Raw genomic sequence first — 72089 nt, forward strand, 5'->3', positions numbered from 1 at the left:
TTTAAGTTTATCATAAGTCATGTAAATCTTATTATGTTAATGGTGTATTCTTCCGGGAATGAATATTTCTAGCAAAATAACTCTCTATGTCATAAAGCTGACATTGTCCGCAGTGGATTCGAAGAGCATGATACAGAGATTTTAACTGGCTTAATTGGCCTACACAATTACCAGATGTCAATCTAATTGAGAATCTGAGGAATGAGATTAAACGGGACATCAAGCATCTGAATCTAGTACCATTAAATATTAAGAAATTGAAAAATGCAGTACATGCGATATGGTCTCAAATTCCGCATACAACCTACTAAAATCTCATAATGTCCATACCAGGGAGAATTCATGCAGTATTAAGGGCAAGCATGGTCTAACGTCGTATTGATTAGGGGTCATAATAATATGGCCACTGAGTATTATCATTTGTTTTTCATATATAGCTTATGCATTGTATCATAATTGTACTCCAATAATTTTTAGGCAACCATGTTGATGAGTGTTACTTCTCTCTGCTTTAATCCAGTAGTAGGTGACCACAACGTGAGATCCGTGGAACAAAAGCAAGAAACAGTCCTATTAGCACAAAAGGCCAAACAACATTGCTACGGTATCTTCACAATAGTGACTGGCATTCAGAATGTAATATAATCGTGGAGATATCGGACAATATTTTGGACTAATAGGAAAAGATCAGTTTGGACAGAATGTCCTGGAATGATCAGTCGCATTATATGGAAGGGGAAAGAATAAATAGGGATGACGATATTTTACGGGCGGTTATTATACGTAACCAATATCAAAAAGTCACAAATACCAGTGATCAATACTTTTCAAAGAGGGGTGTGATTCAAATCCTTGATACGATCTTACTAGTAATATTCTGATTACAGGTCTTGGATCATGATAGAATGTAACAATCGATACGATCTGTCTAATGGAAGCTCTCGAACAAGAGTTCAATCATGCATAGGGAAAGTACCTTACCCATTGAAGTGAACGGACCGGTTATTCTTGGAATTATCGTATCATTGAATTGCATATCACTGAAACTTATCAGAGCGGTGACTTCACTGGAAAATGTGAGACTTCACTGCAAAGTACGAAGTCACCGCTCCACATCATGGGAGTGACCCTGACTTTCCGATATTCGCATTTGACGATGCACTATTCCATGAAGATCATTTTTAATTGCTTGTGACATGACTGTGATTCATATATTCTGTTTACTGCTGGCACCCTCTATTGTAAAATAGAGAACTAAAGTAAACATTTTAAAGAAATGACATATATATTTAATTCAGATTTTTCAGAAAATGGTTTACTCCAATAAAGAAATTAAATAAATAGTTTTGAAAAAATCATTTAAGAAGTAAGCCGAAATAGATAAATTAATTCAATCACATGTTACTTAAATTAGTAAATTAAGTATTAATTACAATTAATAAATTTTATATTTAATGCTAATTAATAATTTTAATTAATAATATGATTAAAATAACAGATATTTCGAACAAATATTTAAAACTAGCAATAGCAAAATTATTTTTTATTCAAAAAATCGCGGATTATGCATCTCTAGAATAAATTTATTTTTGTATTACTCTCCCTGTGTTTCTACGTTGCATACGGAATCAGATAGAATATATCTTCATATTGCATTGTCAACGTGGGGATCCTACCTCAACAACTTATTAAATTGAGTTATTATGCAGACAATTACAACATTTTTATTTCAAGTAGCACTTAGTAGCAAAAAAATTAAAAGGACGGCATAACAGATAGGCAAGGAATTACTTTGACAGATTACATTTACAAGAAAAATATTGAAATATATGTAATGCATAGTGTAAAATATATTAAAAGAAATTTGAAAATATCACAATTTTATATAAAATAAATTTATATTCAAACTTTTAATATTTTCATTTTCATAAACTAATGCAAATACATTATTTGTTATATACGACAAAAGTATTCTATTAGGATACCCGTCCACTATTATTTTTATATTAACATTAAAAATAATTAAACATTATGAATTATGGCTGTGAGCAGCACCAATACAATTACTTTAATTGTTACTGTTTTATTGTTTTTTTATAGTAGATCAGCTGGACTTTAAATTTATTTTGAGACTGAAATCAATCGTATTTTTGAGCGTTGAGTAGATGACAAAGATATCATCCTCATCGTCTGTTATTCCATTTTCGAAGCTGATATTTCATTCCAACACACTCATTTTATATGAATAACACAGACACAATTATTGTTGAATACGTTAGAACAGAGATCTTATGTGCAAAGGATGAAAGTTACTATGAATTCGAGTTTGTGATAAAAAATCGAATTTCATTAATAACTGGAATCTGTCTTTCATAAACAAAGCTTTTTCCAAAAAGTTATAACAGTGTGTGTGTGTGTGTGTGTGTGTGTGTGTGTGTGTGTGTGTGTGTGTGTGTGTGTGTGTGTGTGTGTGTGTGTGTGTGTGTGTGTGTGTGTGTGTGTGTGTGTGTGTGTGTGTGTGTGTGTGTGTGTGTGTGTGTGTGTGTGTGTGTGTGTGTGATGAACAAGTTATTAACTCATTTAAAAGTTCTTGAAAAATCACATACTTAAAAAGAGTTGAACCATTTATTTTATAATTATTATTTCAAAACATATTTATGATATTCCTGGAATAATGGATCAATTTATAAAGTAATTAAAGACTGTACAAATTAGGATTTGTCTAAGTTTAAATTGTATCTATCAAAATGAATAGACGCAAACTAATCATACCGTGAAGGAATGAATGTTCTGAGCTTGGACAACGCTAGATTAGACACTAAATAAGGAGATAATTGTAGTATTCCTCATATTATAACTACCTTTGTAGTATAAAGAATATTAATAATAATATTATCTTTTTCCATTTATTGTAGAGTCGAAGGAATTTAACCAAATCTCTCTAACCACTTTGAAATTGTGCCACCTAATATAGTAAACAGAATAAAATATGACATTTTTATAAACTGCAACCGTGAGTAGAAAATATTATGTAAGAAACAAAAGCGCGGGTTTGTTTGTTATGGTTTTGGTTAGAAAGTCGTCTTAATGGTTAATATATGGTAAACGCATTAGTTCTTTTAAATTCTTTTACCGAGGAGTGAAAAGGTATGCAAAAATTTATTTTCAAACTCAGTAATGAAAATGTCATTTGTAAACTTTTTTAAAATTCAAAAAGGAATTCTTTTATGTTATATAATCGCACGTATTCATTTAATGTCTTTTTACTATATTATGATTCAGAGTAACTGTGCCAAGATTCTTTATGCAGTGTGAAATGAATTTGACTAAAAAAATGAGAGAATTGTTGATTCTGAAAATTCAAAATATTTATGTTAATCTTTTATTAAAGATTTAAGACTTGGATGCAGAAGGAGTATTTAACAAAATATTTCTATTAATTAATTCGTTTGTTTTATTATGTTTTGTAACTATTAACGAATTTTAAAAGTACAAGTATGTATTTTTTTATATGCATTTCTTATGTTATATATTAAACAGTTCAAAATGGTTTGCATCAATAAATTTTATAAATATAATTCATAAATTTTCATTTTTAAAGAATTTACTTTAACTATAAAATTATGTAATGCATAATTTTTTGGTTTAAAGAATATGTTTTGAATTCGCTTCTATGCCTTTTTGAAAAAACAGAGTTTTCACAGTCATCAAAAATCCTTGAAAACTCCTTGAATTTTACTTTGCAGTATTCAGAAACCTGTGAAAGTTCTTGCTTTTTCTTTAGATTCTTGAAAAAGTAGGCGAAATTTGCAAACAATTTATTTGCAGATGAGAAAAAATCCTATTCTAGAAAAGTTGCTCTACAATTTATAATGGCATTTGACAATCAATTTTCAAAGAAAAGATGTGAAAATAACGTTTTGTCTCAATTTTTTTTTAAGTTTAAACATATTTTTGGATAACCACTTATCTTGGGAATATTGTTTTTAATTTTTTCAAAAACTGATTGACACTAATTTTTTTTTTTTCCTTTTTAAATTTTATTTTGAATAATTTTCTGTAATAATTATTGTACATCTGAAATTGTAGAACAATTTTTTAATAGGAAATTTTTTGTTACACGAATTCTGATGGGTGGAAAAGTACTTGGGGTCATCTTTCAACATTCCTTTTTTTATCAACAGAAGTAATTTTTTAAAAAAGCAATGCAAGTATCAATCTAAAAATGTTACTAGGCATTTTCTTCTGTTTAATACATTTTTACATAGAGATACAAAAATTCCATTCAAATTTAAAAAAAGAATTAAATATTTTTACAATTTTTTTAAGTTTATTCCTGACATAATTAAACTGTCTTAATTTTTAACAGTTCATTTTATAGGCTTTATAATACGTACAACTTTTTTATTTAAGTTTTCTCTCTCAGATTAACAGGCTTTTTTTTTTAAAGTGAAAAAAAAAGGACATTCCAACTCTCTCGCACCATCTTTAGTTCGATAACGAATTCAGATACCATCTCAGAGGCCTATTTTTGAAGAACCAGCTCAATAACTTAAACTAATAAAATGGCTGTTATGTATTTTTTTCTACATTTTGATACTTTTCATTACAATTCAAATAGATTATCAGTTTTGCCTTAAGAATTCCACCAACAGAAAAGAGATATTTAAATACTTTCGGAACTTTCCTATATAAAAATCGGTACTTTTGGTTTATCCCGTTGATTTGCCATCACTCGCAAAAATACACCATCATAATGAAGAGCAAAGTGGTTATTGGCGCAGAATCTACCTTTTGGCAATAATATCGGATTTGGCAAAAATGGTCGATGGGATAATCCCAAAATATGAAAATGGTCGACAGGATAATCCCAAAGTACTGATATTTATATAGGAAAGTTATTAATCTCCAGTTATTTCTCTGTCTAATTTAAAGGAAGAGGAAAGAGAGTTTGGCAAGTGAGAATACCACTCAAGGTTTAAATTTTCAACAGGCTCACCAATGGAGATAATATTATTATGCCTTAGATGTAAAAGTGAAATGGTTATTGCAATGCAGAGAGTATATATTCACATATTAACTCTTATTTGTTGGAAGAATGAATTTATATTTGGCATTATTCCTTATGTTCAAGGTGTTCTATTTGAGAGTCTATGTGATCTTAATGTGTGTGGTTCTAATGGTTATGAGCATTCAACCAATTCTTGGAATAAGGCAAATGAATTTACAATTTCTGCTTTAGAAGGAAAAAAAAAAAAAAAAAAAAAAGAACGATAAAAACAAGGAAATTGAAATTGCATATATGGTTTCTACTTTAATGAGCCATTTGAGAAAGGTTTTATCCATCCTAATGGATAAAAGATTTTTTTTTTTACATGTTGAGTGATAAAATTCAAAAGAATTTTCAATATTGTTAGTAAATGTAGGTAGTTGTAGCCTGTATGGAATTTTGGACCTCTGTCTAATGTGTATTATTTATTCAACAATTCCCTATCAAGAAGAAAAGATTATATTATAAATTTTGAGAGAATTTGAAACTTCTTAAGAATTTTTAGAGAAGAGGTGTGTAGATATGAAAATTGAAATGAAATGAAAAATTTGAAAAGGACAATTTATAACAATAAAGTCTAATTGCAATCATCTTACAAATTCTCGAGAAAAGTTGTTACTAATTCTCTATGTCAAACTGAGATATTTTTCATCCTTATCCAAAACTATCCTTTTTTTTTTTTTTTTTTTTTTGTATTCTTATATTTTAATGAAAGAATTCTTGTTTGAAAACTTAATGCCATGAAAATACTGTGAACAGCATTTCCTTGATTTTTCAAATAAAGATTTGTATGCCGTTATCAAAAATATTATTACTAGATTATTTGGTAATAAAATGTTAAAAAGGCTTATTAACCAGGAAAAAAATTAACAATAGCTAACAGATTTGAAACATAAATGTCAGGATTTCATATTACCTTCATTTGTAAAGTTTTGGGTATTTTTCATCTTAACTATATTCTTGTTCATACGAGATTCAGATTTAAAGAGAATACCCATATAAGCTCTGCTGTAGTAAAATGAAAACCATTCTTTCATTTCATTCTATTACAAGTGCCTGCAAAAAAAAAAGAAAAAAGAATGTGATTTTATTGAAATAGAATTGAATAACTTTTTGAATAATACAGCTTGCAATTCAATAAAATGTCAGGAGTTGAAATATCCAAAAAATTAATTTAAAAATTTTCATCAAATTATTGAAAAAGTCAAAAGTCTTATCAGAAATTGTAGAAATTAAGACTCTAATGATAGAGACCTATGATCAGGCCATATTTGAAAGATAATTTTTCTTAAATTAAAATCTTGAGGTTGAAAAACTTAAAAAAGAAATATAACTTGTAAAATACATGGTTTCAACTGTATTGAAAAAAAAAAAAAAAATGTGGGCTCGAGTAGAGTATTTTTAAATCACAAAAGAATTAGTATATACAGAAGGGGGGAAGGAAAACCATTATAGATAAAGTAATTGATTTAAAATGAAAATTGAAGTGATGATTTAAACTGCTGAATTTGAATATACTAGTTTAAAAAAACAGATGATAATAGAAATTTTTAATGCAAACTAGAATCAAATAGTTTTAGGAATTAAAGCTTTAATAGAGTAATTTAAAATATTTCAATTGCACAGTGTTTCCAGTTCATATAAATCCAAATAAAGATTTCTTAATTCATATCTATCTCTTGCATTTTCACCTTAATTTTACCAAGCATTGATCAAAAATAAGGCTTAAAAAGTGGTATTAATTTATTTTAAGGAATTCGGTTGTTATTAATTTGTGAGTATGTTTGTAATATCAGCATCCTTTAGTATTTTATATGAAAAATTAGCATGTAGTAATTGTAGTGAATAGCAGTTAAGACACTTCTATTTGATCTTGAAACTGTCTTTGAGTTAGTTTTAGCTTATTAATTGAAGATGAGCATAACAAATCTCCTTAGTGCTCTTTCTTTAGGCATTTAGAAATAGTTGGTAAGAAAATAATCGTGCATTTGAAAATTATTGGTGAAAATATTTTATTTAAATTTATCATTTACATTTCTGTGTCTAAAGTATATAATTTTATGGTCCTTGAATGTTTTAAAAAATATCCTTAAAATCCTTGAATTTTTTTTCTTTGATAAGAGTGGACACTTTGCTCTAGTTATGCCACAGCAGCAGCTTTTGTCAAGCAAAAGTGTCAGACCAAAAAGCTGTTTATGGTATAGTGAAAGTTGCCAAAAGCTTAGGATACAATATTTATGAATTTGCTATAAATAGAGAATAAATTAACCATCAGAAAACAGCAAACAGCTCAGAAATGTATCATTTTAAAGACTTAAATTTCAACCTAATATGCATCTTGTTATCCACCGAGTCAGCAAATGAATTTCTGGTCTTGGAAAAGATAAAGAGAATCATTATCTGTACCAGTTTTTGAAAAAGGAATTTCTCCGTTGTCAAGCGTCTATCTGGAACAGGAGAGACACATGCTTGAGCAATCTTAGGAGCTATTAAAAATTGGGGCATATCAAACAACATCTTTGCTATGTGTTTTGACTAATTAAAATACTGATAATAATGCTTGTTCTGTATTCTCCTAGAGTAAACATTTAGAAAAGAGTTCTTTTCTCTAGCATGTAGCATCATGTGATGGAATTGATCATAGATTTAGTGTTTGAAGTGTACATGGGAGCTACATCTTCTCCCAAAGTTTTACTATTTAAATAGTTTAAAATGTTTGAAATAATATTGGACTGTATTTTGCATTGACAAGAACAAAACTGAAATTTCAATTGATATAGTTGTTGAAGTTTTAAAGGATATTAAAGAATATACCTTTAATTTGTGCAAAAACAGTCAGTCTCACAGCTACGTATGAGATGATTATAAAGAACTTGTTATTATTGCTTTTGGAACTATCTTCTCATAGGTGTGAGATTTATGTTACCTGCAACCATGCATCATGCCTGTTAGATGCCAAAATATATTTATATTCTAAAGATTTGAATATTTAAGTTTGAATTTAAACTTACATTCAAAGAGGAGAAAGGATTAACTGATGTATATATTTCAAGGTGACGACAAAACCAGGAAATCAGGGATTTCTGGGAAAAGTCTGAGAATTTTATTAATCTGAAAAAATCAGGGAAATTGCATGTGAGCATTTTGCACCAAGTGTGTGCATGATCCGCGATTTAGCATTAACATATATATCTTCATGCTGCCAAAATAATCATAGCAACCGAGAAAAGCTTTCTTTCAGGGTAGGATGACTTTTTGGAATTTCATTATGTTAAGAAGAGGTCTAAGCTGATGAATGTTGCTATTGCAACCATTATGGAGCTTTCAGAAAGATCGATTTTTCCTTTTAAATAAACAGTGTGAATAAATGATTTGGTTTCATTTGCTTCAAACTCAAAATATCTTTATTATAAACAATATGATATTTTCTCATGACAACTGTTATGTTGAGAGTGGATTTTTGATAAGTAAAGATTTTTTATGTTAGAATATGGAAGAACAAATGCTCATTGCAAAAAGAATTGTGTATGACTGCATTCAAGTAAATAGAGGAATAAGTATTTTTAAAGTGTAAAAACAATTGATTTTAATTGTCATAAATTCTTGAACCAAATATGAAGAGTATAAAGAAAAGGAAATATGCAAAAATTTGAAAAGGAATCAGAATATCACTGCATAGAAGAAAAAAAAGGGGAAAAAATTAAATTCTTGAGACAGTTAAAAAAAAAAAGTTCAAGAATTAAGAAAACAATTGCAAGCCTCAAAATTTTGCTAAAAGAAGGTTTTTAAACTTTTTAATTCCCTTAAAGCTGGACTGCATGTTTTATACCAAGAATTTTTTTATTAGTATGCTAACAATTGGTATTTCAATTTTGAATTTATTAATTGATTATTATTTGCATTTTTTGAATTCTAATTCTATTATGTAGGTATTTGTTATTTATGAATTGGGATATTATCTTTAAACAATTAGTTTACGATTAGTATTATTTTTAATAAAAATGAAATTAAAATTCTTTTATTCCTTTTTAACAACTTAAGTTGTGAACTAGAGGAAGTAATTTCTTATGATTTGTTAAAGAAGGACGATTGAAAGTAATATCTGTTGTTTCTTTTATTTGAATCATTACTAAAATATATGTTATTAGGTGCTTATAATCATATATTTATGCTGCAACATGCAATTCTAGCACATATGCAAAAAGCATTAAGTATGGAACTATTTTAAAATTTTTAAAAGAAATCATAATAACCTTTACTGTTAATATAATTTAATTTTTGTTGTAAAGAGTGTTTTTAATGCTTCCTTCAATTCTTATGCAGTTTTAAAAGCAAAATTTTTTTTTTTTTTTTTTTTTTTTTTTTTTTTGTATATAAGTATAAGAAATGTAATATACTTTTTACAATATTCATTCCTTTTTTAAAAAATTAAATTTTATGAAAATATATTTTTTTATATTAAATAACTTGTAAAAAGTTTTGCAACAATGAATGTAGTACACATACGGTGATTATGAATAGGGAAAACACCAGGGAACTAATATAATTAACAGCTTTAAATCAGGAAAAAAGTGCAATTTTAGTCAGTTTTTTTTTTTTTTTTTTTTTTTACAATTTTTGTAACTATCCTGAAGAAGCTACCTACCTGTCTGCAACAGTATTTTTTTTTTTTTTTTCTGGAATTGAGAAGTTATTAATGTTTTGAGGGATCACTAAAAACTTAGTTATAAAATGGAATTAATGGGTGAATTTGATATGAGAATTATTGTAATAGTAAAACATTTAATTGTAATAATGTGTATTGTATCAGCTAAAACTAAAACTGAATTCCAACAATTACAAGAATTATATTACCTACAAAAAAAAAATAATAACTGAATATGATGCAATTTGAGCAATGGGAATATGACCAATATGCTTGTACATATATATTTTAAAAATTGTGTAACAATAATTGTTCTTTTTTTTTGTTTAGAAGTTATGCCAGTTTTACAGCACCATTAATATGTTGGTCAAATATTATGATATAAACTTTGGTTTGTTTCCTTCATATGTTTCAAAATGAGATTTCACACTAATAGTGGAGCTTTAGAGATTGCTTAATATTAGTACTTTGTATTTGGTTACTACTCTATTAGTGGTTTCCATTTATCATTCAACTAAAATGCTAATGTTATTTCATTATATCAAAATTCATCACCAAAATTTGACAATAGTAAATAGAACTAAATTTAATAAGATTTTTTTTTTTTTTTCCTTGTACTCTACCAGTGGAATTGTGCCAAAGTCAAATAAGATATGAATTGTTGATAAAAATTCATTATTATATATCTTACTGTTTATTGTATACTTGTTAAGATTCATGAAAATATATTAAAAAAATTGATGGTTAAATGAAATTTTTTAAAAATGAGTTTTATTTTGTAGGAAATCTACAATTAAAAATATTTCTGGAAGCTAAAAAATGGTACGTAAAAAGAAGAAAGAGGATGAACCTTTGGTGGTAGAAGAAACTAAGAGAGGAAAAAGGAATGTTAAACCTTTGCCTAAGGCTGCTAATGAAATCAAAAGAAGAAAGATTCAAGGAAATGATGATGCTGAAAATTCTTCAGAATTGAAAACAAAACCGATTTCTAACAAAAATAAGAATGTAAATACTAATGTGAAAAAGGATGAATCTTCAGCATCTAAAAAAACAAAGCAAAGGAGAAAAATTAGTAATGACGTTGATAGTGAGACTGAATCTAAGATTCAGTTATCAACAAATAAAAGACCTAAACGAACAACTACAAAGAAATCATTACCTAATGAAAATGAGCCTAAATTAAAGAAATGTAAAATGAATATCGAAAAATTAGATATCAAACAAGAAGTTGACCATTCTGAGAATGAAAACAGTTCTGGCAGCTCTGCTGATAGTGGTTGTTTATCAGATCCTGTATCAAAAGTTAATAAAAATGTAGCTAACGTAAAATTAGTCAAAGTAGAATCACCTAGTTGTTCTAATTTAAATAGCTCAGGAATAGGTGACGATTTTTCAAGCAGTGAATCTGAATGGGAAGAAGTTGAAGAAAACGAAGAACAAACACTTGAAAATTACAATCCAGTTATTCCAAAAGAAGGGGTTGAAATAACTATTGATTGCCCTGATTTGAAATTCAAACGACGTAAGAAGAAAGAATTTGATGAAATGGAATGGACTAGATTATATATTAATAGAATGCGTAAAGAGGCTCAATTAAATGTACATAAATGTCATTTATTGTTTCTTCTTGGTCATGGACTTTTTGTAAATGATACCATTAATTCATCTCTTTTACAAGCCATTTCTCTATCGCTTATACCAATAGGCATTTTAGATTGGACTAAAGGTAAAAAAGTGGACAAAATTGATGTTAAGGGGATTGAGCAAATTATCAAATGGTTTCGAACTTTTTTCCGTTTTGAGCCTGAAGAAAGAATGTGCAATGATCTACATACAAACTTGACTAAAGCCTTTGAAACAAAAACTGTTTTAAATGCATCTGAATATAATGTCATGTTCATAATTATTACACGTGTCTTAGGTCTTAAAGTTAGATTTTGTATGTCTTTGTATCCTTTGTCTCATAAAGCAAGCAATTTGATTAAGAAACGCAAAATGAAAAGTGAGGAAGCATCGGAGCCATCAAGTTTTAGTAAAGAAAAACAAATGTCTGAAGGTGAAAATAAGTCATCTTCTGACATTAAACCAAAGAAGGAAAATTTACCTCAACAGGAATCACAAAACAAAGAAAAATGTAACAAAAAAAGTGATAAAGAGTTAACTACAGCATCAAATTTGGGCAAAAATAAACAAGGAAATGAAAGTAAAAATAAATTCACCTCAAATATTAAACCAAAGAAAGAAAATGATTCTAAACAGAAATCCAAAGTAGAAAAAAATGCTTCAGTAAAAAAAATACAAAAATCGCCAACAAATAACGAAACCAAAACTTCTCGTTCACGTCGTTCTACTGGAAAAAATTATAAAATAAGTAGTGATGAAAGTGGTGAAGAACCAGATGATGATGATTTTAAGGTGGAAGAGGAAAAAGATTTTGAGAAACCTAAAGCTTTCAGAAAGAGTTCCACAAAAACGTCTAAACAAAAATCTGCTAATAGAAAAATTCTTTCTGACTCAGATTCTGATAGCCTTTCTCTGCCATTGTATGCTTGTTATCATCCTGATAAAGTTCTATACTGGGCTGAAATTTTTTCAAAACCTGATAAGAAGTGGATTTCTGTTGAATGTGTACATAATATTGTGAATGATCCTTATGAAATTGAAGCTGTTGTACCTCAACCTATTAGCTATATTATAAGTTTTGATAATAGTTCTCACATTAAAGATGTGACTAAACGTTATTGCAAAAATTATATGACCTTTAACATTAAACAAAGAGTAGTCCCTGACTGGTGGGATGAAACCTTGGCTCCATTTGCTCCTCCAAATACTAAGTTAGACAAAGAAGAAGAAGAAAATATAGAAAGTGTGTTAATAAATCAACCCTTGCCTCATACTGTTTCTGGGTAAGTCATGATTATTTAACTTATTTCCTTTGTTGCAATAAGATAGCGTAAAAGAAACTCTGCTTGAGGTGGAAGTTTTCTTATTATATAATGAGGATTATTCAATAAATGTGCAAATAGATCTAAAATAGAAAGGATTTATAACTCAAAATTTTTATCATAACTGATATCTTGAACAACATATATCAGGATGATAATTGTCTTAAACTCCTAATACTATTCCAAGAACCATTTTCTTCATGTCTATATCTAACAAGTTATTCCCTGAAAACTTTGTTTAGGCGATTAAAAACTACAAAATCGTAATATTAAATGTATAGATTATAGAATAAAGGAGATTCCATGTGAATTTGGAAAACTTTTACCATTGTTGAGAATAATGTTAGTAGATTTTTCCATGTTATTTCTATTTGATTTCCTATAATTATGAGATTGTCCTTCTTGCCTTCCATACTGATTCATAATGTTGATTATATTTCTTAATATGAAGACAAATTTGGAAGGTGTATCTTGTAGTTGGGCATCTTCTCTTTGCATGCCATATGATGTTAAATTCTTGTGCTGCGATTTTTCGGGAGTTATTCATTTATTTTCAGACGTTCATTTCATTAGCATTGTTCCAGTTTGCTGCATCTGATAGCAAACCTTCAATTCATTATTTCTTGGTTGGCTCTTATATTAAAATACCTAGGTTTCTTAGCATTAGATATATTAATCTTTATCTTCTATTATTTAGATAATCTATTAAAATACTTTAAAAAAAGAGAGAAAATTAAAATCCATTTAGTAATTTATTAAATTCCTATAGTTATTTTTAGTTAACATTTTAGCTGTTTGTTTAAATTTCCCTACACGAAACTGCTTTCCTTTTGCTTAAATGATCTTTTAGGAAATTTAGGATACATGTGCACAATTATTCTTAATTAACTACCAATAATATAATTGTTTAGAGTAGACAAAATTTTTTTATTAATACTGGCATGCTCATGGCTATAAAATTATCTCTTTCAGGTTTAAAAATCATCCACTATATGCACTCAAGAGACACCTTTTAAAATTTGAAGCTATTTATCCACCTGATGCCGCACCTGTAGGCTTCATAAGAAAAGAACCTGTTTATTTGCGTGAAAATGTTGTCCAGTTGCACTCTAGGGAAACTTGGCTAAAAGAAGCACGTGTTGTTCGTATTGGAGAAGAACCATACAAAATTGTGAAAGCTAGGCCTAAATGGGATAGGGTAATTCTCATATTGCATTTTTATGATTGTTTTGCTCATGTATATTTAAAATTCCTGATATTTCAGATATTTCTACATTTTACAATTTGCCGTGAAATTTTTCCCAAAAAAATTATAAATTTTTTGTGAAAATGAATTTTTATAATTATTTCAGCTTTTCAAAATAGCTTTGGCTTTTTTTTCTTAGTTTTAATACATTTTTTGATAATTGATAATATTTATTAATTTTTATTGATAGAAAAATAATAAACCTGATATTTACTTATTATATATCATCTTTTTCTGTTTTTTTTATCTCCATAATTTCTATGAAAGGTAGATAATTGTATAATTTTGAGATAGAAGTTATGAATTTAAGCATTTGTTAATGAGATTAATATGTATGATTTTATATTAAAATTTAGGAGATAAAAAGTAAAAGATTGGCCTTCCTGCAATTTTTTTTATGCTTTATGTCCACTAAAAAGATATTTTATATGCCATAATATATTATTATTATTTAATCTTTCTTTTCTTCCAAAACTATTAGATTGCTGGTGTTCTTAAAACAGATCTGCCGTTAGATATTTTTGGATTTTGGCAGACAGAGCCTTATGAACCACCCATTGCAGTTGATGGAAAAGTTCCCAGGAATGAATATGGAAATGTTGAATTATTCAAACCATGCATGTTACCTAGGGGAACTGTTCATATACAACGTAATTAGTTATTTTGCTTTATTAGTTTTAAATCATTGTATTATTTATACATTTTAGAATTTTGCATTTCTCAAAATAACATTAGATTTCTAAATATTTTATTTTGAATTTGATACTATATAAAACTTAACGTTACTGGGTACTCCTTAAAACTTATAGGACCTGTATAAAATTACTTTAACAAATAGTAGCTTGTATAAAAGTTTTATTATCCATGTAAATTTATGTAAATGTGGAATATCAGCTTTTGGATGCTTGCTGCTTCTTATTTGTTAGACTCACTAATGAAATTGTAAATATTGCTAAGTATGTAAAATGGCATTTGTCTGTGTGATCTTTCAATGATTACTCTAAAAACATTAATTTTCTATAAATATTATGTTTGGATTTTTCCACAAATGCAAATCACTACAAATTTACATATTTCTGTTATGTTCTGAATGAAATTCATCTATGAAAAGTTTGTTCGTTCATCCATATCCAAATGAACACAATAACTCAAAAGCACAAACAGCTGAATATATGGAATTGAGCATGTAAATTAATCATAAGAATTGTAAGTTCTGTTTTAAGCGCTGGACCCAATCTGTCAAAGTATTGACTATTGCCACCTTATTAATTTAAGAGTATGTAATTATAATTGGTAAATGCACATTGCAGATAAATGAAATTTGGTATGTATTCTTGACTCCAATATTATAGATCAGTATCAAATTTTTAAAATTATTTGTGAAACAAATCAATAAAAAGAATGATACCTAAAATCCATATTCAGTATTCATCATTGTCTCATGAAGTGCAAAATATACTTCTGTGCATATCTGTGGAAAGTACAAAATTACTGCAAGAAAAAGTTGAGTAGAGAATGCATAACTTTAAGTTTAACTCATAAAAATTTTAATAAAAGACAAAATAGCTGAAATTTGGGTAAACAGTTTTGTATTCTTGGTTTGGTGAAATTGTTTTAGTAAAAGTGAAAATCTTTTTGATTGTATACTTATCCAAATGAAAGAGGAACTTGCAATTTATATTGATATTGATCATTTTGATGTTAAATACTGTAACATGGAAAAAATCTTCTGAAAAATAAGATGTTATGCTTAAAGATTAAAACAAATGAAAAAGAAATAAAAAAATTTTAAAGTTATGAAGAATTTTTCAATCTGTAATAAAAATTTATTTTCATTTTGCAACACTGAAAAAATTTCCGTAACCTAATTTGTTGCTAAAAAATAATGAATGCATTATTTTTTATTTTTCCATCACTTGATAATATATATGATGTTCTTTCCTACCATATAGATACCGTTTTTTTTTTTTTTTTTTTTTTTTTCTTCCTCTCTGCTGTTTTTGTATTAAGACATTTAATTTATAACTGTAAATATCGCATAAGTTGTACGTTATGATTATAACTTCTTTTTTTTTTTTAAATCCATTTCTGAATAATTTGCCATATAGTCAGTTAAATTGGTAAAAGGTTCTAGCTCGAAACTTTTCTTTAAAGTTTATGTTTCCTTTATACTAATTTGACGTAAATATTTTTTTTAACTTACATTTAGTGTCCTAAAGATTTTCTCATAAATGCACTCTTTTCTCTTTTTAGTGCCTGGTATTAACAGAGTTGCTAAGAAACTAGGTATTGATTGTTCACCTGCTGTGGTTGGGTTTGATGGTCACAAAGGCAGTGTTCATCCTGTGTACGTAAGATTTTATCTCGTATCAGAATAAATCATTCATTGTTTAAAAGTTTTAAAAGTAATTTTAGTAAATAAAAATTATTTTGGATGAATGAAAAACATAAATGTTTATTTATTTACTGTAATGGACATTTCATTAATTGTCGTAAAATAGAATCCTTTAAAAGCATATTTTGTTTTTCTTTCATAAGCTGCATGTTTTAAAATTACACAGAAATATGGACATATGACTTATTTTATCACTGTAATTCTTAATATTTATAACTTTGTTGTACTGCTCTATGATAAACAAAATTGTACATTTATCTCTATATTAATTTTTTCCTATAACAATGTGTATATAAATTTTTATGATCATGAAAATAGATAAATTTTTAAATACTAGACATAAAATTGATGATAATAATAGGGATTTGGACCTTGTTTAAGAGATCTGGAGGAAGTCAGCTCCTTCAGTTTATTTAAAATATTTTTGAAAAATTAAAGTATGGGAATATTTAAATTTATATGACATAGATTGCAAATTTTCAATATGCAGTTTATGTATACATTCATATACAATAAAAAAAAATAGATTTAGAAATCTTCCATGATATTAATATTCCCAATATATTCATTTTTATTTTTTTAAAGCTTTGCAACTAATGTGGAATAAAAGCATTTGTTGTCAGTTAGTCAACAGATATACTGCCAGGATGTAAAAAAATGTGATACATATTGTGTGATATTCAAAATAAAGAGATCAAGTTTATTCTTGGACCCTACACATTGTTTTCTGTTCAAAAAACCTTAGAGAGGATGAGACTGTAAGGCATTAAAAAGTTGTTATGGTATTGATTATGATTTGTAGAGAGGAAAGTAATCTCATAAATGATTGTTATTTCTGTGTAATACATCTTTGTGGAATATTTTTCATGGGTTCATTCAAAACATGTGTTGATATATGGAAACATGAATAAAAATCCGTGAACACTTGAAACATTTGTTCAGTCACCTTTAATGCAGCAAGTACAGCCAGTATATTTGTTGAGATTAGGGAATGATAAATATATGCATTAGTCTTCAGTTAGTATATCTGCTTTTTTGGATGCAGGAAAATAGGCATTAAATTTTGCATTCTGTTAAAAAAAAAAGTGATTTACTAAAAAAGCATAGAGACTGGTAAGAAGAATGTATTAATTCTCCCATTAATACAAGGAAATAAAAAAAATCTTGCATCTGCCTTCTGCATAAGACTTGTCTTAATGAAAAATTATTTGAAAACCAAAGAGAATAATATTTCAGTTACTTCAGTTACATAAATAATAAATTCCTTATAATCAGCAACACTGAATTAATAATCTTAGAAATTTATCATTGAAATCTAATTATCTAATGTAACTTTCTGTTAGAAGGATGCTTATACAAGTATTATATATATATTGAAAATTGATGAATAAACTTTTTTGTTACACTCTTATAGTAACTATAGCAATTACATTTTTCATCTAACTATTAATTTTAATAATCATTTCTAAAGTGATATCTGCAGTTGCATTTGCCTTACCAATTTTTAATAAAGAAATACAAAAGGTAAATACTTTCCAGTGAATTCATCCATCTTAGTAAACTTTTGTCTTGATACCTTCCATAGAGTAGCACCTTGGCCAATTGTCATTAACCCCTTTTCGCTATTCTACTGTTTTGTTTTTATTATTCTTATATATATTGATGCAGTCAATATAAATGAGTCGTGTAAAAGTCTCTGATTCAATATAAATTTAAATCAAATTTTAATATTCAGTAAATTTTCTGACTTTTAGTTCTGTTATTTTAGATTTGAAGGCTTTGTAGTTTGTGAAGAATTCAAAGATACAATTATAGCTGCATGGGAAGAAGAACAAGAAAATATCCGTAAAAGAGAGGAAGAGGTATATAAAATTCTTTTTCATTATTCTTTAAAGTTTATGCTTATTGTAAGTGCAGGCTAGAAGTAAGCAGTAAAATATTCTTAATTTTTTTAAATTTTAAGAAAAATAATTCTTTTTCCATCTTTTAGAAATTAAATAAAAAAGAATTATAACAGTTTTGAAACAAAAACATTTTAAATCACTATAAGAATTTCTTATAATTATTGTTTTATATCATTCAAATTCTCTTTGTAATCTACAGGTAAATTGTATTCACCTAGTATAGGTTTTAGAAATTGGAATAAATTTAATGTGATAATTCTTAATGTAAAGTTATTTTAAAGTCTTTTACTGACTACAAAAAATTCTTACAAAAGGATCATTCAATATAAAATTGTAAAATTTTTGCTATGAAATAATCTAGCACTTCAATTTGTATTAGTCCAATAGATATTGCAACTAATGTGGAAATAGTGATTTTGCATTAGATTACTTTTAAAGAAAGAAGAAGTTCAATATGTTCTTTCTTCCATGTATTTAAATCGGTCATCAATGTCAATTTTAGGGTTACATTAAGAACAACATTTCTGCAATATCAGTTGAAGATATTGATATATTTAAAGTTAGGATTGCAGATAATATGTTTAGTGTGGTTACTGAAATGCCGAACAATACTTAGTGAGAAATGAAATAATGTCTTGAAAATTCTTGAGGTACTAAGGGTGTTCACATATAAATTTATTAACATAAGTATTTTTATCAAACACTTAACTTAATAAACGATTTTAAGATATATTGAAATAACTGTATGCCAAATTATATATATATATATATATATATATATATTACAATAATATTTTGTAATCAGGACAGACCATGTATGTCTAGCTTTTAAAGAGATTATTTTTAAAAATAAATTTTTTGGACCATGATTTTTTACTTTTTCTTAAACAAAATCTTAAAGCAAGCTCCCCCCCCCATGTTAAATTTTTTACGAAATTTATGAAGCAGTAGTATTATCAACTTTTGTGTATTAGTTATTGTATTTGATTATCTTGAAAAGTTTTTTATTTTTATATTGAATCAAAAGTGAACATATTTCCCCCTCCCTTCATTGAATTTGTTAATATTAGTAACCAGCTATACAAGCATACAGTTTCATTTTATCTTACAAATCCACATCCCCTTCCTCATAAAACTGCCTCAATTTTTATTTTTTTTAATAAATATATGTACATATAATCTAAAATGAATGTCTTCTTTTTTTCATAAGAAACTCTTCAATTGTTATGTCTGAATGCTAGAGAAGTTAATTATACTGTACTGCAGTTTCCATCTTTTAATATATATCTGTATTCTAACTAAAAATTTTGTTTTAGAAAAGAGAGAAGCGAATATATGGAAACTGGAAGAAACTAATAAAAGGATTACTTATACGAGAAAGAATCAAGCTAAAATATGATGTATAGAAATGAATCATTCGACATACCTCTTAACACAGCAACACATTCCATTTTGTGTAGATTCTGATATTTATGTTAACTAAAATCATTCATTGGACATAAAAAGGAACATTGGCCGGTTATAATTAAATTATCTTTAAAAAAAGGAGAAATTTTAATTTTTACCATCAAGAAACTGTTCTACCTCACTTATATCAATCAAATGGAGAATGGAATGTGATATGATCAGCAATAGATACTAGCAGTTATCGTACTACTTAAATATGTGTTATTTGCTATAAAATTAATTTTTATTAGGATGCATAGCTCTGTCACAGTTTTCGGAACATATTTGCATCTTTTTATTACCTCGTATTTTAAAATGCAGCCAAGTAAAATATATCATTCATATTTTCTCAAATTTAAATAAAGATAACTTTTTTTTTTTTTTTTTTTTTTTTTTCATGTACCTGAATTTTAAAGAAAGAAATTTTTAACCAAGATCTGGTTCTGTTTTGATTTTGTTGTTGTTCTTGATAACCAAGTTTTCAAACATAACCATAAACAATGTGATTGTTGAAGCGTTAAATGATTACTCCGGTGAATTTATTTGCGAGTTTAAGATATTTTTATTGGTTTTAACTTGAAAATGTTCTTTAAACTACTTCTTTTTATTATGCGAGTCTTAAGTCTCAGGTCTTTCAAAAAATGTAAATTTTAAATTGTTTTTTGCTTATTGTAAAAAGAAGAAAAGGGATTGTGAATAAAATTATTTTAATAAAGAAATTTTTAGACATATTTTTTTGTTTGAATTAAAAGTATATTAATCAAGATGAAAGCAATGATAAATTAAAAATACATATATCCTCAGCTACTTATGTGTGGTATAAGTTGAAAATAATCTATAGATATTGCATATATTTAACTATTTTATCGACCTTATTATATCACAGTAAACTCCAAAGCACTATTCACAAACTAAGGGGAGAAATCAGAATATCCTAACTAAGCTTTAATTTCATGAGATATATATTTAGTCATTGTAATACATAAGGAACGTTTTACTAAATGATAAATCTATTAGCATTATAACCAGTGCAAAAAGTATTTTCAAATCATTGTTTTTAAAGATATGTTTAATCATTCTTAGAAGATCTTATATTTCAAATAGCATCTTAATTCAAACAGGCTAGCTTTTAACTCTTCTTTCCTTTCTAGAAAATACTTAATCCCTAAAAGCCAAATCATAATGAACTTGATTTTTTTCTGAATATTTAACCTATTAATTATGACATAATATTTCAATGTGAAGCAAATTGAATTCAAGTTAATTAACTGATTAGCAAATTAAAATAATTCAAAATTTTTCTGTGAGATATTAGAAAATTTTAATCTCATACCTAATTGAATTAATAAACAATTAATATTACTTGGAACTTGGCTTTACAGTAGCTGTTGCTTAATACTATCACTTTGGAATTAGAGTTTGATAACATTTACCAAATTTTAACAATAATTGAATTGAGTAAAATCAACTATATTTTTATCATATCAAGTATTTCGTTGCAAACTTTTTTAACTAACTGTTTCTGTCAGAACTATTTAGTTTTTTATCTCTCATATCAGTTCTGTTTAATGTTTGCCTTCATAATTCAATCACAGACAGTAATAGTTTATGACTGGCCAACATAACATGGCTTTCAATTCAAATTAAACCTAACCACTAGTTTGGAGAAAATGTTTCTCTCCCAAATGTTTTAAATGTTGCAACCAATTCAATGAATTTCATTCATTAATCCTGGTGGAGAGTGAAGGATTAGTGAATTATCTTCAAATTGATAATGTTTTAAACAATGTATTTAAAAATAGACATTTAGTGTGATCACTACATTTGAATACATCTGTTCAGGACAAAAGGTTTTAGATAACATTAACTGCCATCTCTTTAAGTGGCATCCACTAAAATTAAAAGTAAATCACTTAAAATATTTTTTATGCTCATATACGTTTGATGTATGCAAATGAATTCTTACTGAAGAATTTTAAAATCCCATCAATAGGGATTATGCAAAATTTTATAGTTAATTATACCTGTAATATTCTTGTATGTACTTGCCTGAAAATTTGATTCGCTCTTTATATGAACCAGATTAGGTATATTTTTATCATAAATCTTTACTATTATCATTAATTACTCTCAACATACAATTTTCATTGAAACTTTTCTGATTAATGATATCAATAGAAGCTTATTGCATTTAATTTTAAAATACAGTCTAATAATACAATTAGTTCAAAGTTTAGCCATATTGTATATTTTAGTACACCAAGCTGAATTGCTAAGTGTTAACTTATATAACACATTCTATTTTATGAATTCATGAATTACTTGAGATACTCATGAACTTTCTATTAATTTACAAATTGCTTGTTTTCTATTAATTTACAAATTTAAAAAAATACAGGAATTTGATGCACAAGTCAAATATCATTAAACAATCAGAATTTTACAAATACAGTATATATGTCTGTATATAAAACGGAATTCATTTTTTAAAATTGCAAATTTATCGTATATAAAAAGATAAAAAGTTTCAATCTCCAAACAAATTTAAAACACAAAGTGGTATTAAAAGTTCCGACTTAAACTGCAAGATATAATAAATCATTTATGAAATTGGATAAAAAATTTCATATATGATATATATTTTTAGTTTAACATTAGATAAACTAACCACCTTGTGTAACCTTCAACTAATTTTACCTTTTAATCATACAATATACTGAAATGTAAAAGCAAAAATTCAATCGCCCCATTTCAAAATAAGTCATTCAAAAGATAAAAAGACAACTTCCACATTTCAATTTATCCAATCTATTATTAACAAGATTTTCACTACTTATTATACTGCTTCATACAGCAGGGACGGGAAAAAAATTCCTACAACATTAATCAGTAGTAACTGTTGAAATGGATTTAAAAAATTCAATCTAATTATTTGACACACTAAGAAAATTGCTTAATTTATGAATTCCATTTTTAAAAATTACTTATTAATTCATTTAGTTTCAAATGGAGCCTTAGTATTTCTAAATATTTGTATAAAATTCAAATATAGATTTATGTATATACGAAGGTAAAACTTTCAATCTAATGTGATACTTTCATTTAATGACAATTCATCAGATATTTTCTTAAACTACAGAAGAAAACTTTCAGTATTACCTGTACAGAAGTTCTAATAATAAGAAAGCAAGATATGAACTACATAAATTACTCCAAATTTTAAGAATCTTTCCAGGAAATGAAAGCATTTCAAATATAATTTAAACCATTTTCAGGTATATGTATATATTTATGTCATTATATAAATTCTTGTACATTTGTGTTATAGTAAAAATTGTTCAGCAGAAATGCATACAACTTCATAGAACATTACAATTCAAGACATCACAACTTTATTGTTTCAACTAGGTAGAGTGCAGCTGCCATACAAGTTTGTACAAAGTAAATTTTGTAAATATTACCTTGTTAGTTGGCAGAACATTATATTATAATGAAATGTATATAGTTCATTCTTAATAAAGCAATTACAAAATATTTTTATTCTACATGGACGTTTCACTACACAATCCAGGTTCATGTTACTGGCATATGATCTTGTATATGAAACTAAATACATATCATACAAGAAAATAATCACATCTAGCTTAAATAAGCAATTTCAAGATATAACAGGCATTGTTATTTTTAACTAATACAAATTAGTTATTTTTTTAGAAAAAGGTCAGAACAGATTCTTTTAAAAATTGACAACAGTTAAAGGCAAAATGATAAAAATAGTAAATGATATTATTAAAATATCACCTAACTTGAACTTTCCATTTAACAAAAAAGATTTTTAACCTTTCAAGCAAGTGAGTGAAATTTATTAAAATAGAAGACATTCTAATAATTAATATATTTACTATATAAAATTTTATATATATAAATATTACTCAGTTAAATAGAAATATTAAAAGATCCTGTAGGCAATAAATTCCATTAATAAAACTTGAAATTTCTTTCAAGATGAAAAAATTTTCAACTAGGTCTTGATAGATGAAAAATACAAAACCATTCCATATTAATATTTCAACAAATAATAACTATGGGTATAGACAATATAAAAGAATTATAACTAATAAGACAGTCATTTATCAACAAAAAATTAAAATAACTAGCTTGGAATGTTCATTTATCTAGTTGAAATGTTTATGACATCATCCCTAACTTAAAACAATATTTTAAAAAAAATGAAAATTGATTTATTTTGAAAGAAATGTTAGGATATGATATAATTTTAAACATTATTTTCAAAGAGGAAAAATCAATCATTCAAATAAAACAACATTTTTACACGTCAAATACACATAAAAAACACAATCAAAAAATCATATTTAAAAGCAAAACAAATTCCATTTCTTAAGAAATTTAAAATAGAAGTTAGACAAAAAGTATTAATATAACAAACAAAAATATTTTTTAAAATCATTTATGAAAAAAATTAGCAATAAATTATTAACTTGAACAGAATAAGAATATTTAATTTTGACAAAGCTACGTTAATAGGGTATCAACAGCAACTGCTTAACGACACATGCACATGAAGTGAACTTTAAAATGTTAGTGTGAGTGCATTAATTGACAGAAGAATGCACAGCTTAAACTTTCTCAAAATAGAGTGTCAGTGAAAATAAAGATTTGATATATAATTATACAACATCTATTTACATTATGTGCAAAAATATACGATCTATTGGTACTATATAAGTGATTTCAACATTTAATATCAGTGGTGGAATGATAAAAGTTATAACAAATTGTATAATATTGGACTTGCAAAAAGAGTATTAAATGTTATACATTAAGAAAATTTGAACTTGAAGATAATGACACAAATTTTGGCATAGATTTCCATATTTTTAAAAATTATGTTCATTTTAAGAGGAATGAATATTTGAAAAGTCATTATATGAGAACTTCAAAAAACATAAATGTACATTCCATTTACAAATTACATTCTTAATTCAAGCTAATGCATAATTCTACTCTTGAATAAATAATACTGATAGTTGAATTCAATAATTTGGAAGCCCTTTTTTGAGATTTGATAGATGGATGCCATTTGATAGTACGAAAAAAAAATCAGCTCTGATGATATGGATGGGAGAAAAAAAAGGTGCATCATATTCTAGTAAATTTGAAGTGTGCCAAAGTTAAATGAATACTAAAAAGAAACTGTTTTTGTAACATTTCAATATTTACGAAAAATTCAAGCAAATTGTATTAAACCATTATGTAAAATAACTTAGGGCACAGTATTAAAAGCATAAAACATTTTATCAGAAATAAATGTTTACTTATTTAAGATCCAGTTGAAACAAATACAAACAGAAAAATAAAATGCCAGCAATTCAAATGGAAATGCAGCATTCAACAAAGTAAAAAAGTTTCAGCATTTTAAAACTATTTACATGCTATGTTATTTACAAATATAAAAATTATTAAGAAGAAAACAGAAGTAAAGAGATTCACAACACTTGGAAACAGTTTATAATGTGAGAATAGCTTCCAGAAATAAAATATCAGCTAATGAAACAATGAAAACTATATATATTTGAAACAATTTAATAAAAACAAATAACAAAATAAACAGCATAAACATTTCCTGAGGTTTTCCCCCAAAAACTTACTTGCAATTAATATTTGCAAGTCTTTTTTTTACAAGAAAATATATTGGAAGACCTACCTAACCAGTATAAGCTCCACTGTCCTATTCCCATTTTATTTACAGAAACTCCTTTTATTAGGAGTGATAAATAGGTGAAAATATATATATAAAAAAATTTTTATTTGTTAAAGATATTAAAGAGAACAACTTTTTAGCAATAATGTTCTATTCTTCAATTTAATTAATCAAAGATTCCAATAAATGACTAGCACAAACTACTTTTCAACTGCAAAATAAAACAATTTAATTGTGACAAATTACCTTCCATTGTTAATTGTAAATTAGTCTTGCTTCTTTAACTTCTTGAATTTTAGTGTGAATTAGAAAAGGACAAAATTATTAAAGGGGGGAAAAACTGTTTACATTCTATGTTTCCTCCGAAGTGTAAAGAATATATTATATATATATTCATTCTCACGATAAAACAAAAAAAATCTTCTAAATAAATAAAAGTGCAAAAAGTCGATGAGTGGTTATCAATTAGTAAAATTGCCAATTATTTTGAAAATAATGCTAATTTAGCACAAAATCAAATTAATATTTGCAGACACTTGAAATAAATACATAATAAAGTATAGAGTATTTATAAAAGAAAGCCTGCATAAAAATACAAGCTTAATATTCAAAGCTAAAGAAGGTATATATCTTCACAAAATAGTGTAAAATACACTACAAGAATCATAGCAACATAAAATACTTAAATTGCATCATAATTTATGTTTTTATTTATTTATTTTTAGCATTATGACTTGGAATGAAGTTTTTTAGTATATAAACAATAATTTCCAATTAAAACTAGTTCTCTTATTTTTGACTGATGAAAATGTAAATGGCAATCACGAGATAAAGAATTATTAAATAAACATGAAATATTTTATAGGCATATTAACATTGTGTCTAAATGATAGTGTTTAAAATGCCAAATAATTTGTGAGCAACAACACTACCATATTAAAATGGACATGAGCATTATAATACTAACTAAATATTCTAATGAGAAATAAGACACAAAATTTGTCTTAAATTTATGCAAGCAGCCTTGGAATGATGGTAATATACATATAAATAATCGTAAATAGATAAAAGATTTCAAAATTCAAGACTTCCATTTTTCCATACAAGACATTATCCCAAAAGGAAAGAATATCGTAAAAATCTATAAAAATAAAATTCACAAGCTATCACTGCATAATACTGCTTAATCACACTCATAGAAGAACCAAACACATCTTACAAATTTCAAAAGCAAATTAATGTACAATATTAATTGTATACTTAGCTGCAAAAAGAAGCAGTTTTTAAAACTGAAAATATTGGAAATGCCTATGGTCCTCGTGCTTATTTCTATAATAACTGCACAACCACATACAACTAATTTGGGAAGAGGTACACAAAACCAAAAACGCTCGAATGTAATCTTGAATACAAATAAAGTGATAGAGCTTGTATTATAAATTAAAATACAGCAAAAGAACTGCTCATTTTTAATAAAATATTTTATAGTAGTATACTAAAAAAAAGAAATTCATAACAATAAGAATAATACCGCTAAAGGAATGTGTAGGACACAGATGACAAATCTTATTTTACAACATTGCATTTCTAGAAGAAAATAAAAATTTCAGCAGGTCCACCAGAAAAAAAAAATCATCAAGCCATCACATAAATAACACATAACAGTTGAAATTAGACTTCAAAAAAGAAATAACATAAGAAATGCATTGCACTCAACATAACTGCTTACGAATTTCTTCATAGCATTCTACATATTTCATTTAAATTCTACAAAAAGATAAATTAGAGGAAAGTATAAAATCAAAATTATATTGAGATTCAAATAAAATTATAGTCTGAACAGTAAATCACTTAAAATAAATGCACTTTATCACAAAACAAAACTCCTGATAACTATGAAAAAACAATATCTTGACAGCTGATTTGAAATGCATCTATTTATATTTGTTTTCACTAAGTTTTATTTTTAAGATAATTATAATAATACTAAAGCTAAAACATTAGAATAAAATAATACCTTTCCTAGCTGCGATTTGCATGAGACAAAAGTGCAGGTATCAGTCTAACAGTGAATGGCTTTTAATATGGGAATTTTAAAATTGCACAAAATGGACAAGATGGCACTTTCAGAAATTATTTATGTGATAGATGTGTGAGAAACAGCAATTAAAAGTCAAAAGTTTCTTCTCAATTATTAACAAGCTCAACATAGTTAGCAGGGTACAGTCCAACTCGACCATCTTTACGACCTTTACACCAGCCTTGCTCATCTTCATCTTCAAGTTTTTCAAAAACATCACCTGCGATAAAATATTTCAATATATAAAAAACAGTATATAATATCACATTTAACCACTTGCAGTGGCAAGAAATTTACATGCGTACATGCCAAAACAATCCACTGTAACTCGCAGCAAGTGGTTATGGAAGAAAAAAACAATTTCCAGTTGTATCAATCATTACTGAAATAATGACATAAAATGCAAGCAAATCTTAATTTTTTTTCTTAGAAATTTCTAGATATTTCACTGTGAGCTTTACTTTTGGTATTGCAATGTAAAAATTAATCTGCTGTTAATAAAATTTGTCTACATGATTGAAATAAGCTAAAAGCTGAAATAATAATGTTACACGAAGAGGAAGAAAGAATAGTCTAAATAAAAAGCAAATTTTTCTAAAAAAAAAAATGTCTTTTTCAAATTTTTTTTGTTTTTTACAGTTAAAATTTATTTAATGTTTTAAATAACTTAAAATTAAATACTTTACACTTAACACCATTTTTCAAATACTATAGAAGTTTTCATCATTAGAAAATAAGAAAGTATTGCATAGCATTTTTAATGTGCTATGATGAATTCAACATGACAATAAGAGAAATATTTTAGCATGAAATAGAATACAGTGACAAAACTTCTTGAAATTCCATATTCTTTATCGAATAATATAAGAAAAAAGGTTTTTCCCTCACTTATCCGAGTAAGAAATTACCATACACTTTATACAGTTCAATTTATTTCAGTTCCTTATTATCTCCAAAGGCTACAGTATTTAAGAACATGAATGAAAGAGTGTATTCCTTAAATGTTTTATTTTCTTCAGTATCTAATGAAATAGCAACTCCAGTTTTAAATAACATATTTTTGTAACAATTAAACCAAAAGTCAACTGAACACTAGAGATGTTTCTTTGATGACACTCAGTTTTTGAATCAATTTACAACATTTATAAGTAATTTAAAAAATTTTAAAAATGTAATGCTTGCATGCATATGTGCAAGATAGGAGATCATTTGGTACCTGCAAAACCTCAGGTTCCAAATGATTCAGTTTTTAGGGAAAGAAAGAAAACAAGTATTACCACTGAATTTTAAACTTCTAAAAGTCTAAGTGAATTTGTTACCATGTTTCATAACCATATTTAATTTTATACTTTATGTTCATATTTTGAAAATGTTCAACTTAAAAAAGAATTGAAAGTAAATAACTTTAAAAAAAACATTTAAACTGAATCTTATAAAACTAAAAAAGGATTTTTGTTTATCAGTCCCCCCCCCCCTTCTTACAGAATATGACATCACTCACATTTTCTCTTTTTATTCTTCTTAAAAAGTAACATCACTTTTTTAAAAAAAAAATTGATATTTTAAAAATCTTATCTATAAAAGTCTTACAAATTATAAAGTGAGCATCACTAAATGTACATTACCATGTACCTCATTTACAATTAATCCACTCTACAACACTGACAACAAATTGAACAAACACAAGGATATGATATTTTCCAGAAGGGATAAAATGCAATAAGTAACAAAACATATGGTAACCCTTTAGATAAAATTTTAATAAGAAAAATATCTCACCACATTTGAAAGTTAATTCATCTTCCTCAGCACCTTCATAATCATATAGGGCTTTTACAGGGACACCAGGTTCACCATTATCAACTAGAGCATCATTTGAGCCTTCATCCCAATCTTCTTGATCATCATCAAATGGATTATTATCTTGCCCTCCATTTCTGAATAATACAAAATTATAAAATATGATGAGCATAAAATGTGGATGGAAACTTATTCATCATGGTAAGATTACATAAAACCAAGATAAAGCACGATTTTCAAAATTATTTCTACTTTGACAGTTTGCTTATAATATTACAAAGAAAACCAAAGCCTGCTTTGCGATTTTATATAGCTTCTTTCGACTTTCATGTAAAGAAATAAACCAAGGTATAATTTTGCTTTGAAAGATAATATACTAAAAATCCAAAGCAATATCTAACATAGTATTTCATTTTAAATTGAAACTGCATTGTTATTATCCTTCTATCTTTAACTTTTATAATTTGCAATCAACCACAGGTATTAAATATCATAGAGAAAAATATCTACACAATTTTGTTATTTCCTAATTAATATTATGACTTCATTGATCTGGAAGATTTAGAATGATTTAAAATTAAGTTTATTCCTCCTTATTCTTGAGAATAATAATTAAATTTTCAATGAAATTAAAAAAATGATTTTATAACAGTTTATCATTCAAACAAATATTTATAGAGAATAATATCAAGGCTTTTATTTCAGTGTACATTCTTTTATGTATGAGATACATGTAGAGTTTTACTATTCTGATTGTTTAAAAGCATATAGTTTTGTTTTTGAAAACTCTAATTTTTAATTCATTAATTTTGCTTTCATTGGTCTCCTATGAAGCACATGTGAGCATACTTAAAATATATTTTATGGAATGTTTTCTCCAAGTTCATTAGAAAGTAATAAAGAACAAATTAGAAAGTTTTCATTTCATGCTTAAAATAGCAATAGAAATTAATTTCAAGGATATCCAATTAATGAGGTCATATCTCAAATTAATTTATCTTTAAAAAATCTAAATTAAAAGCAGATATATAAATAATATTACTGTAACAAGATATATACAAAAAATTTCCAAAATAGGGTTCTTTGTGTTGAATGTAATCTTTCAAACTTGAAAATTGAAATTATTTCTCAAAGCCTTGCGAATCACACAAAATCAATTTTTAACTGATTGTTCCCAAGCCTTTTCTGCTTGATGAAAAGCCTTCCGAGAGCAAATTTGCATTATTAAAAATTGACATGCAGTAATCTGTAATTATAAAAAACAATATTTATTACTTACGTACTAATACCAGAATTCCTATTAGATAAATTTTTTTCCTTCCCATTTTTGTTTTGATTGTTTTGAATATTAGTAAGGGTAACACCATCATTATTCTTCTTTTCCTTCTTAGAAACATTATGGAATTCTGGATTATATTCCTGAAAAGGTTCAATTATATTTCAATCAAATCAGTACATGCATACAGACAAACACGAATACATCTGAATAATTCTTTTTAAAATGTGTATGCAGTAACTCTTTAATAAGAAGTTTAACTTAATTTAAGAATCTAAAAATTATTGTAAATATATATGACACTAAATATAACAAAAATATTGCTTTAATTAAGAAGCATTTATTATTATATTTATTGATTTTAATTTACATGAAAAAAAATTCATCTTAAACCAATATTATTCTTCAGCTAACTGATTCCTTCTTTAAAATTTACATTTAAAATTTGATTCATTTCACACATAAAAAAAGATACAAAAAAATTTCCTTATAATTGAAAAATAAAAGTAAAAATTCTTTAACTATATTTTTGTAGAAATTTACCTTCTACATATTCATGTGTAAAGGATATTGTAATTTTTAAGACCAAACATAACTACTGGTAGATATTATATGTAAAAGTTGATCAACTTTTTGGTATTCAGTGGAAACTATCTAATCGATAAAATGATTAACTAAATTAAGCAAAAAAAATCAAAAAAATGTTCGAAATTAAAATAAAATGATACCATTCATATGGTTTACTATATATCTGTTTTTGCACATTTAATTACATATTCAGCTTTATTTTTGATATTATATTATCAAAAGTAATTCTTTATTTACCTAACCATGTACAAAATTTAATTACAACTAATACTAAAAAAATTAAAATCTCAACAAAATGAATTAACACAAATTAAACATCTCTGTATATAAAATTTATAAAAAAATACAATGTAATAGAATTTATCAAAAAATGCAATACAAATATCACATTTATACAATAAATTATTTGAAGATAAATAATGCAGGTTTAAAAATAAAAATATTCTGCATTCTATCAGAATATCTCAATGTTAAAAGGTTATATAAGGTTAATCTAGATAAGGTAGGTTATGGAATTTTTCTACAATACATTAAGATGTAAAATGGGTTTGTCGACTGCAAGTATGAGACTACCACCTAGTAAAAAGGAAGCTAAGATAAATGTTATAGCAGCAGACAACACATTTTCTATACAAATTCATAGACATAAAAAGCTGCAGAAGCAGAAGCAAAAGTAGAAAGATTTTTCCCCAGCTTCTATGAAATTTTAAAAGAAAACCAAGATTTACAGGAAGATCTTCATTAATCCTGTGCTGATTGACAAGCATAATGCCACTTTCTGGAAATGGAGCTTTCTTGCTTTTTCCTACAATATCTCTGAACTCTTCAGAATAATCCTGTAAAAATGCACCACAGCACAAAGCGAGCACACAAGAAAGAAAACATTAGTTTTTTTGAGCATTTGTATTTCCATATCATGTAGTACAAAATTTAGAGAAATCATTACAATATTAAGAAGATAGATTAAGATTAGAAAACCAAATAAAATTACAATATAATGAATTAGACTATTTATTTTGAATAGTTTTATTTTTCAGAGTTAAATTTCAATGTGTTCTGTGAGTGCCTGAATATAAATTATTAAAAAAAAAAAGAATAATCTAATGCCTATATTATTTGAGATCTTCACAGCAAATTGATTTATAGCCTAGTGTAGAAAATGTAGGAATAATCTAGACAATTCTTAGAAATAAAAATCTCTTGTGCATAGAAAATGTAGGCATCTCTTAGGCAGTTATTATTTCTGAAATTTAATAACCTAGTAACCTTATTCAACTTTAATTTTAAAAAGGCAGCCTTAAAATAAAATTTGTCTAGCATGTTTTTTATTATACTAGCTAAAACTGCTGGACTTTAAAATTTTTGCAAGCTTCCATAATAAAGTAGTAGTAGTAATTAACTTTTTTAGATAGCTTGATTAAAGTATACCTCAGTTATTCCAACAGATTAAAAGCCCAATAGAGTTAATCAAAATCCCCAAAAATAAATATTAAAAATATAATACTCTTCTATATTATTTTAAAAAAGCAGCTAGAAAAGAACTTGTTACAAAAAAGATTCAATTTTTATTATACTACCACTTTAAACATAAAGCTCTAGTATCATTTTTTTTATTTAAAAAATTTATTGGTTAAATTTGTAAAAGTAAATAAGTAAAAATTATCTAAATTTATTTAAAAATTCCATTACCAGATGATTTAGTATCTTCAATATATAAAAATATATTTGTGATTAGTTAACTGGAAATTCTACATAAAAACAAATTACAAGCTGTTTCAAGCTTTTAGATCTATAGAAGCATTTAGTTTATTTTATACAATATTTCAACAAAAACAGAATAAGATATTACTCTTAAATTTTCGTATTTTGCATGTTCACGAAGTCATACCCAAATACTAGGTAAATTGCACTATATACTTCTATGAAATGAAATGAAGTAGTTTTAAATATTTGAAAAAAGGGAGAATTTTATTCTATTATAATATTACCAAATATAAAGAAAGGATTTTGACGGATATCAATCATTACTTCTTTCATTTACTTTATTTTACTAATTCATTAACAAGCTATTATTATGTATATATAAATATATATATATTATCCTTAAAGCTCGAAAGCTGTTAATGTGCAAATTACCAAGCTAATCTATATATTAAATTATTTGTTCCAATTAAGTGTAAAATCAAGAGTTTTCCTCATTTTAACTAGGTGATGTGCACATTAGCAGATTCCATAGAGTTAAAAGTTTCTCTCATTTCCCCTCCCTATTCCTTCCCCATCTTCCTTCACATTTAGTTAGGTTTTACCAGCGTCCGTTCATCACCAGTTGCTTTCATTTCTCATAATTTGCATCAGCTGCCAATGCATAGCATAGCTAATTCAATTTTCAAATTCATTTCTGCCTGTTAGCGCATGAATTTCCATTGTGAATGTATTTAAAAGCAGAAACTTTTTAAAAGATTTATTATTTAATTATTTATTAATTTAATTAAAAGCACAGAGTTTCTTTGAAAAAAAAGTAGTACATCAATTAATTCTTTCAACTAATGTTTTGATTGATTGTATTAACTTGATTCTTTAGAATAAAAATAAGCATTTAATTTAAGCATAAAGATGCATTGCTGTTATTCCAGCAAAGAACTTATTTTTGCTTTAATGTGTGCCTTGTAGATAATGTGCAGATTATCTAGGTAATTCATAGATTACCTAGGTAATTTGAGAAATGTAACAATTTTTGCCACAGATGACCCTAGTTAATGTGCAGATTAGCTAGTTAATCTGCAGACTGATTTCTGCATTTTAGCACTAGCATATACATTTCACAGAATCAAGATCTAACTATGCTACTACCAATTCAATTTCTACATCAAATTTAGGGGACAGGAGGAGATTTGCAATCTTCTCATCTTTTGAAATTTTATGTCATCTTTCTTAAAATCAGTACTGAGCTGCAAATAAATAGTATTAATCATTTAATTTACAAGCACTGATTCACAATTTTGCTAACATATCACAAAATTTAGAATCAAAACATAGTGTTCCTTATTCAAATAAATTGGGGAAGGGAGAGTACAGGTGAAATAAGTTTTATTTTAGATTTCTAAACATACAATTTCTAAATAATAAAAGTAAATATAAAATTAAAAAATGGTTTTAGAGGAGGGGAATCAAACTAATGGAAATTACCTCAAAAACAGGCCAATTCATGGCCATTCCAACGCCATGATTTGTAGACCACCATTTCAGATCTTTACTTGCATCTGCATTTTGAATAGAGTGCCTAAATTCTTCATATATTTGAGGAAGCCTAGTAATACAAAAATGCAAGATATAAATATGCCAAAAGTATTAGGCAAGAATATGAAATGGCATTTCATGAATAAATATGTACCACAATTCAAGATACTAAAGAAAACTTCTGCCTATAAATGCTTTATATATTTGAGGAAGTGTAGTAACACAAAAATGCAAGTTAAAGACATAAATATTCTAAAAGTATTAGACAAGAATTATAAATCAATTTAAAACACAATTCAAGATACCAGAGCAAATGTTCTACTATAAATGTTCTGTTCTAAAAAAAATTCCATTTTAAAAATATACAACTTCCTTGCCATATAAATACAATTTTACATTAAATGGTGATAAAAACTTATTTAGAACTTGTAATGCCTAATACTGGGGAGTTTAAAACAAATTAATAAAAAGTTGCAATCTCTTTGCTAAAATATCATGAAATAATATTTTGATGTTATGCAATGTCTCAGAAAGTAGGATTAAGAATAAAATAACATACTCTGGATCTGTAGAAATATTAAGGCAGCCATTTATGCCAAAAAGCATTTCTTTGAAGAAACCCAATCTCTTTTCTTCAAACTCTTGGCATTTATCAAAGACAACTGTCATATCCTCCATATATTTGGCATTATAATCATTGATTTCTCTCAGAGCTTGTTCATAACGCTCTTTTGTCTTCTGAACTTCATCTTTACATTTTGAAACTCGATCTTGAAGTTTTTTAACCTATGAAAAAGAACACAGAAAATGAAATAAAAAATTCAAGCAATTTAAGGAGTTTTTGAAATAAAAATCAAATGCATATATTTCAAAAATACTTTTTTTACCATTTGAAAGCGTGAATGACTAAAAAGTAAATAATTCAATATTTAACTTTTATTTAAAATTTAAAAAAATAGTTTCACATAAAATTTTAAATTGGAAAACTGTTTCCTAAAAATTGCAGTGTATCAAACAACTGTTATGACAGAATTTTTTTTTATAAGCAATGAAAGTTAATAAAATATTAAAATAAACAAATAAGCAATCCATTTGGCAGTACTCAATGAAAAAATAATATATTAAAATGAGAACAGCACTTAACTGCTTTCACAAAAATTTCAGTTTAATTATATCATTTTCACATAACTTGCTCTTTCTGTGGAGGATATATAAAGGATGAATTTAATTTATTTGTACAATTTCATATAAAACACATTATACTCATTAAAAAAGAGCTAATAACCTACAGAAATTTGATAATTATTTGGTAGTGTTAATGTCAATAAATACAATTAAAAAATTTTCAAAAAAAATTTAACAATAAAAAAAAAGTTTTGCTTTTGAAACCAAGAGTAATTTTTAAAAATGCAACACTTCGAATCCTACTAACCTGATCAGGGGAAAGAGATGTATCACTAGAAGCATTTCTTTCTTGATTTATAGCAGATCTTTCATTCTTGCATGCAGCATGATACTCTGATTTACATTTATTAACTTTCTGAAGCAGCTTTGCCCATGGTTTTTGAGCCTGAGAAAAGGAAAAATCAGTTTAGAATCTTGCATTATAAATAAGGCAGGTAAGATACAGGTTTTGAATCATAAACCTGAACTTTATAAAATTATGAACTGTGTCAAACATAAACACTGAGAAATTGAAATAAATATTATTAATTGAATAATAAAATGAATAAATTTGAACAAAAAGTGTTTGAAATATAAAAAATACTGAAGAATTATCACATTAAAAAAAAAAACTGATCATCCAGAATGAAACAAACAATTCCAAAAATACTGCAGAAATGTATCAGATCTAACAGTCATCAAGGAACCTTTTTAGTAGTCTAGAAAATCATTAGTAGATGATAATATCAAAGGTTCTATATACCAACAAATGGGAACAAATTGTTAGAGGATTGAACAGAAGGAGAAAATATCAATATTTAAGATATTTATTGTTCCCTTATCAAAAGTAAAAACTCAGAAGTCAATACAATACATAATGAGAAAAACAAATGATAAATCTTATAATAAAAAATACATTACAACTTAAATAAAAAGAATATTAGCAAAAAAAAATATGTTTCTTTGTAATTTCCCCACATTACAACATTCATATAAAAAGTGTGGTTAATAAAAGCAGGATAAATATACTAAAAAAACATACTTATGTCTCATAAAATTGCATAAAGAAGAGTAATATATACCTTTTTGAAAGCATCGTCCATTTCTTTCCTCTCTTTAAGAGTCATCATAGATTTATGGTAATTATCTTTTTGCCATTGTTTTATCTGGCCGATTACATCATTTACCAAACGGTCTCTAACTCTAAGATGCATATCACACCTACGATCTGCTTCAACTAAAGCAGATTTCCAAGCTGCCTCTGTCGTGCCATACTCAGGACCTATAAACAAAACACATTAATTCTCAAACATTGCAGAAATTAATGACACAAAAATCTAGAAAGGTATTTTAAGAATTAATTATAGTCAAATACTTAAAACAAGTGAAAAATAAAAATTGATGTTCACTACACTAAGCAGATAGTTATGTACGTCAACTTATAAATAAGATAGGGAAATGATAAAATAAATAAAATTTGATTAACTAATACGATTTTTCCCAAGACAATAGGAGTAAAACTTTTAGCTGATAAATGTTTATATTTTAATACATTTAAAAAATAAAATTCTAAATAGACATTCATCTATTATATCTTCTCCCTTTATTTTTAACAACCAAATACTTTTAATACAAAATAATAAAAGTATAAGTAACAAGGCAATACATAAATTTTGAGAAATCAATAGAAAGGCATAGAGATTCCTTTTTTTACTAAATTTTTTATATCTTATAGCCCCTTGATACAAGATAATAACAGAATTAATTTAAACCGGATAATAATATGGTACATGGTTTCAAGCTTATCTACAAAATGAAGCAAACAAAAAAAATCAATATTTAAAATGAAAATTTAACAAAGTTAATAGACACTAGAAGAAAAAAAAGCACAAAACTTACAGATCACCAATTTTCAACAAAAATATGAGATGAGGTACACATTTTTTTTTTTTTTTTGAAAGATGATTTTTAAATTTAAAATAGCAATAAATTCAATCACTTGAATACATCAAAACAAAATTAGCAGAGCCACATAGTTATTAAAGTGCAAAAGAAAGAGCTACATGCATGTGAAATAATACAAGACATAGCTTCAGGTTATAAGCTAAAAATAATAGTGACACCCTCCTTGCTTCATTATTTCTCTCAACCTTAACTACTTTGTAATATTTATGATAGAACATTTTCTTAATATTTAAAATTCAAAATCTGAATAAGATTTTTAAAAAATAAATATCTGATGTGTGCTATAATAAATTAATTTTTATTCCCATGCAATCCTGACCAGTCAAAATATATATATTCAAAGATATTTGACATCACACAGAATATAATATGAAACATATGCAAAATAATTATAGTTAAATGCTAACTAAAAAATTATTCAGCCCACTTCATGTTTATATTTTAGATTAGAAAAATTTCTATTTTCAACTATTAATAAAGAAAACAGGATTAAAATGTATTTTATTCAAATTAATTTTTTGATTTGATTTTATATTTAATTAAAAATACACTCTATTCTTAATTAGATAAGAAATTCAACCAAAAAGTGAATATAAAAACATCAGCAGCAAAGTTAATTTTTTCAGTTCTTCCAGTTCAAATTACTAGATATATTTTTATTTCATACGAAAACCTAAGTATATATAATCATCAATAACTGCCTGCTACTTAACACCCTAATCTTTTTGAAAATCACAAAATAAAATCTTAACACAGTTCCAACAACTGAACTGATCTTGTCAATTATTTTTGCCATTTTAAACAATTAGAATATTCTATGCTTATTGTGCAAATACAAAATAATACTTTCTTTAAGAGTGGTAAAGTATATTCAGAGTGCTTGATATAATTTAATTAATGCTATTAACATGATAGATAAATAGCTGATTTCTGAAAGTGACGTCAGCATTAAATATGTTTCAAGAGCATTAAAAATAAATTTTTAAGATACATTATATAGCGAAATTTAAAAAACCTTTTAGCATAGCTCTGGTAAATGCTGACAAAACTAAAACAAATACAAAAAAAATATTTTATTCCAAAATATAAAAACCCAATAATCCAATTTTATCTTAAATAAGTACCCCATTATTTAAAACTACTTTATTATTTATACAGAACAATCAGCTACATTATAAAAAAAAGAAGAAAGAAAAGAAAATTATTACACACCGCTTCATTAACATTAATTTAGCACTTTCCTTGAAAGAAAAATAAAGATTAAGGATATAATTAAGCAAATCTAGAACAAAATCATGCATATTAAAAAAGTTTCTGCTTCTTTTTAAAAATTTGCTTAACTAATAACTGTCCAATTTTCTCACTAATTTTTGGCAACTCGTTAGATCTTGTTAGTAGATTAAAGTCTAATTTGTTCAACTTGTTGAGAACGAGCATTACTTTTACATTGAATTTCAGCTATATTCTTTTCTAATTAATTATACTTTTATTTGTAAAAATATGTAACAGCAATTTCATTGGCTTAGCTTGTTGCATTAACCATAAAAAACTGGTCACTATATTTGCTTCTGGATATTAGGATAAATCAATATTCACATTTTTTTTTTAAATTTAATTTTGTGAGGGAAAAAAAGTAGAGTCATTGAAAACTGTCTATAAATAAGTACCCTTCTATCTCTCCAAATTTTTTATCTGAAAAAGTCCTATTCAGCTCACTTTTTCTTCTAAGATTCCCTATTATAAAATATAATTTTCAGATAAACATGTCAAAAATTAAATTTCAAATTAACATTTTGCCTTTATTACTAAGCAGGAGGAACTTATTTTCCAAATACTATCATTTGATGCGCTTTTTAGGAACCAATCATCGCAGAATAAATTTATTTCCTTTTTCACATTTAATTAAACTTGAGCATTAATTAGTACTTAAGAGCATTCTCAAATGATTTTTTTACACCTCTCAATCTTTTTTTTTTTTTTTAAATAATTCAGATATAGGTCTGAAAGTTTTATCAAAAATTTCCTTCCAAAACTGTAATACAGACTTAAATTTTACTCAAATGCTCCACTTTAAATAATTAATCACTATTTTGTTTCAAGGTTTTAACAAAATATATAAAGATAAACTAGGTGCTTCAGACCAAAACACTGAAATTGCATAAAGCTATTTGGAGAGCCATAATAAACAGTTAAATAACTTATTAAGACAATCACAAAATTAGAAAGGCATTTAGTATCCAGGGGTGTTTGTGGGACCCCAAAAAATCCCCGGAAACTTTTACGGACTTACTACCGACATTTTGGAGTTTCGAGAAGGGGGGGAGAAATGAAAAATTACGATTATGAAGTATTGAATGACCTAATTATAAAAGTTCAATGAATTACTTTTTTTGCAAAATTAATACCTTTGAACCAGGTCACGTGATCGCACATCTGGTCGAACGAAGTCTCTCCCTTTTTTTTCTGCCGCGCCGAAAGAATCCAGAAGAGAATGTCCGAGAACCGGGGGAATGAGTCATAACTCGCAATAAGGAAAGAACAAAAAAGAAGTTTTTTCCCCCTTTTCACGCATTATCACTGCCTTTGGAGAAAGAAAGGAAAAGTTTTCACCACACACACTGACCTTGCGTTTTCTGCTTTCAAAGCAAACAAAATTACCCAGATCAAAATAAATAATTCATTATTATTCCTACTTCCTTTTGAACGACGATCCCCGGAATTTCCGGGTATCGAAGTTCAAAATCCCCGGAATTCCGGGGTTTCCCCGGAGCACAAACACCCCTGAGTATCACAAAATTAGGCTGTTCTTTAATTTATTATTATTATTATTATTTATTTGTGCTTCACTAAACTTACATATCTTTCATTTTATATTCCTAGATGCTACAAATTCAAGACTATAAAAATATAATCAAGATTTTTTTTTAAAGCCCAAATATCATTTTAAAAACCAAAACATAAAAATTTAAAGATTCCCTGCTATAAAATTGATGTGAAATATTGGTCAACCTAACAAGCAATGGGCAAGAAAAAATATATTAAACATACCTTTCTCAATTAATTCATTCCACTTTTTGGACCAATTTCTTAAGCTCTTAGCAAATACTTTTTCAATTTCACATCTCTCCTGAATCAATGTGATCATATCATTTGAAAGGCGAAATCCATCTTCAACTCTTTTTGTAGTTCTTTTATAGTTACCAGGTTCCCAGAAGCTGTCGCTTCCGGCAATAAGCATTCCATCATCGCTATGATGAGACATGCTGAGCTAGAAAGGGGAAAAAAATAGATTATAACAAACAAACAAAAAAGGCTCTGTTGTGATTGTAATGATCCTAGAAAGAAAACTCAGTATTTGTGAATATTTACAACAAATACTGCCAACAAATATCAGCCAAGATGATTGCATTAAATATAATGAAGCCTGATAACCTTAGTGTAATCTGAAAATTAACAAGTAAACTAAGAGATGTAGATATCCACAAATACTGAAAACACTATACACAGATAAAAAAGATGAACACATAATATGAAATCAATATTTATGTCAATATTTAAATATAAAGCTTTAAAAATGTCATTCATAAATATAAGCCCTATTGCAAGTGCATTTTAAATTGTTTTCTACAAAAGTTGCAATCTTTATGTTGAATACAGTTTGCTCCCATAAAAACAACCAGAAATGAGATTTAAAAAAAAAAAAAATTATATTCAGTCCTAATTTATTCACTTTCAAAAAATATCTAAGACAGCAACTCTCTATATATATTAGGCATGGAATTCATAATATTTGTAGTAATAATTGTAAATATTTGTAAGTAATTAATTCTGTAAATATATTTTAATTAATTTAATTTTAATAAATTTGTAAATAATTGTAAGTAAGTAATTTTGTAAATATTTGGAAGTAAATATTTGTAGCTGAATATCTATTTCGTGGAGAAAAATATGCAAAATGTATATATATTTTCCAAATAGATTTACCAATCAACATATTACAAGAACATTAACTTAAAGATTTGAGAGATTAGATTCATAAAGGACAGCAACAGGTAAAATTTCAGCATTAGACAATCCTAGAGTAGTGTCAATGGATGCCACAGAAATAAGGTGCTTGTTTACCATATTACAAAAATTTTCTTTCACCTTGGACATTACATCAATATTGATGCAGTATCAAGAGATTTATGTGCAAAATGAAGCAACTGCTAATACTGTGAAAAAAATGAGTTTGGATTTCATTTGTCATCAAATACTTTTTTTTCTATTATTACAGATTACACTACTGACACTGCTCAACAGGGGTAAATGATACATTAGCATGTTTTATGGGCACCAATAGAAAAAAAAATTATTAATGAATATTGCTTAAAACTTGTAGACATAGAGAAAAAGTAGAATACTGTCAAAAGTATACAAATATGTTTCATAGAAAATTTAACTTCACTACCTGGACCAATTTTACATCATTATATTTATATAATTTATATGCAAATCCCAAAGCAACATATGTACTTTATAATTCATATTCACTGAGTTAAAAGATGATTTATGCAATTAATAGATAACACTGCACTTTTCATTAAAATGCATTGTTAGCATTACAGTTTTCCCAATTTGACTCACAATAAAAGATACTTTAAAAAATATAATTAGTTTTAATCTTCGACTAACCTGTAATATAAGTTATAATACATTGAATATTTGTCATGCAATATAAAAATATTTTTCAAGGTAATTAAATGACTTTCAGATTACATGACTAAAAATGGAAGCAAATAGCTTTAAATAAAGCTTCAAATTAATAGCTTTAATTTAATGCACTTATTAAATACTGTATGATGAGACAAATTTTTGGTCAAAGTAGCAAAGATTACAGCATAAGTGTCTAATTAAAAGAAGGAGAAGAGAACTAGTTTAAAATGATGCAATTTATATATAAGCAAAGTAACCAATGTACTGATAACTTTAAACAAAAAATGTTTGATTGACTTTAATTTTCCTCTTACTGCAACTAATGTAGCAGCTATTGATAATAATCGGGGCTTTCGGAATTCAGATATTGATAGAATAAATTTAAGCAATTAACTAATAATAAAACAATTTCCAATTACATTTTAATAATAATATGTCCTCTCATATGTCTCTCAACATAAAATAGAAAACAGTTTGATATTTATTCATTGTTTTAAACAAGTATGTTTGCAATAACAATTTAGAGAAATGTTTCCTGAACTAATTATAATTATTAACAATGTTTTGAATTTGTAATTTAATTTATTCATATTCTTGTTTTGATAAAAAAACTTCGCTTTTACATTTATAAAAATGTAAGTGAATTATAAATTACAATCTAAAAATATCAATTTTAAAAGTACTCAAGCCATGCTCATAATTTCAACAAAGTTTAAAAACAGTAGATTTGTTATAAAAGAATTATATTTATAATATTTGAGACAAAACATAGTAAAATTCTAAATAAATTTTGCATGTTTTTTTAATGACTTATAACAAGCATGTCAAAATATAAAAGTCATTATGTAAAAAGTAACCTAAATAAAGAGTTTTGGAATTTTTTTAAAAAATGAGGAGATATTTTAATTTTATTGGAAGAATAAAAGTTGTCAAAATGAAGTTATTAAAACTACATTAATTAAATAAATAGCAGTGTACTTCTATAATAAATTATATTTTGTTTATATTGTAATGCATTTCTAAAATGTAAGTATATAACAGATCAAATTGTTAATTTCTTTTCTCTAAAGAATTATTATAAAGGATATAAATTCAAATAATTCTTAGATATATATTAGGAATAAGTCAGCTACTTTATATCAAACAAGCTCTCTATTAAAATCATTTTTTAATTGAAAAACAAAGAATTCATTACAATCAAACAGTTGTAGCTCCATTTCTGTTATCAGATAGTAAATAACAGTTTGCTCAACTTTTAGACAACTGTCAAACTATATCTATATTACTATCTAACAGCAGTAGTTCCATTTTTGTTATCAGATAGTAAATAACAGTTTGCTCAACTATTTGATAATGGAAGTTGAATTACAGCAATCCGTTATCATATATATCTTTGTCTGCAATATATTAATTCAAAACAATTTTTGTTAAATGAGAAGCTGGTGAAATTTAGTCTAAAAATTACTATAAAGAAATTACTTTTAATTAATATTATTTTTCACTAAAAATGCCAATTTACATAAACACAAATTAAGGATTTACCTGCTTTTTGACACTTAAAATTTTCTGATAGCTAAATTGATGTTAAATAGCACAATATTAAATATTTTAATGCTAAAGTGCTGTTCCACACAATGCAGAGAAAACTATGTGAAAAAAAAAAAACTGCAAATAAAGGAAGCAATTCTTTAAAAAATATATAACAACAAATATTTGTAAAACACCAGAAAGAGTTACGAATATTCCAAAAAGACACAGTAGAGAAAGAGAACTACATAAATGTAGAACGAGTCGACATTTATACTTTGCAGTAAAAGATTTGCTACATTAGATTTTTTTCTAATAAGCAGACTTGGCCTATATTTTTAATATTCAATTCAATTTGTTAGTATATTTTCTAACAATTTCACACTTAAAATACTTGTCAGATTTTAAAGTTGGTAATATTTATCAAAAAGTTTGATTTAGCTACTAAAAAAATTCATTTCTAAGAACTTAAATTTATTTGACTAAAATAAAGGACCACTTGATTGGTTAACTTAAATTTCCTTTACGGCAATACAAATTTGATTCCCAGATAAACAACAACAAAAAAAAGCTGAAAAAAAAAATTAACTTTACATAAAATTTCAGTTCCAATCAGATTTCTCAAATATTTACAAAAAATTTAAGCTAACCATTAATGTTAAACTAACATCTTCTCCAAATTCAAAAGATTTGAAATAAGGGAAAGAAAAAAAAAATCAGTTTCTTTTAATAAAATTATCCAGGACAAACCTTTTCAAATTAAGGCATAAATACAATTTAAAAACAAAAAATGGCAGGAAGGAAGAAATTATTTGTACCATCCCCAATAAATGTAAATCTAAAGATCAAATTCATATCATATTTGCAGCAGGCAAACTGAAAAATCTAATGTTTTGATTTACATAATGCTACATTTGATAACCTTCAATATGAAGAATAAATTTACAAGGACACTTGAGCCTTGTCAATTGTCACATAAAACCTGATTATTATTCAACATTCCTATTAAATTAGCCAAATTAATGAAACAATTTCCAATGATTTTTGATAAATGTTATTTATAAATAAATATTATAAATAACATATATTATAAATATACATTATAATTATATATAAATATACATTATAATTATATATTTCAATTGATAACAATTTAATTATATGTAGAATTTAGGATTTTTATACTAACAAATCATTTATATCACACTTCTTCTGGGAATTAATCATGGAGATAGTGCACTATTTTAATCATTTCTTAAAATTCAGAATCATTTCAAAATAGATGATTGTCACAAAAATAAAATAGTTTAAAGTGATGGCAAAAAAATTTTTTAATAAGACTAAATATCATTTCAAAATAAACTTTAATGTCTTGCTAATTAACCAAGATTTTATTCAAGCACATTTATTGGTTCATTTGTTAATATTTATTTCACCTAAGTTGTAAAACAAAGATAAGAATAAACCACAAAACATAAGTAATCATTAAGTGTGGTCATCACTTTTGATGGTAAAAATGCAGTTAAATCACAGGAAAATATTTATAAACAATGATTTCATGAAATAAATTTTTAAAAATTTTTGCTTTTATCGTGTAATGAGTAAAATGCTAATAAAAATATGTATTTTAAATGAATAAATCGATGAAGCATAATTTTTATATCTTTTACTTGTTGACAATTCTTGTATTCTGTTGGCTGATTCTTCTTTCATTCAACCATTTACCACTTCCTCAAATAACGAAATCGATTTAATAAGCAGGTACAAAATAGAAATGACTTTTAATTTTGAATATCATCTTTGAGTATGGTCAAACAATAAAAGAATATTCGTAAACATCGATACTGCAAGTATAAATAAATGTGTAAATTACTTTTACTCAGAAACTAGTAAGAGTAATATTCAAATGAGGATAAAAATTTGGAAAGGATAATATAAATGAATTATAATTCAATTAACTTTTTACGCAATACTTTCTGAAAAAATATCTCGATATTCATTGGTATATCAAAAGAATTAATTTTGAAATTTCGAAAGCTTTATTTAAATTGTTATCATTTAACATCTAAACAAACATCAAATCCAGATCAATCATACGTAATTAAATTACATAGAGGAAAATATATAAATCATTAGTAATCGTAGAATATCGTGCATATACAGAAATGGACATTGGTCATCAAATGCTGCTAGAGTGGAATCAAGCATTCCACGTTTAATAATTTACAAGTTCAGTATCTTATTTATATAATAAAATAAATTAAGCTCAACATATATATGTGTAGGTGTAATAAATTAACTCAAAATGGCGTTGAAATTATTACGTCACTAACTTTTCTAATGCTTGTTTACGAGCAATAGAATGTGATCGAGTGCGTAGATATAAGCTACTTTATTTGTATATTGAGTACAGAAGCAAAAACTCACCTTGATATTAGTACTGGTCAAGATTTAGGTAGTCCAATCACCCATCTCTAGTTTTCCTGTCAGAAAAAAAGCAAAAGAATTTGTGTGCGAATGTTAGCTAGAAAACCATTTACTCCTGATTCTGGATGTACTCGACCGAGAAAAAATTTTCTTTGCCGCGGGCGGAAAGAAGCACTGGAGTGACGTGTCAAGGCTAAAGAATGTAAAAACTCCGTGACGTACGTACACCTTAGGCAGAAGAATCGCGATTACACCTGCAGCTATTTCTGAAATGTATAGAATCTGTGTGTAGAGGGCCAAAACACACTGACAGAAATCATCACTTTCGCTAACGCCATCTATTGAAGCCATACAACACTGTGAAATAAAACAAAATGTAGCTATTGCGACATGCGAATGTCAGTATTTCTTGTAATACTGCGCATGCGTAAAATCTGGATTGAGAGAATGCGAAAGAGAAAGAGATAAAAGGTTTCATAATAACACCAATAAAGTTATAAAAAGACGGAATTCTACACAAGATGAACAAAAACCATTAATTTTATCAATATATTAGCTTTCTATTCGTAATTTGAAAAGGCTTACGAGAATACATGACGCAAAGTATTTAATTTAATTAATCACATGAAAAACTCCAACATTCTACGTAAAAATAGTACAAATAATTCTGTTTTTTTTTTTTTTTTTTTTTTTTTTTTTTTTTCCTCAGAAGTGGGAATAAAAATATAGTTAGTTAAAGGAGCTAATTTTTTTAAAATTTAAGGAAAACGTTTACAACTTTTCAGGATTTATTATAATGAGAAGCTCAAATGTTCGATATTCCATCAGCGCATGCGCTGTTACTCAATATTTACTTTCTCTCAATCTCATGTTAACAGATTTGTAGTTTTCTATTCCAAGGTCGCGTGTATATCATGAGATTTGAAGCTGTGCTCTAGATTTTGTTATAGATAAAAAAAAAAGAAAGAAAAAGAAAGAAAAAATGTAAATACTATGGCATGTGATTTTTTTTTCATTTTTTTCTCTCAGTTATTTTTTTTTTTTTCCAAATCTTTTTTTTATGTCATTCTCTGCTTCATCTAAAACGAAAGCAAAACTTGCGTAAGGAAGGAAAATTTTCTGTTTTTGATTTTCTTTTTCTTTCCGATTTGGTTAAAATGAATGAAAATATTTATTTAGATAAAAATGAGATACAGAAAGCTCACTTGATTTGATATATATATATATATATATATATATATATATATCAAATATATATCTTCAATTATGCATATATTCAATGAATTCTTTCTTATGGTGTTACTATGTAAATTTTAACAACAAATAATTTCAACAATATAAAACAAATGTTACATAATAATGCGACAATAAAAAAAAAATTCTTTTCCGTTCCTATAATATAAAAAATATTTTTTCCATTTAGTCTAATATTTAAAAATTGAAATTTAAGCAATATTTTGTAATATAAATGTTATGTTTTACATATTTTCATCCTGACTAATAAAATAAAAATTATTTTTAAGATAATTTTTATTATATTTTGCAAATTTTTTTAGAGGAAAGATTGAGGAAATATATAAATTTTACCAGAGAGAGACATACTTCCTTTTCAAGCCACACTCCATAATCTAAACAAATAAGCAAAATTTAAGGATGTTTTTAAAAAAATTCTCAATGAAATAGAATTACATGTACTGATGATAAACCTGAATGTGACGCATTTTCATGCAGGAAAAAGGATTTTGTAATTGGAAAGATGATTAGTTCCATATCTACATCGTAATTTATTTATTTTTTTAAACCTGCATTGCTTCGCTCTTTATATTCTTGATTAATTTGCTTCGCTCTTTATATTCTTGATTAATTTGTTCTTCTGTTTTAAATTTAACTATTAGTTTACGATTAAGCAATTAATATTATCATATTTAATTTTTGCTTGTTCTGCATTTTAAATGAATCTTATAAATTCCTTCTCTTATCATAAAAATCATATTCTTCTTATAAATTGCACCTTCACAATTTATTATGTATTTGGGATGTGTTTCAAATAAAAATTGTTTTTGAATTTAATATGAAATAGAAGTTGATTGATTCCATTTCATAACAGCGATGTATTAAAAAGAATAACGGACAATCAATTTCTGGTTTAAAATACAATAAATTATTTACTTTAATCGAATGATATAATTGCATATAATTTCATAATTATTTTATTATTATGCTTATAATATCAGAATATGTTAATAATTTTAAAGTATTTTTGAATGTTGAAATTTATAATTTATAACAATGCAACAACAAATAAATATAATTACTAGAATTTTATTGCAATTGTCTTTTCTGAATAATATTATAAACATATTTATTCCTTCTTGAACTTTTATTATAGATCGTATCAAAATGTAGTTCTCATTCTTGAATATATTGCTACATTTTAGATTATTATTACAATAGACTGAATTTAGAACAATTATTTTTATTGTAATAGACCTTTTTGCTTTTATTTCTTTTATATGGAAATTTATAAAAATGAGGGGAAAAAAACTTGGATCTAATTAAATCAATCAATGGAATTTATATCCTTAAGATTTTGTTTTTGTTTTTTATTTCGATGTTATATTTCTAGGGATTAAACACAACATCCACTCTTGTGCATAAATATATTCCAGCAAACGCCTGATATTTATAAATACTATAATAACTAAGTGACAGCAATAAAACAGATAGGATTCTGATCATTTATACTAGCGAGAGTTTTAATATTTATCTAATATAATTTATAGAATTTATATTTTTTAAATTTATTTATCTGGTCTCTAGGTAAGTATCATTTTTTTAATCAATCTGCCTACAACCATTTCAACCCAGTGGTCCTAAACAGCTGCCTATTCAGAAATTCGCATCTGTGCATGAACACTAAGTACAATTTTGTTCTTCAAGTTCGGTTATACATGAATCACCTTACAAATAGACCTACAAACCACAATTCATCCAATTCTAAATGGGAAAGTAACCAGGAGGAGTGGTCTCTCCGAAAATTTCTCATATACCCTCCAATAGAGGTCTTGTGGTGAATCTAATAAGTCAGATAATAGCTACGAGACGTGAGTAATTACTTTTGTCCTGTGGTCTTGTTATTCGGTTCCAGCCAATGTCTCATTCCCCTTCACAGGTATAGGATTGTGTATCTTGGATATAGAAATGAATGTCTTGCATAGCATTGGCAAACAATAGTTGCAAGCTACAGATTTTTGACGTGAATTTACTATTTTTATTGAATCTATCATTCAAATAGGTATTTGGGATGCTATATCTCCATACCATTGTAACAAAATATGGATGGCATGGATGTAATTGCAAAATCACACATCAAATTTCATTGATTTAAATCCTTACATTTATGTTTGAATTACTGTGTTTACATATATGCGAAAGTACAGACCGACAGTCTGTCAACTCTTCAGCAGATTTGATTCAAAAATTTGATAAGACTTTAGATTTTGTATGCTAAACTTGAGTACCAAATTCAATTCATATACCTCTTAACATTTTGTAATTATCGTGTTCTTTTATAATCAAACAGTAAGACAAACAGACTGACTGACTCTGAATAGATTCCGTTAAAAATTTGATAGAAATCTAGAAATTAGATGTCAAGTCCATAAACCAAATTTCATCAGTCTAGCTCAAAGCGTGTTTGATTTATAGCATTCACAGACAGACAGAGATAATACCAAAAATAAGTTTTTCGCTCTCAGAGATGTCTGAAACATAACGAATCGTCGGAATCACGAGTTCGAATTATTACATTATATTACTTTCTTTTTACTATTCATACGAGAAAGTTAACGGGAAATGAAGTTAAAAACGATTAACATTTCCAAATAGCAAAGTGGAAGCTTCAGCTTTTAGGTAAATAAATATTGCAAACATATTCCGTTACTCATGTGTCTCAGATGTGTTGTTTGCGTCTCCGTTTCATTATTCACTTATTTTAGATTAACGGTTTTCTAGATAAAAACAGAAAGCACCAACGATGAAACGGCAGATTATGTCAGCTTAAAGTAGGTTCCTGGAATATTTTTCTTTTTCGTTTGCGGATCGTTATTAACCTGTCAGCATGAGGCTGGAGTTTGTATGAAATAAGCCGATTTTCAGATAATAGAATATGTTGAGAAGGAAATGGCATCTAGAATATCAAAAAGATACTTTTTTTAAAAAAAATATTTAGCAATAAAGAGATATAATTTTCGAATACAAACTAATAATTGTATAAAAATTTTTAGAATGTATTTGACACTTTGATTATACTCATTGCCACTTACAAATTTATAATTCGCTTTAAAAAAATTATGCGGAATGTTTAAAATATGTGACTACGTTTTTGAATATTTGTATAAAAAAGAATAAAAATCTGTGAAACAAAATATTCCTTAAGTATTTACTTTAAGTTCTTTAAAAATTGGAAAAAAGTGCCTTTTTTTACGCTAAAAAGAGGTGTAAAGCAAGAATCTTGTAGTTTAGAGGTTTAAGAAATGATTTGTTTAAAATTTTGCAGATAGCTTAAGAAATATATTATCTAGGTCCTGAACTAAAAAAATAAGCTGTATTTCTATCCATTCTTTAAATATTGGGGTTCGACTGATAAATAACACAAAATTTCAAATCTTTTTGGGATTGTGAAGAATTAAAATAATTATAAAATATTTCTAACTTAGAAACAATATTCTAATAGTTTTATAAAGAAAACTGTTCAAACATTAAGAATATTAAATTTTAAAAAGTCATAATTTTACAAAAAATTGATTTTTAACGTAGTTACCTACCTTAATTTTATTACTGTAAAAGACATAAATCCTTTTTTTTTTTTATCGTTTCTTAATTAGAAAAATCACAGAATCGGTCTTCCAGCCCCAATCACCGGGGGCCGATTCTGTGATTTCGCCGATTTTTATAAATGAAAGTTCATATCCTCTAGTTGTGTCATCAATTGTCATCTTACCTACTTCACCTTCCATTTGTAGAGAAGCTTTTAAAATACTGCATCGATACATATTTTCTGTGAGTAAATCCCGCTTCGTGAAATTCAAACCACAACACTTGAAACGATTTCGAAAATTTTTATTTCATGTGAAAGTTCATGATTTCTAGATGCACCATCAATCGTATTTTTCTCTTCACCTTTCTCCTATCTCGAGAGAAATCGAAAAAGCTCTACTTAATGTATATTTTCTAAAAGGAAAAAAACCCGACAGAGTTCCTAAACCGCAACCATTGTCACGAATTCGAAAATTTTTGTTTCACATAAATGCCCGTTATCCCTAGATATACCATCAATGAAAGTCTCATTCGAACTCAATGAAAGCCTGCTATCTTCCTTTCGTTTTTAGAGACATTGCAAAATAAAACTCTCATACAGTATTTAACTTTTACAACTCAACCGACTTCTCTTATTTTCAAAGTTTAGTTAATCAATAAAAATATTCTTTCACCATTCTCTAATTTCGAGAGAAATTTTATTTAAAATATAATTTTCTCTCATTATGGTAAGATGTAGTTAATTAAAATTGATTGATATGGTTGCCTTAATCTTATTAATACAAGCCTGCTTCGTCGATCATACTAATAGTATTAATGGGCTACGAAAATTGAAGAAATCGATGCCGTTATTAGAGTTGTTAGTTCTGTCTAATCTTTCAGTCCGTTAACAAAATCTTTTGAAAATGGCGATCTGGAGGTCATGAGTTTTCTTATTAAATAGAAATTGGAGAAATCGGCGCATTACATATTTTATTTAGCTGTTATGGCTGGAGAATTCTTGACAGAGTTTTCTCCATAGAGAATATTTAGGAAGTAGTGTTATTCTATCGAAAATTAATTTTCATATGAAATGAAAATTAGTTGGCTGGGGTTCTATGACTGACAAATATTTTAAATATAAACAAGATAGCGAACAGCTTATTCTTGAAAGTAGCTTGTTTAGTATTTAAATTACTTAGAAAAAAACTGAAATAAAATCAGACTTCTTTATTCTGGTTAAAATAAAGTCTATCAAATTTAATAATTTTCTTTTATCAAATTTCTGAAAAAAGTAAATAGAATTAAACTGAAATTGATGCATCAATGAGTACGAAAAAGCACAGGAGAAATACATGTTTTGATAATTACTATAAAATTTATAAATATTTTCAGATTTTATTCTGAATATAATTCTAAATTTATTTTCTTTAGCAATTTTCACCATGCGCTTTTCGAAGAATTTATTTCTTTTAAAGAATCAACGTATTAAATAATGTAAAGAATGAAATAATATTTATTCTTGTAGATAGCTAAAATAAAAATGTTCTCAAAAATATAAATAGAGTTATACGAACTAGGAACAATTTATTCGATAAATTCAAAAAGTTTTAAGAATGAAGATTTAAAAATGATTTTTTTTTTTAATTTTAAGAATATTTTTATATTTGTTCTTGGAAGTATGTTCCTACAAAAATTCAAAATAATTTTCATAGTATCATGCTTCGTGTTTATACACAGTATTTATATTTTGTTCCATTAATAATCAAAAATTTTATTTCCTACATAAACACAGTTTTTCGGAATGTTTGTTTGACCCTGTCCCATTAACCGTAACCAAGCTCTATTTTTTTCCCACTTTCAGCTTTATTATCGTCTGCTTTGACGAAATGCAACCGGCACACGCAATGTTATTTCTCTTTTTAAAAGAGACCAAGGTTGATTTGGAAAATTCCGCCTTTTGTACAAAATTTATAGTAAATTTGGTTGTTATTTCAATCGTGAAAATTTAATAAAAATATGTGACATTTAACCTCGGTTTTCATTAAAAACTTTAAAAAAATAAACATGAATATTTGGAAAAAATGTGTTAACAAAAATATTTTCTACAATAAGTTGCAGACGAATGCTTATCATTTACAATTTTGTTATTGAAATAAATTCTTGATTTTCTTTATTTCGTGAAATTTATTCACGATATAGACAATATACCATAAAATTATTTTTTTTAATGAAATCGAACTCAGTTCCCACAGTTTTTGTATTTGTAATGAATATTTGATGTTAGTTATATATTATGGTTTTGTAATCTGCGCATTTTGATCATAGGCAGGATAACTTTAAACCGGCAATAATGTAAAAAATTCCACGTCGCATTCTTATTTTAGACCCTTCGATATCTGTAAACAAATATAATAACAAAATCGTTTTGAAACGTATTAGGACAGAATACAGAATCCCCGTTTTTTTTAAATGCTATTAGATATTAAAATCAAGATTTTTTTTTCTAAAAAGGCTCATTAGAAAAGAAAAGTGTAAGAACCCCTATTATAATACATGTTTGAAGAAAAATAAGCTGTATTGAGCTTCTGTAAAAAAACGTTTTTGGAACTACTAAAATGGAAAAGATTTCATTTTTTTTTTCTTCATGCAGAATTTTTTACAAATTTTAGATGAGTATTTACTAAACAATATACTGATGAATAAAAATCGAAAATTTTATTTCGATTAAAAATTAACTAATATAAAAATTTTAGTCTACTGTTCAAATTCATAAACTCATATAGTGACCAGCATTCATTGTCTTTAATTTGAGGTCGCAATAGAATAGTAAATAAGAATCTCACTATGAATTTGTCAACAACAATACTTAACTATCAAACTTATAAGGATCATTCTTAATGTAGAGCTTCTGTAAGATGACTAGAAAACTAAAATTGATAAATTCTCATAACACAGCATGCAAATATCTTCTTTATCATTGGTAATTTCTATTATATAAAGAGTTTAGGATTTTTTCACTCATTTTCTCGATATGAATATGTATAAAGTGATATACATGCTTATGTTTATAAAATCGATGCCTGGTAAGGTTTAATCACACTTTTTATTTTCAATATATTTTAACTAATAATTTCCTAATAATATTTTCTAGGTACAGAAGTTAAGTAAAATCAGTGTATTAAATTATCAGGTACCCGTGATTCAATGGCCCTCCTGTGCTACAGATTGTTATTAGATAAAATAAGCCTGTATTCGGATAGAATCTCTCACCTGGCTCCTTATTAAAAGTTTCTTTCAAGAAAAATAAAATAAAATAAATAATAAATTCATAATAATATTCATGTATAAAATTCAGAATTTGAACTTTCAATCCTTGTTATGCCTCAAATACTGCCAAGATACATTTTTCTAGATTTTTACTTTCTCTTATACATACTATAGAGAAAGTATAAAAACCGTCAAAAAATTCGAGCTCTAGCTTTTGACGAATCTCCACGTTTTAGAACTCCCTAGGTTCAAAAAGTACATTTTTTAAAAATGCCCCTCCATTTGTCTGTTTGTGACGAAGATAATTCAAAAATCCTTTGAACTAGACGGTTGACATTTGGTATACGGTCTTTATAACAAATTTGCAAATTTCTATCAACTTTTGAGTAAAATCTGTTCAGAGGAAGTCCGTCTGTCTCGCTGTTCGAGTATAAGTTAACGCGATAACTACAAAACGAAGAGAACTAGAGAGAGAAGATTCGGTACACGTATTTAACATCTATAGTCTAGACACCTGTGAAATTTTGAGCCAAAACCAATAACGGGTTGACTGTCTATCAATTTGTACTTTCAGAAACATGTAAACATAATAATTCAAATTCGCAATGACTTAAATATATCAAATTTGGTGAAGGATTTTGTGAATACAAGTGCAGTTTTCTATCAAATCTGTGTTTCAGTCGATTGAGAAAAACGTGTCTAAAGTAAAAAATTTGATTTTAGAATACTATTAGCCGCACACCAAGGATTAATCGCCAAAAAACTCGTCAAAGATTACACGATAGATTCAGTAAAAATATTGAATACATGCTAAAAGTTAATATTTCGTAACTATTATATGTCAGTGCCATGCAATGCGTTCTCTGGCATGGCAATTTTATTAGAAAGTATGCGAGAAAGTTTTTGGGAAGACCACTTTTGCTGGTTTCAATATAAATTTTTTGGTAATTTACAAAACCCTGCTTACTAAATGCTTGATTGCTTCCATGCCCATGTTTCCTCTTCCCGTTCAGTTCCATTTCAGTTTCACTCATTGCTTGTAAATGGAAAAAAAAAAGTACAAATTTTAGAATTGCTGATAGATATATCTTTGTTTCTATACAAATATTTCCTCTTTTATTTCGTCTCAGATAATATGGAAAACTTGTAACAAAGTTATTTTAAAATTTCTTCATTCTTTGTCATATACTTAACAAATTGCTTGACAAATTCTATTACGATGTATAATCTGAACACTACATTTCCTGAACAAGCTTTTGTTATATTTTAAAACGAAATTTAATATAACTATATAGTTACAATATCTTCATGTTACGGTTCTTGGTTCAGAACATTGAAAAACATCGTGAGATGTCGCACAATTTCTTATATTTCTTCAATAGGGTTGGCAATCTCGATTTATCTATAAGTAAAAAGAAGCATGCATATTTCGTATAGTCTTCTCGTTGCCTCAATACTATGTGTAAAATTGTATTCTAATTTAACTGTGCATATAAATTTTAATTGTATATTTTTTATACTCGATATTCTGAAATCAACTCTTGCGAGTGATTCGCAATTAAATGTTTTCTATTTCAGTTTGTCAAAATTTGTTACTTTAAAATTCTATGAATATGAAAGGGAGCTGTGGCCTGGTGGTACGGTCTAGTCTTCAGGAACTGAGGGTCCGAAACCCGATTCCACCGAAGACCGTCGAGTAAGCGGGTCTGGTGCACGCTAAATCTGTCTGGGCTAAATGTCCTCTCGCTGGTGTGGCGTGAAAGTTTGGAAAGGGACTGACAGTTCAGGTGGTGTCTTCATCATCTGACGGCGATTCAAAATTTCGAGGTCTAAAATGACACTAGTGTTTCTTTAAAACAGATAGTTAATATAACTAAACTATGAAGATTAAATTAAAATAAATAAAAAAAAGAATTAAAAAACTGAGTTAAGGAAAAGGATCACGCGATCTGCAATACCTAAAGACCCCTATTGCCATTAGTAAAACCTAAAAATTAGAATCCCTCTAAAATTTCTCCTAAACTATGTTTTAGAGGAATCTCTATAAGCACTTTTTGTCAGAATTATATAAATTTTGAAATGGCTTATTAGTTCTGGTACTTAATACAATAAATAAATAGAGTTAAATCTGTTTTTTTTTTGGGGGGGGGTACACTAAATTTTATAAAAACTATAAACTAAATTTTACTTTTGCAGCGGTGATTGAATCTTTTTATTATATTTCCTGTTTTAACATGAGAAAATATATATACTGTATATAGTTTTTTGATTACTCACATATATTTAATCTATACATTTACCGCAATAATATTGCAACACTGCTCCTATATAAAGAGTAAAAATGCATAGGCAGCAGTTCTATACAGGGTGTTCATTAATTATTGTCGGGGTTTCCGTACCACATAATTTTCGAATAAAAATTATTACGTAAAAACCGATTACGTATACGTAAATTACAACTCAAAGAATTTTATTAATGATATTAAAGTGTAAAGATTGCACAATTTGCACTTTGTAGGTATTCAGCTGAAGGCGATTCTTTGAGTTGTACTTTACGAATACATAATTCTTTGAGTTGTAATTTACATATTCATAATTCTTTTAGTTGTAATTTACGTATTCATAATTCTTTGAGTTGTAATTTAGGAATACATAATCGCCTTCAGCTGAATGCCTAGAAAGTGCAAATTGTGCAAGCTTTACACTTTAATATCATTAATAAAATTCTTTGAGTTGTAATTTACGAATACGTAATCGGTTTTTGCGTAATATTTTTTATTCGAAAGTTATGAGGTACGGAAACCCCGACAATAATTAATGAACACCCTATATTTTTCAAGCACAGACATTTTTATATAAATAAAAATTTGAAATTTCTGTCCCACATTTTTTGGGCAATTTTCATTTTTAACTCAAAAAAGGAGAGGAAAAAAAACAAGGAATGAATACTAAAAGAATTACTTTTAATTTTTTTATAAGAACTTTTTACTTACTTGTTTCAAAATCAACTTAAAATGCGGTTTTTTGCAGTTACCTAGAGCAAAAAATTTTCTAATATTTTTTTTTAATATTATTATTATTGTTCCTTTTAAAGGAGGCAGTTACACACTCTTGTGTAAAAGCTATGTTGCGATGTTTTCATATTGTGTTAATTTATCCTATAATTAAGCACTGAATAAACTATTCTTTCAAAAAAATTATGGAAAATTCTTGATAGGATTGTTTTATTCAACGACGAGATTTATTCAATAATTTAAAAACTTTTTTATTAAATTATATACAACAAGATATAACTGACTGTACAACTCAACAGGATCATAATTAATTGTTCGGAAATATAACAACACAGCTTTTTCAGTTAATTGTACAAATTTTTCCGTTAAAAAAGAATTTTAATATAAATTCCAGCTCTTTCCATGAAAACAAAACTTTAAATTAATATATTCATCAATTTAAATAGTTTTTTTTTGAAAACTGTGCTTTTATGGAATATTTTTAAAACATAGACTTATCAATAACATCCTATATTTAGGAATTCGCGACAAAAAAATATTTTTAAAAAGTAAGATTTTACCGAATCTTCAAGAATTTATTTCTGTTTCTCTCATTTTTTTTTCCTTTCCTCGTGAAAAGAGCCGAAGTATTTATTGAAGAATAAAACAAATACAATGCTTGTAGCTGTATGAGACTATAAACATCAGTCATTTCATCATCTCTGGTATGTGCGCAGAATTTTATATTCGTCTTGTCTGAAAAAAAAGCATAACTGCTTTATTTCACGCTGTGATGTTACAACATGTTCCATGCAGGCGTTCAGTAAGAATTACATAAATCAATGTTCTGCTTTAGAATAAGACAGATTCATGTAATAACAATCTTTTCTGCAGCAAATATTTTTTTACTGTACTTAATTTATGTATTTCAGTTCCAAGACTCCATCATTTCTTGCTTCGTCTTCACAATAGTTCCACATTTCTATTAGACGCGGAACAGTTTTTAACGCTATATATTTCATCGTTTCTATTTATTAAATAAATTATTTCGTAGGTTTAAGATATTTTTGTCGGTAGTTTCCATACGCTAAGTCTTGCGGATTCATATGAAACTTCTTTCAGTTTTTTTTCGTAATAAGATAAAAAAAAATTAGAATGATCTAAGAAGTGCTAGATAAAAAAAAATTAAGAGCATGAAATGCTGTTAATTTTTCTTGAATTCCATAAAACACTATTTGGGTGAAAAAATAATTTACATATGCAGAAACATTCTTTTTTTCAACTAAAAACTTACTTTTTTCTAATAAAAGAATACCGTCAGGTAAAAGTATAAGCAGACCACAAAATTTCATACACTATTTAGTTAATGCAATCGAATTCAGTTTCAGTTTCGAATAATTACTTCTAATTTGAATCATTCAGGTATTTTTCAAATTTTTAATTCATTTTACTTTAAAAGATTATGTTAAACATGACTATTAAAAAATCGTATAATATGTTTTTATATTAATTCACAACTAGGTTCATTTTTAGTTTATTTAATCATACTGATCGAAGGTAAATTTAGACACCGAATGCTCTTTGATTCATCAATATCATTAAACTCTTTTAACAAAGATGCTCTGTCCGATTCTGTGAATATATCTATGTTCTTGAACAATAAACTAAAGATAATTATTCATAAAATTAATTTTATGTTATTGAATGTAGATGTTGATGATTCATTCCATCAATGGATTAAATTCGATGACAATAAAATGCAATTTTACTTAGTTCAGAATCCTTTCTGTAGCTTGTCAGCAAAATCGTCTGCTATTTTTAAATTACGTATTTTAGAATTTTAACTGGCAACATCCGCATTGACACGAATTCGTCTTCTCAGCAAGGGATGAACTGTAAAGTCGCGTTATTGCGAATGAAAAGATGTTGCCTTCTTTTTTGTTGTCAAAAAGAAAGCTAAATCCATGGAGCAACGTCCTTGAGTTGCATCAGCGGCTCCGACGAAAATTAAAGTTAATGACTCTCAAATGAATTAAGTGAAAAGGAATCTAATGGACTCAGACGTCCGCTCAGTTACAGTTGCGAGCACTTACAAGGAAATGAATGATACTTCTAGAAACTCTCCTTAAGCGATCGGAAATATCTTTATAATTGTTATAAATTTAGGTATTCAAAAATGATAGCTGTATGTTCGAAATATTTTTTTAACATTTAAAAGGTGTTAAATTCTTTGAAACGAGTTACTGTAAAATATTAATTGGCTTTTTTGGCGTCATTAAATCAGTAGAAAGTTTTTTTTCCTGTAAAATTAAAGATTAATTACGTTATGTTAAGCTTAATTATTAAGCTATCTAAAGGAAGGAAAATAACAGATATCATGAAAAAGAATACTGAAATTTGCATTTGTTGAAATTTATCAAACAACGTTTTATTTTTTAAAGATTTGTGTAACTTATCTTAATTAGGGCCCGATTAAGATTGTTAGGGGTCTTTAGACAACATAAATCTTAGAGAAGGGAGCTTTTCTAATTTCCTATGCTATATAATTTTAATTGATCTTAATTTAATATATAAGTAGCTTTAAGTAGGAAATTAGCATAAAGCATTTTAAGCATAGAATCGTTCAAGAGAGTTTATTTCAATAATTCTCGTATAAGAAAAATAAAAATTCAAATTTAAAACAATTTTAAATAAAATAGAAAATAATAGCTTCTGAACATAATCTAAACACTATTTCATAATAGATTCCGAAATTATTTATAAAATATAAAGCGTTATATTTTTTCAGTATTTTTACAGCTCAATATAAAGCTTGTAAATGATAAATAATTACTATTATTAGAACCATTTTTAGCCTTAAATCAATGCTTTATTTGGATTTTAATCAATAGGACTGCATGACTCTTATAAATTACATAAAAGCATTTTATTCAAAATTTAGATTTAAAACAATTTTAAATAAATTTTAAAAAAACAGCTTTTGAACGCAAACTAAATAATTTCATTATAGAATTCGAAATTATTTTTTAAATTTAATGCATTACATTTTTACACCGTTTTTAAACAATTTAATAAAAAGCTTGTAAAAGATAATTGATTACTATTATTTAGAGCAATTTTTAACCTTAAAAATGCATGATTTGAATTTTAATCAGTACGACTGCATGACTCTTGTAAATTACACAAAAGCATAAAAGTAATATAATAAGAAAATATTGCAAAAGAATATATCGGTATTTCTTGGCCTCTAAACAAATTTCTGTTTTGTATTCCGATTCTGATATGCATATTAAATTTTCTCCAACCCAAGCACTTTTTTACAAATCATGTATTATTTATATATGAAAAAATGAAACAAATCTGAAAAAATAAATAAATTGCAAAAAGAAAAAATAGACTCTCAAGTGTGAACAAAAGGCGAGCTTCTATGAATTCAAAATAGCATATTCTTACAAATCTTATTTTTGTTCATTTTAGTCTCGAATTTTTTTTAATTGTAAAATCTTATTTTTTAACTTTTGAGCTGGGAAATGTCCCAGTTGGAACAATTCAAATCAGAACCGTCTATTTTCTGTTTATATCACCATTCATTCATTTTCTTAGAGAAGCGTCGTGTTAACACTTGATAACAACAATGTCACAGTGTTGATGGAATAAATGCTTGATCTATTGTTTCGCATATGTCGCAGCGTGTTTTTATTTATTTATTTATTTACTTTCTCGTGTACGAAATATAGAGAATGTATCGTCAAAAAATTTGAACTCGAAATTTTGACAAATCTTCATATAAGACCTTTTTCAGTTCGAAAAACAATTTTTTAGGAAATATTCGTCTGTCTGCGACAGAGATAACTCAAAAATGCTTTGAGCTAGACGGATGAAATTTAGTATATGATCTTTATACCAAACTTATAGATTACTATCAAATTTTGAGAAAAATCCGTTCAGTGGAAGTCTGTCTGTCCAGCTGTTTGACTATAATTCAACACGGTAACTAGAATCGAGGAGAATTATGCGGATAAAATTAAGTTACACTGATTTAATATAGTGTAGGCACTAACAAATTTTGGGCCAGATCCAACAAGAATTATCGCATTTACGTGTTTCTGAAAGTACAGACTGACAAACAGTCCAGAAATATGTAAACGTAATGACTTAAACAGATCAAATTTGATATGGCACTTTGAGACGGCAAGTGTAGTTTTGTGTCAAGTTTTCATCTCAATGGATTGGGAAGAATGAGTCTAAAACACAAATTATATTTTCGAATGATATTAACCACATGCCAGGGATAAATCGCTAAAAATCTCGCCAAGAATTATAGGAAGGATTTTATTATAGAAAAACTTTTCATTCATTAAAGATACTATAATTATTAAACTGATGATTAACCAAAAATGAATTTAAAAATTAATTAAAACTGTAGAAACGAGCAGGGGTTTAAATAGACTCTTTATCATGTGTTACCTTGTTGTCTTAAGTTTCTAATTATGGCAACAATGTCAATATTAAACATCTGCATTTTTGAGGTTTTATTGTGTTTAGAGAATTTGTAATATCGTAATAATATATGACAGCATTTTGTATTACTTGCGATCATACTTAACAATTACATCACGCAACACTAATACAATGCTAATATTCTTTGTTTTATTGCTATTTATCTCTAAAATTGTTCTATTCTTAATTGTTTGAATATTTTCAGAAAGAGGATTTATTTATTTTCAAGAACTATTCTTTTCAAAAACATTCTTATTTTTTTCACGTCTTTTTTTTTTTTTTTTACGAAACTTTTTCTTCGAAAATATAATGAATTTTTTTTCTGTAGTTATGGAACAGTAAATTTGTACATGATACGTGTATATATATGCTTCCTTTCGTTTATTCTAGCTTTTACCATTTCATTTAACATCTAAAAATGTTTTTAAACTGTCGTGGCTGGTTCGTGAGTGCTTTGAAAAAAATTAGGCAAATAGAAAACTTAACAGATTTATTTCAGATTCGTTCGAGTTACTCTGCTCAGTAACTCCTTCCCCTCCAAGAGCCAACACTCGAATGACATCACTCTTTGAATTACACTCGCGCTAGTTGCCTAGCGCCATCTATGAACGTTTATTTTCTTAACGCTTCAAAATCCAATCACTACACCCCCAACGTAAGAGTAGTGTTTATATGAAAACATAAACATACCTCTGAATTAAAATTATGAATTGGATTTTAAAACGTATCTAATAACATCAAATTATCCAAATAAAAATAAACACAAATGCAAAGTTAACTCGAATGAATAACTAATTACTAACAAACATTTAAGAAAGCAACGAGGTAAAATAAGAAATGCACAATTGAATACAAATACCATCTTGATAATAAGAAACTCACTTATCAGTTAATATATACTTAATAATGTATATAATCACTTATCAACTAGTAAACAAAAATTTATAATGAATATAATCACTTAGTAAACATTAATACATAATTAAGAAAGGATTTCACTTGATAAACATTACTCAAATAATATTTCAAATATAACCAAAACTGCTGAATGAAAATTTATAACAAACACTAGAAAAAGTTATATTCCTGTAACCAATCCTATTTCAAACAGTTTTGCACATTATACTCTTAAACTTGCGAATACCAATTATTCAACATATTAAGAAAATGATAATAACAAAAAAAAACATTAAAACAAATATACATAATATCAAGCATAAATTATTATTATTTTATAGTCACTAATCCCACATTGATATATAAAACAGAAAAATGATATTAGTACTAAAAAAATGTTTTTCAGTCTATTTTGGTAATAAACGTGACAGGGCATCAGCATGCGGCATTTTAGAACCAGGGCAATGTTTTAATGTTATGTTGAATCTCTGCAAGGCAAATACCCACCTTTGTAGTCGAGATGACTGAGGAGCGCACTTGGTCAGATAAGGAAGGGGGTTATGATCGGTAAAAATGTGGATCTCGGATCCAAACACAAGGGTTTCAAACTTTTTCAAGCTCCAAACTATAGCAAATGCTTCCCGTTCGATTGTCGACCAAGATTGTTGGCTTTTGTTTAATTTTTGACTTGCATAAGCGATAGGGCACATTTTTCCACCAACAGTCTGTGATAAACACGAGCCAATCCCGATTGACGAGGCATCACAATGGGTTTGCTCATATTCGGAGTGTGTAGAGTAGGAGCGTGTAACAATGCTGATTTTAATTTTTCAAAAGCAACACTATGCATTTCACACCACGTTAATACATCAGGGCTTCTTTTCTTTGTTAGTTCCGTTAATGGAAAGGCAATCTCGGCGAAATTCGCAATATAATCACGATAATAGTTGAACAGGCCAAGAGCACTACGTAGTTGTTTCTTGGTTTCAGGTACGGGCAAACGAGAGATCGTTTCTAACTTAGCTGGATCAGCTTGATGCTTTCCTGAGCCAATTATATGTCCCAGGTATGAAATTTCAGATTTCGCGAAAGCACACTTTGAAAGATTAACAGTGAATTGCAGCTCTTCCAATCTATCCAGCACCAAATGAAGATGTTTCAAGTGAGAGGAAATATCATTGGAGAATATAGCAATGTCATCAATATAAGCACGGCAAAATTCTCTGTATGGCGACAATGCTTTGTTCATTTCCCTTTGAAAAGTTGCAGCTGCATTTTTCAGCCCAAAAGGCATTACCTTAAAACGATATTGTGCTCTATGGGTCTTAAAAGATGTATAATCCCGCGAATCTTCTTCCATGGGAAGCGAATAGTACCCCTTCAAAAGATCTAACACACTAATCACATTTGCCTGTCCTATGGAATATATTAATTCCGTTGCGTCTTCCATGGGGAAATCGTCGGTTTTAGTCACTGCATTCAAAGCTCGATAATCCACGCACATCCTGATAGATCCATCCTTCTTGTTTACACAGACTATAGGATAAGCAATGTCAGCTGAGCTCTCTTCGATTAGATCTAGTTTTAGGAGTTCTTCGATTTGGGAGTCTATTTGAGGTTTCAACGCTTCAGGAATCCTGTACACGTAAGGTTTTTTCCTTTCTTTATCGTCCTCTAATTTTATCTTGTGATGACCAACCTTTGCAACTCTAACTTGTCCGGTAAATATTGAATGATGATTCCACAATAAGTTCAGGATTTGACATTTCACTTCCTCAGAAAGATGTCGCAAATCCACTTGATCAAATATCTCTTTCCGGTAACATACATTTTTATAACTGGGGGATGAATAAACTTCTCCAAAGTCTGCATCATCTTCAAAGATCATGCCTACAGCATTAATTCTAGGATAGTATTTCCGAATTTTATTTGCATGACAATGCCGAATTTTTCCATCGCTAAGTTTTACTTTATATGAATGTGGACGGCAATGCTCGATCATTTCTCCAGGACCAGTCCAACGGGCATACAATTTGTTCGATGAATCAGGTATTAATAAATAAACTTGGTCACCTGGCTTAAATTCCTTAGAAGCGGTTCGGCGGTTAAAATATTCTGCATATGCCTGTTGTTTACCAGAAGCGATGAGAGATGCTTCCTCTGCAGCTCTTTCTAAGTTTATTTTTTGCTCCTGTAAATAATCCACAACTGATTTCTCCATGTTTAACGGAATGGCAATATCACCACACCAGCTCGATTTTAGAACACTGAGAGGTCCTCCTGCTTCACGTCTATACATCAACTTGAATGGTGATACACCCGTCGTACAGTTAGGAACTTCCCTGTACGCAAAAAGCATATACGGGATGTATTTATCCCAATTACTCGGATCAGTTCTGATAATGTGATGGAGTGAATTTTTGAACACCCTATTATATCTTTCTATAAGGCCATTCCCAGCTGGATGGTTAGGCGTAGTAAATCTGGGAGCACAACCTAATCTTTTCATAAATTCCTGGGTTAACTTAGAAATAAAGTTCGTTCCATTATCACTTGCAATAACATTGGGTATTCCAGTCCGCATGAATATCTCCAATAAAGCATCACACGTAGCTTTAGCCGTTAACGAACGAAGAGGGATAGCCTCAGGCCATCGAGAATGCTGGTCCATTAGACATAATACATACTTATGCCGACGAGCAGAAGGGGGTTCAATGGGTCCTATTAAGTCTATATTTACTATCTCAAATGGCAATTCCGGACGGAGAACAGGAGTAATAGGAATTTTATCAATCATTTTTTCCGGACTCCTCAACTGGCATTCTTTACAGGATTTACAAAAGTTTTTAATATCATCTGTCATATTTGGCCAATAAAAACTGTATTTAATTCTTTCACTAGTCTTTTTTAATCCCATATGGCATCCGAAAATTGATTCATGTGCTAATTTAAGAACTTACTGTCTCTTATTTTTGGGCAAAACCAACTGATTCACTTTTTCGCCTAATATTTTATCCCGGTGGAATATTAATTCATCATTCATAAAAAAGTTTCCTTTTCCAAGGGATAAATTTTTTCTTACTGACAGCAAAGTATCGCATTTTCTTTGTTCTTCTTTCAACGCATTAATTTTGTTTTTCTTATCCAAAGAATCGCTTTCATTTCCGATCGGTTGTTCTTCGCTCTGACTAATTCCACAACAAATCATAAATTCATCAAAGCTCTCTTCCATCGGCGCCTCTAATCCAGACGAGTTTTGGCACGACCTCCGGCTGCGGCTGTGGTTTATGCTTTCTCCCAATAAATTTAATACAGAGGGGGGGATGATGAATTGCTCTTGAATTCTATCCGTGACAGCTGCAACTATCTCAATAGGTCTGGAAAATCCTTCGTTGTTTTTATCTTTTAATGATATTTGGAAACTCGAAAGAGTAGCGTTAATCCTTTCTCCAAATGCACTTTTTAAAATGATTTTTCCTTTTTCTTTTTGTTCACTCGACACATATTTAGAATTTAAAACTGGTATCATAGCACCTGAGTCAACTAGGGTTTTCAGTTCTCTATTGTCCACACAAATATCAACGTATTGTAAAGGGTTGATATTTAAGCTTTTTTCACCATTAATTAATTCCGACTGAATTTCCGCGGTTAAAATGTCTTCCCGTTTCTTTTCTGCCGCAGATTCTCTCAACTGCGATTTTTTATGTCTATTTGGGCAGTCTCTAGCAAAATGCGACAATCCACAAACGTAACAGTCCCTTGTTACTTTTCTTGAATTTGTAGTTTCGTTTTTATGAAAGTTTTTGTTTCTGAATTCTCGTTGATGCGGGGGTACATATTTCCGTTCCGAAAAATATCTCTCTTCTCTTTCGTCGTAGGTTTGATGTTTAGAACAGTTATTCTCTTGATATAGTTCTTTCTTTTTCCTCACACTGTTTGATCGCACATTTTCATAATCATCTAATTTGCTTGCAGTTTCGTTTGGATTCGTGAATTGTGACCAAACATCAATAAAATGTTCTTTAATATCCGTAGGTACTTTTCGCTTTATCTGTTCTGTTATGATTAAACCCGACAAACTTTCAAAAGTAGTTATTTCCAATCCTTGAATCCATTGCTCAAAATAATTTTTAAGTTCGTAAGTAAAATCGCACCAGGTAGTCTCCGGTCTTTTAAAATGAGTCATAAACTTTTGCCTGAATTTTTCCGGGCTGAGTTTAAATCGTTTCACTAATAAATTCTTGATGTGGTCATAGTCCTTAACTTTCTCGATTGGCTCTCGAGCGATGAGTTGGGTTATATCCGTTGGCAATAATCCTAATAGATGCGACACGTAATCTTCTCGTTTTATTTGAGCCCACTCGGCTTGCCTCTCGAACAACAGCAAATATAAACTGATATCACTGTTCTTTTCATCGAATTTTTGCATCACGTGCCTGAGTTCTATCTTGGGAGTTGGTAATTCGACATCCACGGGTACACTGGAATATTGCAGCTTCAGTTTCTCAAGTTCGAATTCTCGTTCTTCTTGTGCCTTTTTCTCCTGCAATTCCCACTCTTCTTTAATTTTTCTTTCTTCAAATTCTCGTTCTTCTTGCTTTCGTTTTTGATCTTCTTTAATTTTTCTTTCTTCAAATTCTCGTTCTTCTCGCTTTCGTTTTTGATCTTCTCTCTCTTTTCTATCCTCTATGATAACTATCATTTGTTTCTTCACAAACTCTTCCTCGTAATTTTCACTTCCAATAATTAATTTTTTTAAGTCCACAATTTTCATCTCTAATGAAACAGTTTCACCCAGCTCTTCCGCCAACAACTTCAAATCTTCCTTTTTCGCACTGCCTAGGAAGGCCATATCGATAACGAAAGCACACACCTTTATCAAATAAAGTTCGATTTCAAGTTCGTCAAAAATAGCACTCGATTCTCAATCTGGTCGACTGCGCCAAATGTCGTGGCTGGTTCGTGAGTGCTTTGAAAAAAATTAGGCAAATAGAAAACTTAACAGATTTATTTCAGATTCGTTCGAGTTACTCTGCTCAGTAACTCCTTCCCCTCCAAGAGCCAACACTCGAATGACATCACTCTTTGAATTACACTCGCGCTAGTTGCCTAGCGCCATCTATGAACGTTTATTTTCTTAACGCTTCAAAATCCAATCACTACATAAACATTTTACGAAATGTAATATAATTTATAGCTATTATCAATCTAAGGAAAAAAAATTAGATGTTTAAAAATGTTCATATTGTTGACATTCTTTTTCGATAGAGAAAAATATTAACAAAATTACCACGTAAGAAAAATGAAAAAACAAAACTCTAAGTATAAAAAAAAATGTTAAAAAACATTTCTTTTCCTTTTAAAGTTTTTTTTAGTAACATGTTTCTTTGCACAATTCTTTTTTTTTTCAGCCTAGTCATAATTTACAAGGCCATTACACGAAAACAGAATGCGCTAAGTTGCCAGATAAACACATTATTTAAGCAGACGATTTCAATTCTTACAACGTTAAATACAAATTAACCGTGACTCCGTCCAAAGAAACTTGTTTTTGGTAAATTCGTGAGAACTTCTGAAGAACGCAGCAAACGAGCAGTATGTGATAACAGAAAGCTAAGATATAAAAAAAACAGAATGTTGGAATCACGATAGTTCTATATAAGAGTTCCAGAATAGAATACACAATAGAAAAAGGAAGTACTCTGAAATATTTGCTGGCGATACCACCTTGAATTGTTTACTGTTTATTTTTTAGCAGAAAAGGATAAAGTATTTTTGGCAAAATGTCATAGCATCCTGTTAGAAAATATCCTAAGCTTAAAGTTACTGCTTTAAATTTGTTTTTGTACTTTCAAATCTTTTTTGACATTAATGTAATAAAATCTTTCCTTTTCAAAAAATTTGGGATAGCTGACAGCAATAATTTTTTTGAAATTTCTGTCTATTAATAAAATGTTGTTTATGGATTAAATATTATTTCAGGAAGTTTCTCAGAAAAAATATAAAAATAACATAAATCTAATACAAGAACAGTCACAAATTTCCATTTAGACAGATTGAACATGGCTGAGAAGCACCACTAGGCTTAGAAACAGGTCTATTAGAAAAATTGTTATTTGTCTAGTTGTAAAATAAATAAAATTGTATAAAATATTAAAAAATCTATGAATTTAAAAGTAATAAAATAAAATTAACACTGCATCAAGACTTTGTTATAACTGATCAATTCGCTATCTATTTCAACAAACCAGTGGCAATAACCCCAAAACTTTCTAACATCGGAAATGCTTTACAATGGCATTAACGAACAATAGCTAAATAATATAGGCGTTAGATCACTTAGGCGAAAATCTAACATTTTTACTAAATCTGTCGTGCGAATATGATAGAAAATCAAAAATTCGCTCAAAATGAAAACATAATTTGGCACGTAATTAATTGCAGTCACCAGATTTACCAAATTTCATTGATTTAAGTCAGTCTATTAATGAATTATAACCTTATATTATCAGTTATTTATGAGTTTTTGCCACCTCAGATATGATGAGAAGCTTCCTGTATGGTGGCTGGTTCTCTCCGCCCAGTTGGGTATAGAAATGGTGTGGGATCGACTATCCCTTACCAATGACGGGACGTGTCACCCCCGGGATGAATTGTATCGTGGCAGATGATTGCCTTTAGGAGGTGATTAGGAGTAGCCAATGTGTGGTTGTGAGTTATTACGTTTACATGCGTGCGAAACTTCAGAGCGACAGACAGTCAATCCTTTGACAGATTTCATTAAAAATTTGATAAGAACTTACATTTTTGAAGCTAAATCTGTGTATTTAATTTTATCTTTTTACCTCTTTTGTTTTGTATTTATCGTGTTCATTTGTAATTGAACAATAAGATAGACAAACTTCTGTGGATTGATTCCAATAAAAATATGATAGGCATCTACAGATTTTGTTATTATTTTATATATTAAATTTCCTCCGTAAACAATAATTCAAATCCTTTTTGAATTATCGTTTTCACACTGGTAGACAGACAGACATAATTCCAAAAGTGAGTTTTTCGAACTCATGGACTCTATATAAAAGTTCCAAATTCGATAAAATCTGGACTTTTAAGTTTTTTGACGATTACAATACTTCCTCTTATTTTTGTATACGAGAAAAAAATAAACGCCTGCATAAATATTGTTATGTAAAAATGTTAAATCAATTTAGACTGTAATTTTTTATACGATACGTTGAAAATCTTTTTTTTATCATGTTCCCTCATTTTTCTCTATGCATATATTTTATTCTGTTACATATTTATTAGTACTTGCACACATTCTTATTCTCCTGCCTTTTCGTTTTGTATAGTATTTGTATCTTATCCACTTGAAAGTTATGTTGGCACATTAGAAGTCTTTTATTTCAAATAAAAAAATAAAAACAAAAAAGACAAGTTTATTTTAAGATCGCCTTCAAAATGTGCTCTGCATAGGGCAGAAAACTAGCTATGTGCTCCACTGCATGAGAATGAAATTCTGTCTGCTTATTCGAATGTTGACGTCAGAAAAAATGATTTTGATGAAAGAAATTATATTTTCGTCAATTTTTCATGAAAATTATTCATGCGTTAAATTTCGTCAAATATTTTTTCTTTGGTCAAAAAAAAAAAAAAAGGAGAAATGACTAGTTAAAATTGCTAGAATAAAAGAAATTATTTCTTTGAATTGGGAAAAATAAAAACCCGTTCTTGGTCAAACCCCAGAGGATTATAGTTCCACGCTATTAATATCCGCAGAATCGATTGGAAACTTTATTATTATTCATCACGTACAGGAGCATTTGATAAATTCAAAATTAAAATAACAGAAATTACCGTTATAGGTATTTTATTGAAACTATTCTCGTATCGCTAATTTTATACATATTGAGTTTTTAGAACTTAAATTTTAAAAAATTAAGTTTTGTTATCTAATTGAAGAATTTTCTTTTTTTAGGTGGTAGGACTGGAGGAGAAGAGGGGGATTAATGATATTATGTGTTTAGATAAAAGGAAGGAGCGTTGTTGTACTTAGATAAAACGGAATGAGCGTTGTTGTTGTGCTTAGGTAAAAAGGAATGAGCGTTATTGTTGTGCTTAGATAAAATGGAATATTCGTTTGTTGCCTCAGCTATCGCTTAACGGTAATTGAGACAACAAATGAAATTTCAACTTCAGTTCAATTTTTGAAACTTAACGATTTTCGATGATACTAACTAACGAAAATGATATATATGTTACTTCATGTCCATTCCAAAGAAATTTGATATAAAAATAATTGTAATGATTTTAAGTATGACTGAGCTAAAATTTGTTTTTGGAACAAAAGAAGATGATGAAGTTCGGCAATCCCTTGCAGTCTATAACCGAATTTAATTCTGCATGATGCTGTATACTGAAAACGGAGCATCTTGGATTTAAAATTTGGATTCTATCAAAAATAAATAAAATCTGTGGACTTGGAGCATTTTAAATACTATTAACTGTCGTTTCATTTTCCCTCAATAGTGCAAAAATATAAATTCTTTGTTTTAAGAGTTTTTTTTTTGGGGGGGGGATAATTTTATATATATATATATATATATTCAAGTGATAAATGAAACAATAAACATTTTTCACATTTTTCAGTTTCAGTCATTTTTTGAAACTTTTACATTATTGGTTATTTAACATTTCTAAAATGAACAAATTTCATATCTGGCTTTGAAATTAAAAATCTTTAGTCACTATATAACCCTTACGTTTTAATCATGATATCAAATTATATTTTTTAACACATTAATTTTTACATCTCTCAATACTTTCAGCAAAATGAGAATTGTAGTGTTCTAATCCATTCTCTTACAAATCATTACCACCTGCTGTCATTTTTCACTTTGGTCTAGTGGCGGCCAGTTCAGTTCAAAAATTAACCTGCAGAAAACATCGATCAAGAGATTGCGATTTTAGAAAAAGCTATTTACTTATAAGTGGCCAAAAGTTTTTCATTTCAAACCCAGATATAAAGTTTGTTGCATTTCAAAAATCTTAAACAACCAATCTAAAAAGAAAATTCCTTATTTTTTATAAATAAAAAAAATTATGAAAACTCTTAGAAGAAACTGTTTTAGAAGAAGCTAATTTACCTATAATTTCTTAAAAGTTTTTGATTTCAAAATCTAATATGAAATTTTTTGCATTATCACGTATACATGTTTCTGAAAGTACAGACAGTCAGCTCTTTGTTGGTTATGAATCAGACTTTGATAAGTGCCTACACTATAGATATTAAATCTGTGTACCGAATCTTATCAATCTAGCTTTTTCGTTTGGTAGTTATCGTGTTAACATATGTTCGAACAGCTGGATAAACGGATTTCCTCTGAACAGATTTTACTCAAGATTTAAATAGAAATCTACAAATTTAGTGCAAAGACCATATGCCAAATTTCAACCGCCTAGCTCAACGCTTATTTTTTTACTTATCTTTCTCATAGATAAACAGACATTTTCCAAA

At 27.5% G+C, this 72089-nt stretch overlaps 2 protein-coding genes across 3 annotated transcripts; one reads left to right on the forward strand and one right to left on the reverse strand.

Moving 5' to 3' along the window:
• The first annotated feature begins 3033 nt into the window (after positions 1-3033).
• Positions 3034-20315, forward strand: LOC129971080 (DNA repair protein complementing XP-C cells homolog). The gene is made up of 7 exons (XM_056084550.1): positions 3034-3147; positions 10478-12601; positions 13613-13838; positions 14368-14536; positions 16140-16233; positions 18050-18143; positions 19502-20315. The coding sequence occupies exons 2-7, from the start codon at positions 10515-10517 to the stop codon at positions 19589-19591; spliced, it is 2760 nt and encodes a 919-aa protein (XP_055940525.1). The 5' UTR covers positions 3034-3147; positions 10478-10514; the 3' UTR covers positions 19592-20315.
• A 2691-nt stretch (positions 20316-23006) lies between these two features.
• LOC129971081 (protein kinase C and casein kinase substrate in neurons protein 1-like) lies at positions 23007-46426 on the reverse strand. Of its 2 annotated transcripts, XM_056084551.1 has the most exons (10): positions 46113-46426; positions 40512-40731; positions 36581-36780; positions 35767-35904; positions 34894-35120; positions 34284-34404; positions 31826-31933; positions 30513-30652; positions 29213-29370; positions 23007-27653 (listed from the first exon to the last, which is right to left on the reverse strand). In XM_056084551.1, the coding sequence occupies exons 2-10, from the start codon at positions 40723-40725 to the stop codon at positions 27541-27543; spliced, it is 1419 nt and encodes a 472-aa protein (XP_055940526.1). In that variant the 5' UTR covers positions 40726-40731; positions 46113-46426; the 3' UTR covers positions 23007-27540. The 2 variants fall into 2 exon arrangements, with proteins under 2 accessions (XP_055940526.1, XP_055940527.1); XM_056084552.1 differs by lacking the exon at positions 31826-31933.
• Between the last annotated feature and the right edge of the window lie 25663 nt (positions 46427-72089).

The sequence above is a fragment of the Argiope bruennichi genome, chromosome 6, assembly GCF_947563725.1.
Source record: "Argiope bruennichi chromosome 6, qqArgBrue1.1, whole genome shotgun sequence".
Taxonomy (NCBI): Eukaryota; Metazoa; Arthropoda; class Arachnida; order Araneae; family Araneidae; genus Argiope; species Argiope bruennichi.

Bases quoted from the DNA above. Each gene is read 5' to 3' on its own strand.
- LOC129971081 (XM_056084551.1), bottom strand. From the start codon at position 40,725: ATGTCTCATCATAGCGATGATGGAATGCTTATTGCCGGAAGCGACAGC. The intron at 34,405-34,893 runs GTATGTTATTTT...TTGTATTACTAG, and splicing joins AATATTTCTACAGATCCAGA to GCTTCCTCAAATATATGAAG. The intron at 29,371-30,512 runs GTAAGTAATAAA...TGTATTATTCAG, and splicing joins AGGAATTCTGGTATTAGTAC to AAATGGAGGGCAAGATAATA.
- LOC129971080 (XM_056084550.1), top strand. From the start codon at position 10,515: ATGGTACGTAAAAAGAAGAAAGAGGATGAACCTTTGGTGGTAGAAGAA. The intron at 13,839-14,367 runs GTAATTCTCATA...CAAAACTATTAG, and splicing joins CTAGGCCTAAATGGGATAGG to ATTGCTGGTGTTCTTAAAAC. The intron at 14,537-16,139 runs GTAATTAGTTAT...TTCTCTTTTTAG, and splicing joins GGGAACTGTTCATATACAAC to TGCCTGGTATTAACAGAGTT.